At 42.4% G+C, this 72,089-nt stretch overlaps 1 protein-coding gene across 1 annotated transcript; it reads left to right on the plus strand.

Moving 5' to 3' along the window:
• Nucleotides 1–23,227: 23,227 nt before the first annotated feature.
• Nucleotides 23,228–51,403, plus strand: LOC120023316 (fibronectin type III domain-containing protein 5-like). Its single transcript, XM_038967336.1, has 7 exons — nt 23,228–23,324; nt 42,850–42,965; nt 43,537–43,738; nt 50,009–50,092; nt 50,482–50,615; nt 51,154–51,207; nt 51,299–51,403. Exons 1-7 carry the CDS (start codon nt 23,228–23,230, stop codon nt 51,401–51,403), a joined length of 792 nt encoding a protein of 263 aa, XP_038823264.1.
• The last annotated feature ends 20,686 nt before the right edge of the window (nt 51,404–72,089 follow it).

Below are 72,089 nucleotides of genomic sequence, written 5' to 3' on the forward strand. Positions count from 1 at the left end.
GATAGAATAGAATGACTGACAGAGAGGATCATATGCAGAGAGAGAGAGAGAGAGAGAGAGAGAGAGAGAGAGAGAGAGAGAGAGAGAGAGAGAGAGAGAGAGAGAGAGAGAGAGAGAGAGAGAGAGAGAGAGAGAGAGAGAGAGAGAGAGAGAGAGAGAGAGAGAGAGAGAGAGCATAATGGAGAGAGTAGGGACGTAATTGAACTTCGTGCTGTCAGTGAATTAGCGCAGTGAGTGTTAGAGCCGTGAAGATCATTCCTACATTGCAGTGTTTAACACACTCCAGAGGCCAGGGGTATATGACGACAATGGACTCTGACCATACATTAGTGTCTGAGGGTATATCATGGTGGTCAATCTATCTGTGTAAGTACACCACAGGGACACTCATATTGCATGCTATTCAATTCCATCTATCACTTGTGGGTGTACTCCTGTCAGTGGAGTCTGGGCTGTGGGGTGACTGGTTAGTGCAGAGTTTCTCTGTTCATTTGCTATACCGCCATAGCTTATCATAGGTCCAATTTGTAGCAATAGTCGTTGTGCAGTTGGCAGTAATACCTATAACTACGTGGTATCTGTGACGAAAGGTGTTAAAACAACACACAGTCACAGTTCTGCAAGGAATATGTGGATGCTATCCATCAGCTCTCAATTCCCAGATGGAGAGAGAATTTAGTAGCTTCTTGGAGTAGCCGTCTGTGAATAGAACAGACACCATTTGCTGGAGCAAACCTCTGTCTCCCTGCACAGCCTAATCCCAATGCTTGATGGCATTGTTTTCAAAGCCCTCCTAGTAGTGCCAATAGCCATGCAGAATTGTCCATGGTGCATACAGAGATTCCAGTGCCCAACGCACAAAATCTCCCTAAACATTGGTATGTAATTCCAGACAATGTGTCAGAAAAGAATTCTACAGTCGCTTTTCCTTCAGCTCTGGCCAGTAGGAGAACAAGTGGAGAGAAGTAGGAGGCAGGAAGCTGAGAAAGTTAATAATGATTATCAATCAGCGACCTGTTGTAATGCTATAGGCACCACCAGCACCATGTGAGCTATAGGCACCACCAGAACCATGTAATGCTATAGGCACCACCAGCACCATTTGATGCTATAGGCACCACCAGAACCATGTAATGTTATAGGCACCACCAGCACCATGTGATGCTATAGGCACCACCAGAACCATGTGATGCTGTAGGCACCACCAGAACCATGTAATGCTATAGGCACCACCAGAACCATGTAATGCTATAGGCACCACCAGAACCATGTGATGCTGTAGGCACAACCAGCACCATGTGATGCTATAGGCACAACCAGCACCATGTGATGCAATAGGCAAAACCAGCACCGTGTGATGCTATAGGCACTACCAGCACCGTGTGATGCTATAGGCACTACCAGCACCGTGTGATGCTATAGGCACTACCAGCACCGTGTGATGCTATAGGCACTACCAGCACCGTGTGATGCTATAGGCACTACCAGCACCGTGTGATGCTATAGGCACTACCAGCACCGTGTGATGCTATAGGCACTACCAGCACCGTGTGATGCTATAGGCACTACCAGCACCGTGTGATGCTATAGGCACCACCAGCACCGTGTGATGCTATAGGCACTACCAGCACCGTGTGATGCTATAGGCACTACCAGCACCGTGTGATGCTATAGGCAGGGCAAACCTGTTTTGGTGATTTCTGGTACAGTATATCATCAAAACAAATTAATCACAGCACTCTTTTACCTGATTAAAGGGTAGGAATCATGAGTTTTTTCTCACCAATGTAACAACACAGGTGGTCAAAGAAGTAGTAATTTAGCTGTAGTCACAATCTGATTACCTATAAATGCAGACATGGTTATGTTTTTGGGTTATTACATATTTAGTAACATATTTCTGGATATCTTCTAAACTACATTGGAAATGACATATTCAACACATTGCTATTCATGGTTTTGTCCCGTGCATTAATTACGTTCCAAAGCCTTCCAAAGCTGCTCCTGTGAAGAGTGGCTCCTCCACTGAAAAAATGTGTCCTACCCAGGATAAAAGCCTACCTCACCACCGTCCACAAAGTAATTAAGGCTCAGGCATTAATAACTCTAGAGAGAGGGAGAAATGAAATGAAACATGGGCAGGATTTATGCCCCACATTTCCACAGCTTTAGCAAGTCTGCTCAAACCCTCACACAGTCTACGTCTATTTTAAAATTGTTGCTCTTTTTTTCCCCCAGAAGTGCCCAGCTGGCTGGTTATTACTTGGAGGAAGGGCCCCAAACTTCCCTGATCAATAAAGTGCCAGGGGAGGAAAATAATTATTTATTTATTTTCCATGCTTTTTTTTTAGGTTCCCTTAGGCCAGATCGATGCCTTTCAATTTCATCTCTACGGCATCTCTGTCCAGAGCAATAAGGGCATTTCTGAGGTGGAGTCGAACCGGAGTGGAATACACTAATATTCCTGGAGTTAATCGATCAGGAATGGCATCCAACTCAGCATTAGCACAACAGCACAGAGTACTGATGAGGGTTGGGAATTGGCTGGTGAATTGGAAGTCCAAAGCACCAAACCCAATGCTACACTGCATTTTTCCCTGGTCTCTGTACTCTAGTACCTCATCAGGCCAGGGCCAGGAACCGCACCCCCAATGACACACAACACAATTCTCCATCTTCACACTACACTGCAATATAAAGGACTTTATTGATCCCCCTAACTACCATTATACTGCCCTATTGCAACACGCATCACTGTCATTACTGACAGTCTAATAACTGGAGTTGGCTAGTGTGACGTGAGTAGGACCCACACACACACACACACACACACACACACACACACACACACACACACACACACACACACACACACACACACACACACACACACACACACACACCCTCTCTCTACAGTTAGGTTGTGTATTGGTCTTCAGGCTCTGTGGTCCTTCATTAGAATAGAGTCCTCTCAATCTTGTCCTAGGGCACCATCAGCATTCTGTTGGCAGGCTGGGTGTATGGTGGGGTGGGGTGGGGGGGTACACCAGAGCTAATGGGTGCTGACATGCTGACAATGATGAGGGGGCAATGGCATTATGTGATAGGAGGTCTGGGCCTGCAGCCAGACTGATCTGCAGCGCGGCTCACAGGTATACACACACTCGCACGCACACACTCACACACTCATACTGTACACACACACACACTCACACGCACGCACACTCTCACATACTCATACTGTACACACACACACTCACCTTGTCTGTAACACATGCAGGGCATACAACGTATGAAATATTACAGGTAAGCACACATGCACGGTCTGTCACACCCTCTTTGTCACACAGTGAACACACTATCATTCATTAAAGTACATTGGTGCGGAGAAACATACACCCCATTGCTTACAGATACTGTATGTGTAACGCTCGTCGTAATCCTCCTCGTCTGAGGAGGAGCAAGGATCGGACCAAAGCGCAGCGTGGTATGTATCCATATTTATTCGAACACTTATTCAACACGAACAAAAACAAATAAACAAAACGAAACCAACGACGCTACAGTCCTGAACATGTGAATCTAGAAAACAAAGAACGCAACGAACAGGAACAATCACCCACAAACAAACAGTGAGAACAGCCTACCTAAATATGGTTCCCAATCAGAGACAACGTAAAACACCTGCCTCTGATTGAGAACCATATCAGGCTAGTTAGACAACCCTAAACCAAACATAGAAACACATAACATAGAATGCCCACCCAGCTCACGTCCTGACCAACTAAACAAACACTGAACAAAGGAAATAAGGTCAGGAACGTGACAGTATGGGATAATTACAGTAAATCGCATACCAGACAGTTCATATCATCTCAGGCAGGGGTTAGCAGAATAGCCAGGGAGCTCACAATATCACAATATTTATGTGCCAATAGGATATGTATTGTGATTCTAAATGTATTGCAATTCGATACACTTGGAGGTCAAAGTGTTCACAACATGTTAGCTCACCATTTAAAATGTTTAAAAAGAAGAATGAGAACTAGCTCTAGGTGACTCGTTTCACGGAACAAGGCGTATGTCGCGGGTCACTACCTCACACGAGAGCCATTTGAATGTAATCTTTTTATATTCATCAAAATGCGGTTTTCTTTGGAAGAAATGCATTCTGGAACATGTGAACTTTCATGTGCCTTAATAACAAAATTGTATGCCGTCTGTAAATATCAATAAAATTGTTCAATTAAGAGCCTAGTTGGTTTAGCCACAGAAAAAGCCAGCAACCTTTCCGCTAGCCATGATTGGCTGAGATAATGAGTGGGCATGACATGCCGAGCGAAGAGTTTGGATTGGTCTGCCATTTAGCACGCTTCTGTCTATTTGAGCTGGTCAGTATGTCGCGGCTTTAAAAAAAAAAATATATTGCTCAGAATTTGTTCTTAACTGACTTGCCTAGTTAAATAAAGGTTAAATAAAAAAATAAAAAAATAGTAAACTGTTGCTCTCCACTTTCTGGAGGACCGAGTTTTGAAATCAGTTTAATTAGAGTATGATAGCTAAAGAGATGGAGATAACACCTGTCTCCAGATTACATCTTCAAACTAAGGGCAATCATGGCATCTGTGACAAGGAGAAGCGTCCAACCATGATGTATAAGGGTAAGATAGTCTACCTAGCTACATTTTCAGATATTACACGTTTCAAATTTTGACAAAGTCGTTTTCATTTCAAGTTAAAGTGTACTCTTCGTATCTAACTAGCTACATGTCTTAACAAAAGACTCCACTATGCAAGTAGCCAAGTGACCGTGCTTTCGTAAATTCAATCTGGCCATCTACTCCGATTTCAGAGCACTCTCATCTGAGTGTGCCAGAGCGGATAATAACGGATGAATAATAACGGATGAATTTACGAACGCTCAACACCTGTTGAATATTACCGGTGTCAGTAAACCTCGGCAAAAAAGCGTAATTAAATTGTTGCCAGCAGCACAGATACAGTCACCAACGCTCTGGATAACATGAGAACAGCCTAACCAGCTATGCTAGGGTGAGTAAAATGGTCAGAGTGGGATGTTCTCTCATTTGTGTCTGGAAGTAGCTAGCAAGCTAGTCAATGTTAGCCAGTTAGCTTGGGTGCTTGACTACAGTTGCCTCGGATCAACCCTACTCATCGGCCAGTGTGCGCTCTGAACGCTCCGAGAGCGAAACGCTCTGAATTTACGAACAGACAATCTGACAGCACAGTTGCAGTCACCAACGCTCTGGATAACATAAAAACAGCCTAACCAGCTCTGCTAGCGAGAGTAATGTTCAGTGAGCTGTTCTCTTATTTGTGTCTGGAAGTAGCTAGCAAGTTAGCCAGTTAGCTTGGGTGCTTGACTGTTGTTAGTACAGAACGCTCGGATCAACCCTTAAAGAGATGGATTGGGCTAAAGTTTAAGAGGGTGTGAACGATGCTGAATGGGTGTAGACAAAGAAGAGCTCTTCACTAGATACCAAAACATTCAAAGGACATTTTCTCAAAAGTGAGGTTACAAATTTATCAACTTTCAAAGCAGAATTACTTCCCCATTGTTCTTCAAATACAGTGTATGATATACCATTTTGTAGCTCAGTGTCTCCGCTTTTATCCAACGTAAATGTCAAATTTTGCTACATAAGACTGAATCAAGGTGGTCGGTCACATTAGGATGATAACACCCAAGTTTTGAAGCAGGTACAGCCAACTAGCGCCAGCTAACGTAAACAACCAAGAAAAAAAGTAAAGCCACAGTATCGATATAAAATCTGCAAAAATATTATTGTGATACTCTACTGTATCACCTTTTTCCCCTATCCCTATTAGTAGGGTGTCTGGAAAAGCCACGTTGTCTGCCTATTATTTGCAGATACTCATCAAATTTGAACTGTATCAGAATCTCAATTTTGAGCCAAAGAGCCCGTCTAAAAACGTCCATCAATTTGAGAAAACAGCCAAAATAAGGAAGCAGATTCATCTATTTAATTAGAGAGCATCTGAGAGGCCTGCCGCTTGTCCATTCATTCATCTGGTGTCGCACTTAACAACAAGCAAAGCTATTTAATCCTGGTTAAAACACAAGGCCTTCATATCATCAGCAACATTTCTGTCCTCCCAGCAGTCTATTGGCGTTGTGTCACCACTCTAGAACTTTTCTCTGGACTGCAATTAAACAAAGCAGGGGGCCATACCGCAGCACTGATGAAATCATCAAACATGCTCTTCTCTAATTACCAGTATGTCATTTTGTTCTGCCAGTTTAATGTTGGGGGGACATTAGTATCAGTGTGTGTACAGATGAGAGCACGGGCAGTGTGTGTGTGTGTATAGTATAGTATAATATTTATAATGTAATATCAAATTCATTCTGGTCGTCCTCCTAGCTGATATGTATTCTACTAATGCATGAGGTTAAGAGCTGATCCCTTTCACATCCTTTATAAGCGGCTGCCATTCGATTATGAGGCCTTGCCAAGCCCACTTTTTGAAATTCACTGGCGGGTCATTTTTCTTCTTTATCGATTCATTGCCCTGGTAGGGGGAACACATCAATATTAAGCCACCCATCAGCTCTCCATCTGGTCAATGGCCATGTGGGGGGAAAGTGACTTATCGGTAAGCTTCACCCTCTCTGTGACACCTGCCACTCTGACACCTCAGGTGGGGGTGTGGGGTGTGTGGACTGGACAACATGGAGGAGGGACACTTTCGCTAACTCAGGACAAACATTTGACACCCGCGCATAGAGCTGTGTCCTGATTTGAGATATGTGTCATGTGTGTAATCAAATATTCTGTGTAGATATTCAACAGGAAGAAACAGATGTGGATATACCACATGAATGTTGCAGCCAGTTGAATATCACCTGACAGATTCTTGTGTGTTCTTTGGCTGCCGTGGCCTGTCCTCTGTTTTCTCCAATTCAACTGTTCCTTTCTCTGTCGTGCCATTTCAGAGGCACACTCCCGTGTCCTCAGTTCTCCCTCCCATCTCCCGTTCCCTGCTCCCTATTCCCATTCCATAAATCATTTTAAGTGTGAGAGAATATCTCATCCACGCCGCAGACAGAGATAGACTGCTCCACCCCTACTATGTAAGCAACGCCCATGTTAGATTTGCATATGGAATCGTCCACGCTGTCAGATGTCGAGCCGTGCGTTCCAGTGTCTCAGTCAGGATCAGAAAGGAAGGGACTGTATCCTGTCTATTACATTACATAAAGCTACTAGACACAGATAGGACAAATAAGACCAGTTCACAGGTTTACAGGTCATTATGGAGAATTACAGAGCTCACCTGTAAAAATGTGTCCTGTTATCTATCTCTATCAGATACTGAAGACTAGTGCTGAATACCTACAGTGATGAATACCATGCAGAACCAAACCAAACCCTTTCAAAACCCCCATTACAATCCCTAGTAGACGAACATCCAAACACAAAGCATCCCTGAGGTAGTCGTCCTGTAATCCACCCACCTAGTGGACTCCCTGAATGCTGCCTTATCATCTGGCTAACTATGAAAGACACTGTGTCATATCTGGGACAGGCATGTTCAGTAGAAGCTTCCAAATGGCCCCCATCTATTCAATTATTTGAGAGAGAATTAAGGGCTTTGTGCAGGTAACTGTGTGGGTTCTCTAACTCTGTTGAATGTTTGTGTGTGTGTGTGGTGGAGGGGGGGGGTCGTGTATGTTGCATTGTATAGGCTACATGTAGAGACAGAGAGGGTAGGCCTATTTAGTATTGGGCCAGTGTGTTCTGTGTTACAGACAGAGAAAATAAGTAGTATTGGGCTAGTGCAGGGCTCTCCAACCCTGTTCCTGGAGAGGTACCGTCCTGTAGGTTTTCACTCCAACTCTAATCTAGCGCACATGATTCTAATAATTAGCTGGTTGATAAGATTAGTCAGGTTAGTTACAACTGGGGTTGGAGCGAAAACCTACAGGAGGGTAGCTCTCCAGGAACAGGGTTGGAGAGCCCTTGGCCATGTGTGCTGTGTTACAGACTGGGATAGTATTTAGTTGCTATATGTTCACAGACAGAGCTGGTAGGCCTATTTAGTATTGAGCCAGTGTGAGTGTACTGAAAGTTGTGAGCAGCAGCAGGAGCAGCAGCTCGAGGCTAACAGATGGAATGCGTCCCATGCCAGTCTGCTGGCTAATGAGTGGAGAGCAGCCAGAGAGCAGCCAGACACTGGCAGATGCTGAGCCTCCGGGACACTTCCTAAAAGCCTTTTTTGGAGCGCTACATTTTAATTCCAGCACATGGACACACTGTGAAAGAGGGATGGCTGATGTGGGATGAGGTGTTGGAGGTTCAATGAGAACAAATGGCATGTTTCCATGTTGCCATGTTTTTAACAAGGCTGACAGATATGCAGGCGCTTATCTATACAGGCTGACTGTGCTGAACTGGGAAATTACATGCATTCCTTGAACAAAGTGGAAAATGTTATCTGCTCAAAATACTCCCTAGAATGCTTTAAGTTGTGATATATCACACTATTTAAGGCCAGGCACCACAGGCTTAAATTACATTGGCTGGATGTCGTTTGGGTGGTGGACCATTTTTGATACAGACGGGAAACTGTTGAGCGTGAAAAACCCAGCAGCGCTGCAGTTCTTGACACGCAACCCAGTGCGCCTGGCACCGACTACCATACCCCGTTCAAAGGCACTTTAATCTTTTGTCTTGTCCATTTACCCTCTGAATGGCACACATAAACAATACATGTCTCAAAATCCTTATTAAACCTGTTTCCTCCCCTTCATCTACACTGATTGAAGTGGATATAACAAGTGACATCAATAAGGGATAATAGCTTTCACTTGGATTCACCTGGTCAGTCTATGTCATGGAAAGAGCAGGTGTTCTTAATGTTTTATACACTCAGTGTATATTTTTTTCTTTGTTTATTATACTTGTGCAATCAACATTTCATGAATTTTAACCACATTAAAATGGTCATATGTCAGTCATTTCAAAGCTCATGATTTTGAATTACCTGTAATTTAAAAGCCCATTTCATAGATCATGTAACAAACTGGACTATATGTAGTAACTTACTTTGATGAGATGGTGAGTGGGTCTAAATAGGTGTTTGGCGTTTGACAGTCTAAATTCAGTGTACTTGTCTTTTACTGCCATTTATCGAAAGTTACTCTTCCCACATGTCAACCCATTTTCCTCAGCTTCAGAAGCATTTGCCTTCACCAAATTATGTGTGGTTATCCTTAGATATATTCTCGAGACTTGTCCAGAAGAATTGTTGATATGTTGTCGATTTTTTTTTTTCTAGATATCATTTTCTTTTGAAAAAATTTGCCAAAAATGCATTTTACGAACATGGTTTTAGTATTTTACAGCCACCATCTGCTCTAAGTAAGTCCTGTCCTGGAGTGTCTTAACAAAATGAAACCAAAATATTTAGGGTGACTTAATCCAGTGTCCAGAAAAATGTGTTTGCGTGATATGCAAATATGCACATATTTTTAATACATACATACATACATATTTAATACATATTTAATTAAAAATATATATATACAAAAAAGTATTATATTTCTTTCTACATTCAGCTGGTAATAGTTGATTGAGATATAATTAAGAGGAAAACAATCCCTATTAGGGTGTGGTGCCTGGCCTTACATTTTAGTATTCAGGGAGAAACATCTTTATCTCCAAACATAATCTAAAATCACCATCGCAGATGCAACCTGCAATTTCCCAATCTGGCCTCTTCCCCTCTCTGAATAGAACCGGTGGGCACTCTCCTTCCATAAGATGAAGTTTGGCGTAGCATGCTGTTTCTGGGCATAAATCATACGCTTTATCCTTCCCCCAGTCTCAATAAAACTCCTCTAAATGTAAATGGGTTCACGCGCGGATGCCATTGCAGGCTTACTTTAAGAGAATAACCATATAAATCATGTTTGTTTAAGGGATACCGCGTAAAGAGCTTTCTCACTATTGTGATGATCAAACACACCACAGAGACGAGTGATCCTCATAACCTGCCCAGAAAAACACATACAGTTGAAGTTGGAAGTTTACATACACTTAGGTTGGAGTCATTAAAACTCGCTTTTCAACCACTCCACACATTTCTTGTTAACAAACTATAGTTTTGGCAAGTCGGTTAGGACATCTACTTTGTGCATGTGTCACGCCCTGACCGTAGAGAGCTTTTTATGTCTCTATTTTGGGTTTGGTCAGGGTGTGATTTGGGTGGGCATTCTATGTTCTATTTTCTATGTTTTTGTATTTCTTTGTTTTGGCCGGGTATGGTTCTCAATCAGGGACAGCTGTCTATCGTTGTCTCTGATTGGGAACCATACTTAGGTATCCCTTTTCCCTCCTTTCTGTGTGGGAGGTTAACTTTGTTTGTGGCACATAGCCCTTAAGCTTCACGGTCGTTTTTGTATTGTTTATTGTTTTTGTTGGCGTCATTTTCTTAATAAAAGGAATATGTACGTTCACCACGGTGCACCTTGGTCCGCTTTTTACAACGGCCGTGACAGCATGACAAGTAATTTTTCCAACAATTGTTTACAGACAGATTATTTCACTTATAATTCACTGTATCACAATTCCAGTGGGTCAGAGGTTTACATGCACTAAGTTGACTGTGCCTTTAAGCAGCTTGGAAAATTCCAGAAAATGATATCATGGCTTTTGAAGCTTCTGATAAGCTAATTGACATAATTTGAGTCAATTGGAGGTGTACCTGTGGATGTATTTCAAGGCCTACCTTCAAACTATGTGCCTCTTTGCTTGACATCATGGGAAAATCAAAAGAAATCAGCCAAGACCTCAAAAAGAAAATTGAGACCTCCACAAGTCTGGTTCATCCTTGAGAGCATTTTCCCAATGCCTGAAGGTACCACGTTCATCTGTACATACAATAGTACGCAAGTATAAACACCATGGGACCATGTAGCCGTCATACCACTCAGGAGGGAGAGGCGTTCTGTCTCCTAGAGATGAACGTACTTTGGTGCGAAAAGTGCAAATCAATCCCAGAACAACAGCAAAGGACCTTGTGATGCTGGAGGAAACAGGTAAAAAAGTATCTATATCCACAGTAAAATGAGTCCAATATCGACATAACCTGAAAGGCCGCTCAGCAAGGAAGAAGCCACTGCTTCAAAACCGCCATAAAAGGGGGAGGCTTGCAAGCCGAAGAACACCATCCCAACTGTGAAGCACGAGGGTGGCAGCATCATGTTGTGGGGGTGCTTTGCTGTAGGAGGGACTGGTGCACTTCACAAAAGGGAGGAGGGAGGAAAATTATGTGGATATATTGAAGCAACATCTCAAGACATCAGTCAGGAAGTTAAAGCTTGGTCGCAAATGGGTCTTCCAAATGGACATTGACCCCAAGCATACTTCCAAAGTTGTGGAAAAATGGCTTAAGGACAACAAAGTCAAGGTATTGGAGTGGCCATCACAAAGCCCTGACCTCAATCCTATAGAACATTTGTGGGCAGAACTGAATAAGCGTGTGCGAGAAAGGAGGCCTACAAACCTGACTCAGTTACACCAGCTCTGTCAGGAGGAATGGGCCAAAATTCACTCAATTTATTGTGGGAAGCTTGTGGAAGGCTACCCAAAACATTTGACCCAAGTTAAACAATTTAAAGGCAATGCTACCAAATACTAATTGAGCGTATGTAAACTTCTGACCCACTGGGCATGTGATGAAAGAAATAATAGCTGAAATAAATCACTCTCTACTATTATTCTGACATTTCATATTCTTAAAATAAAGTGGTGATCCTAACTGACCTAAGACAGGGAATTTTTACTAGGATTAAATGTCAGGAATTGTGAAACTGAGTTTAAATGTATTTGGCTAAGGTGTATGTAAACTTCCGACTTCAACTGTAATTAGCAAGTAGATATTATATCAGATACACAGAAACAAACACTGGCTGGGGAAACGTCTTTCAACTTGGTGGAATGAGAAGTTTTGGATCATAATGTTTTCGAGAGAGAGAGATATGAGGCTAGCTGGTCTAGTCTTTTGAAGTGGCAGAGAGATGCCCAATATAGAATCAGACTCTGTGTGTGAGGGCTGGGGCAGAGGGGGACTTGAATGATTAATACCGTCTATTATAATGTTGAAATTGTGTTATAAGTAATGTTCTCTAAAACCATTTCTCACTAACCATTTCTCAGTATAAAAGTAAGTGATTTTTCCCTCCAGTAAATGGGGGTACTTCTTAACAGATTTCTATTTCTGATTGATTTATCTATTTGATGATGTAACTCTGATCAGGAGTGGAGAAATAAAAACACTTAGCATTTTGCAAAGAGGCCTCAGCCTCCCCAGTTAGGTAACTGGTTCTCTGCTCAAAAAAGTGGTTTGGCCTAGTCTTTTTTAGGACAGAGGTACAGTACATTTGAAGCAGCTTTGTCTTGAGCTACAATTCTGCATGTTAATGTTGTGGGATTACAAAACAGTATAGTCGGATAAGGGGAATCACTGTTGGATTATTAATAACCTCTTAAGGATACGACCCCTTTAAAAAAAATGTTTTGCCTTAAATGACATACCCAAATCTAACTGCCTGTAGCTCAGGCCCTGAAGTAAGGATATGCATATTCTTGGTACCATTTGAAAGGAAACACTTTGAACTTTGTGCAAACGTGAAAGGAATGTAGGAGAATAACAAAATAAATCTGGTAAAAGATAATACAAAGAAAAAACCAACCGTTCTTTTGTATATTTTTGTACCATCATCTTCGAAATGTAAGAGAAAGGCCATAATGTATTATTCCAGGCCAGGTGCATTATAGATTGTGTCCACTAGATGGCAGCAGTGTATGTGCAACGTTTTAGACTGATCCAATGAACCATTGTATTTCTGTTAAATGTTGTATCAAGACTGCCCAAATGTGCCTAATATGTTTATTAATAACTTTATGTTAAAAATTATGCACTCTCCTCAATCAATAGCATGGTATTCTTTCACTGTAATAGCTACTGTAAATTGGACATTGCCAACATCTTTAAGATAGGCTAACACTTCTCTGTATCCCAATAAACCATCCAGCAAACATGACTGCCCCGTGTGGGTATTCGGTGGGCCATGTGGGCACAGGTTAGCCCACACCAAGACAACAACAGTCCGACACAGGCAAGACCACACACCAATCCAACATCAACCAAACACAGGCTAGCCTAGCATGAGCTAGCCCACAACAGCCCAAGACTGGCTAGCCTACACTAGCCCAACACAGGCTAGCCCACACCAAGCCCACAACAGCCCAACACAGGCTTGCCCACACCAGCCCAATACGTGGGGTGGAAGGTCACAAAGCTCAAATAATTAAATCACTTAAAATGAGAGAGCAGTGAAGAGCTGTCAGAATTAAACATCCCGAAAAGGAGAAATAATATAGTGCTTGAATATTCGTCAAACCTCTGAATGTTAGCTAAAGTGGTCCGCTTGTCCACTCCTCAGAGAAAGCAGAATGTGAACAAAAGGATATTTTTCATTAGGGAAAAAGTCTCTTCATTATCACAAAGGACCCTGGCTCTTTGTTTTCCCTTGTTCCCCTGCTTCCTCCTCAGCTCTGCACTCCTCGGCCTCATTAAGCTCGTTGCTGATGAAATGGCCTATCTGGGAGTGCTGATTAAGCCATCATAGAGGTGCTGCCTCGCCTCAGTGTCTGGGGAACGACGTGCTTCATTAACACAATTGGACCAGATGGTGGAGACTGCATGGGCAGGTCCAGTCCGGGTGCTGGGCAGGTCAGGTGCTTAGAGGTGATTGTCTGCTGCCTAGACCACACAGAAACACAACGTTTTACCTCAAACTAGTTAAAGATGTGACTTGTTTTTTACTCCTATTCTGATATTGTTTCCTGTCATCCTTTACCTTCTACTGTGCTCTGTAAGGGACTTAGATCAAAACCTGCAAACCAAATGCAAACCATGGAGCTAATTTAAAACCCTGAGGCAACTTTCATATATTCCTCTGAGAGAAGAAGCCCATCAAACATCCAAGGAATCTCATTATGAATGTCAGTCATTCAACTAGATAACTCAGCAACCGACTACCATCTGGCCATAATGTCACCAGTTCACCATCAAAACTAACTTCAGAACACTCCTCCAAGTATCAAAGAAACACATGAATGAATCTGAAGTGGTAAACATCTGATGACAGGATCATGTCCTGTTAACGACCAGCTATCCTCAGTATCATCCTATCACAATGAAGTGTGAGTGCTCCTGCAATGAGGCGGTAGTCCCATCCAAGTGGTTGTGTTGGAGTAGTTGGCCAGGGTCAACAACCTGGTCTCTCAGCCAACAACCATTACAGTTGAAAAAAACAGTGAATCTGTGAAGAGTCCCCAACAGGGTCAGCCTGAAATGCTCTTAGTACCTCCCTAAATGTTTTAGGCCCCCCATGTGGGTAAGTGAATGAGAGTTAAGTGGGTAGGTGATGAATGTTGCCTTTATGGTGCGGTTAGACTGTTTATGAGAGATATTAAAGTGAGCTGCACTTATAACGGTTAAGAACACTCAGTGTCATCCATCAATGTGTATTGAACACTTTATGGAGTCTGGACACTTTTAATATACTGTACTTCCTCTTTGCGACAATGAATCTTCAATACCTCAAAACTTTAGAGAGCACCACTCTTCCCACTTCCTTAATTGTTTTATTGCTTCTTTCATTTATTTGCAGATTTATGGTGTACAGTATTGATTTCCTACGTTGTAATAGTTAAGGCATGTTGAGGAATGCTTCCTTTCAATGCTGCCTCACTACATGCGAATTTGAAACAATAAAATCAAAGTTTATTAGGTGTGTACACATTTGTAGATATTATCGCAGGTGCAGCGAAATGCTTGTGTTTCTAGATCCAACAGTGCGGTAATACCTAGCAAAAAAACATAAAACAATATACACATAATCCAGAAAAATTAAGAAATATCAGAACGAGCAATGTCAGTGACCAGAATATAAATATGTACATATAATGGTGTGTAAAGAAAGTATGGACAGTATATGAATAGAAAAGGTGTGTACAGCAGTAGTTATATAGGATGAGCCTTGACTAGAATACAGTATATACAGTTGAAGTTGGAAGTTTATACAGTTGAAGTTGGAAGTCAACCCCTCCACAAATTTCTTGTTAACAAACTATAGTTTTGGCAAGTCAGTTAGGACATCTACTTTGTGCATGACAAGTAATTTTTCCAACAATTGTTTACAGACAGATTATTTCACTTATAATTCACTGTATCACAATTCCAGTCGGTCAGAAGTTTACATACACTAAGTTGACTGTGCCTTTAAGCAGCTTGGAAAATTCCAGAAAATGATATCATGGCTTTTGAAGCTTCTGATAAGCTAATTGACATAATTTGAGTCAATTGGAGGTGTACCTGTGGATGTATTTCAAGGCCTACCTTCAAACTCAGTGCCTCTTTGCTTGACATCATGGGAAAATCAAAAGAAATCAGCCAAGACCTCAGAAAAAAACTGTAGAGCACAAGTCTGGTTCTTCCTTAGGAGCAATTTCCAAACGCCTGAAGGTACCACATACATCTGTACAAACAATAGTACGCAAGTACAAACACCATGGGACCACACAGCCGTCATACCGCTCAGGAAGGAGACACGTTCTGTCTCCTAGAGATGAACATACTTTGGTGCGAAAAGTGCAAATCAATCCCAGAACAACAGCAAAGGACCATGTGAAGATGCTGGAGGAAACAGGTACAAAAGTATCTATATCCACAGTAAAACGAGTCCTATATCGGCATAACCTGAAAGGCCGCTCAGCAAGGAAGAAGCCACTGCTCCAAAACCACCATAAAAAAGCCAGACTACGGTTTGCAACTGCACATGGGGACAAAGATCATACTTTTTGGAGAAATGTACTCTGGTCTGATGAAATAAAAATAGAACTGTTTGGCCATAATGACCATCGTTATGTTTGGAGGAAAAAGGGGGATGCTTGCAAGCCGAAGAACACCATCCCAACCGTGAAGCACGGGGGTGACAGCATCATGTTATGGGGGTGCTTTGCTGCAGAAGGGACTGGCGCACTTCACAAAATAGATGGCATCATGAGGGAGGAAAATTGTGTGGATATATTGAAGCAACATCTCAAGACATCAGTCAGGAAGTTAAAGCTTGGTCACAAATGGGTCTTTCAAATGGACATTGACCCCAAGCATACTTCCAAAGTTGTGGAAAAATGGCTTAAGGACAACAAAGTCAAGGTATTGAAGTGGCCATCACAAAGTCCTGACCTCAATCGTATAGAAAATTTGTGGCAGAAGTGAAAAAGCGTGTGCGAGAAAGGAGGCCTACAAACCTGACTCAGTTACACCAGCTCTGTCACCCAACTTATTGTGGGAAGCTTGTGGAAGGCTACCCTAAACGTTTGACCCAAGTTAAACAATTTAAAGGCAATGCTACCAAATACTAATTGAGTGTATGTGAACTTCTGACCCACTGGGAATGTGATGAAAGAAATAAAAGCTGAAATAGGGTCACCACTTTATTTTAAGAATGATCTAACTGACCTAAGACAGGGCATTTTTACTAGGATTAAATGTCAGGAATTGTGAAAAACTGAGTTTAAATGTATTTGGCTAAGGTGTATGTAAACTTCCGACTTCAACAGTACATATGAAGTGGGTAAAACTGTATGCAAACATTATTAAAGTGACCAGTGTTTATTGACTATGTACATAGGGCAGCAGTCTCTAAGGTAGAGTACTTGTTGGTAGCTGGCTAGAACAGTGACTAAGGCTAGTGGTGACTGTTTAACAGTCTGATGGCCTGGAGGTAGAAGCGGTTTCTCAGTCTCTCGGCCCCAGCTTTGATGCACCTGTACATTTTCCACCTTCTAGATGGTGGAGGAGTGAATAGACCGCATCTCGGGTGGCTGAGGTCCTTGATGATCTTATTGGCCTTCCTGTGACACCGGGTGCTGTAGATGTCCTGGAGGGCAGGCAGTGTAATGGAACTAAGTCGCTGGTTTATGGACCATTAGTGCGAGAAACTCAATCTTCTGCAAAGCATAGAAATGTAATTGTGTTTAATCACAGATCATGTGCTCTCCTTCTCTCCCTCTCTCCCTCCCCTCAGGAGACTGAAAAGATTTGGCATGGGTCCTCAGATCCTCAAAAAGCCATTCAGCTACACCATCGAGAGCATCCTGACTGGCTGCATCACTGCCTGGTATGGCAACTGCTCGGCCTATGACCGCAAGACACTACAGGGGGTAGTGCGTACGGCCAAGTACATCACTGGGGCCAAGCTTCCTGCCATCCAGGACCTCTATACCAGGCGGTGTCAGAGGAAGGCCCAAAAATGTGTCAAAGACTCCAGCCACCCTAGTCATAGACTGTTCTCTCTGCTACCGCACAGCAAGCGGTACCAGAGAACCAAGTCTAGGTCCAAAAAGCTTCTTAACAGCTTCTACCCCCAAGTCATAAGACTCCTGAACATCTAATCAAATGGCTACCCAGACTATTTGCATTGTCCCCCCCACCCCCTCTTTTACGCTGCTGCTACTCTCTGTTATTATCTATGCATAGTCACTTTAACTCTACCTACATGCACATATTACCTCAATTACCTCGACTAACCTCTGCCCCCGCACATTGACTCTGTACCGGTACCGCCTGTTATTAGCCTCACTACTGTTATTTTACTGCTGCTCTTTAACAATTTGTTATTTGTTATTTTTTACTTATCTATTCTTACTTAACACTTATTTTTCTTAAAACTGCATCGTTGGTTAGGGGCATTGTTTGTTGTAAGTAAGCATTTCACTGTAAGGTTACACCTGTTGTATTCGGCACATGTGACAAATAACGTTTGATTTGATCTTCTCATCAACAGTCATGTGCTACTCTACTGTAGGAAGGAGAAGGTGTTAGTTGGCTGCTCATGCCATTTCTGTCCCTTCATCTCCCATTTTCTCTGACCCGCTCTCTTTCTTTCTCTCTGCTACCTTTTTGACTTTCCACTTTCTCCTCGTTTCTCAATTTGTATTTTCTCCCTCTTTATCATACATTTCTCATACTCTTTCCTGTCATGCTATGCTTCATCTATACAGTAACTATGTGATTCTACATCTTTCTTCCTCCCGCTCTTCCTCTTTCTTTGGAGATAGCTGGGTCTGACTATGTAGCCGTCCTCCACTCCTGCTGTCTGTTCTATTAGTGCTGAGGGAGACACAGAAACCCCTGTGAGCCAGGAGGGTTAAGCCCTGTCAAACAGACTCCCAGACACAACTGGACACAGAATAGACTGACAGGCCATGTGAGGCGTACAAAACACACTGCAGCTGACCGTGCTGAAGTCAGGTTCACCTCACTGCTTTTCTATTCTTCCATTCATCCCCTGCTCCCTAGCCATCCCCTTCAGTATGTGTCCCCCAAGAACAATTCCCTTCCTCTCATTTTTCAAAGTCATCCCTCCCTCCTGTACATCCATCACTGTCCGCTCCTCTTCCTTTGAATAGATGCAATCTCTTTTTGCCCATCGTCAATCTGTTCGATTGTTCTTCAGTTCACTGCAACTCTGTCCCTCCTCTGTCCCCCCTTCATTCCAGAGCCTTATATCAACACGCCCCCTCCTCTTTCTATCGCTCCATCTCTCTGCATCCATACTGTTCTTCTCTCCTTCCCTCTCTTACTCTCTTTCTAAATTTACCAGCAGCATTGATTGACTGTGTGTGCAAGCAAGTGTTTTTGTGTGACAAAGTGTGTGTGTGTGTGTGTGTGTGTGTGTGTGTGTGTGTGTGTGTGTGTGTGTGTGTGTGTGTGTGTGTGTGTGTGTGTGTGTGTGTGTGTGTGTGTGTGTGTGTGTGTGTGTGTGCATGCTTCAGTGCATTTGTGCGTGTGTGTGTGCATGAGTTGTATTAGAGTACTGTGGCTAAGGCTGGTCCTATGAACATTGCTCTCTACCTGTATCAGCATTAAGCAGGCAGACCTGTGTCGGCCCCATGCTGAATGATGGTTAATAGGAATGACCCGCGCCCAAGGAGAAGAGAGGGATAAAGAAGGAGAGAGAAAGTGAGTGAGATGATGTGCGGGTGTTTTCCCCATTCCAAACCTTTTAGGCTGTCTTGGACAAAGCCATTTTTACAGAGTGACACTAAGTTTGGTATGAATGGTCATTTATAACCATAGTTGTACACTATACTGTTCAGGCTTGGGGACGGTAATCTAATCATGAAAACACAATTGTGTTTTCTAATAAATTCCTCTCCACACAGAGATATATCAATAGTGAGAAATAGACTAAGAGGACAGACCTCAGTGATTTACTGACAGATTACAGAGAGTACAGATGGCTTGCAAATGTTCCCTATTAATTCACATACATAAATAATGAAGTCGGATAATACAAGTGTTATAATAAATATCAGGGACTATTCACCATGAGGGATTCTTACTAGTCACAGTGATTAATGACTCTACCTCTGGGTAGCCATAAAACTTCCTGACACATTATCATGGCCAGGGGTCTAATTCTATTTTACTTTGCATTATTGTTGAGATCACTTCCCATAATTTGATAAGCACACACACTTTTCTAAGGGAAAACATTTTTCCCTTGGCGGTTTCCCTATTTTGTTGCATTACAACCTGTAATTTAAATAGATTTATATTTGGATTTCAAGTAATGGACATACACAAAATTGTCCAAATTGGTGAAGTGAAATGAAAAAAATAACTTGTTTCAAAAAATTCTAAATAATACAAAATGTGGTGCGTGCATATGTATTCACCCCCTTTGCTATGAAGCCCCTAAATACGATCTGGTGCAACCAATTACCTTCAGAAGTCACATAATTAGTTAAATAAAGTCCAACTGTGTGCAATCTAAGTGTCACATGATCTGTCACATGATCTCAGTATATATACACCTGTTCTGTAAGGCCTCAGAGTCTGCAACACCACAATGCAAGGGGCACCACCAAGCAAGCGGCACCATGAAGACCAAGGAGCTCTCCAAACAGGTCAGGGACAAAGTTGTGGAGAAGTACAGATCAGGGTTGGGTTATAAAACATATCCGAAACTTTGAACATCCCACGGAGCACCATTAAATCCATTATTAAAAAATGTAAAGAATATGGCACCACAACAAACCTGTCAAGAGAGGGAACAAACCCCACCAAAACTCACGGAACAGGCAAGAAGGGCATTAATCAGAGGCAACACAAAGATATCCCTGAAGGAGCTGCAAAGCTCCACAGCGGAGATTGGAGTATCTGTCCATAGGACCACTTCAAGCCGTACAATCCACACAGCTTGGCTTTACGGAAGAGTGGCCAGAAAAAAATACATTGCTTAAAGAAAAAATGTAAATGTTTAAATGTCTTGGAATGGCCTAGTCAAAGCCCAGACCTCAATCAAATTGAGAATCTGTGGTATGACTTAAAGATTGCTGTACACCAGCGGAACCCATCCGACTTGAAGGCGCTGGAGCAGTTTTGCCTTGAAGAATGGCAAAAATCCCAGTGGCTAGATGTGCCAAGCTTATAGAGACATACCCCAAGAGACTTGCAGCTGTAATTGCTGCAAAAGGTGGCTCTACAAAGTATTGACTTTGGGGGGGTGAATAGTTATGAACGCTCAAGTTCTCTTTTCTTTTTTGTTTCACAATAAAAGATATTTAGCATCTTCAAGTGGTAGGCATGTTGTGTAAATCAAATGATACAAACCCCCCAAAAATCTATTTTAATTCTAGCTTGTAAGGCAACAAAATAGTAAAAATGCCAAGGGGGTGAATAATTTCGCAAGTCACTGTACTGTATACATTATGCCAGTAAGATGGAAGTGTGAAAGGGTGTGTGTGTGAAAGAAGCCATTACATCCATATGAAGGAAGGACACATTGGTGAGTAGAAAGACAGCCTTATGACCAAAGGGCAGAGCAAACGTCACACTTTTAAATATGCATTATTGCTTTGCCCACAGACCCTTCCTGCTGGATTGGTTCCTGGAATATTAGGCTGCTTTCTTCTCACACTCAGATCATGCAAAAATATTACTTGAAGCAGTGCCAAGCCTATTGCAAGAGTGCGCATAGACAACTTAAATGTTGTTTCGGCATCAAATACACAGCCAATTCTAAAGGAACATTCATGACAAGACATAACATATATTTCTCTGTCCTGTTGACAAAAAACACACTGTTTCCCCCTGTGCCAACCAGCCAGGCAGCCAGAGCTGCACATATGGGGCTGCTCAGCAGTCGGCAGTAGCTGGTAACAGAAACACAAAGCTGTCAGAGCCCCGTCGTCCTTTTCCATCTCCCCCAGAAATAGAGTTTATTACAGCCCGGTGCAAAGTTTCTCAGTTGGGCCTTCGGCCCAATGGCCGCTGGCAGGAAATCTCTCCTTGGATATTAATAGTTGTGGTTAGTGGGCCATTTAATTGAGAGAGGTAGTGAGTGGTAGGTGAAAAGGATGATGGAGAGGCTCCTGCCAAGCCACAGTGGATATGTGGGATTGCTGTACTGCATAAATGCACTCAATTTACTGGTCTGTCACTAGACTTGGGCGGTATACAGTATATACCGTATACAGGGGTATTTGGAAATAGCCACGGGAGGATTTTTCAATAGCGTCAATACCGTTTAAAGATGTTTGAAAATGTTTTGCTACTTTTTAAGTAAATACCTGAAGTAAACTTGAGCAATACTTTAGGAGATAAAGAAGATTGTGTTCTTCATTTCACCTGTCACATAATTTTTCATTATGAAGCTTACCGGTAGTTCCCAGTCATGTGGTGTTTGTTTACCAGAGACTGGAGCCTTGTGAGTCACTCACTGTTGTTCAGCACGTGCCAGGTGATCTAATTAGAGTATGGAATTCACAACTAAATGTTTGCCAGCTAGATATCTTATAACTATTAAGTTAACTGTCTAAAATGCTAAATGCGCTGCAGTTGTGCATTTGGTTTTCTAATTTAGTAGCGACAGGTAGCTAGTGGTTAGAGATGCGAGCCAGCAACCGAAGGGTTGCCAGTTTGAATCCCAGGTCTGACTGGAGAAATCTGTTGGGAAATGAGCTGGAAACTGGAGGGTTGCTGGTATCAAATCCTAGATGCATTGCCTGCAGTTGTGCCCTTGAGCAAGGCACTTAACCCCCCACAGCAGCAGCTCCCCGCACCTCTCCAAAAGCCTGTATATGTATGTGTGTCTTTTGGAGGGGTTGGGTTAAAAGCAGAAGTAACATTTTGGGTGGCCCTTGTGTGCAATTGACCAGTAAAGTGATCTTCATCTCTTAATCTAGCTAAGTGGCTAGCTTCTTCCAAAATCAAGCTTTGCTTGGTAACAGCAGAGAATCCACTCTTGGATCAAGAGCCTTGCTGTCTAATATTTGTTTTGTGTGAGTGCAGCAAACTGTGAGTAGCATGTCTGAGTTACTTGTATAACGTTATGAGCTAGGATGTCAGTCCTGAAAAAAGTTTAGGTCAAAGACTGTATAAAATGTTCGCAATGTGCTCGTTAGCATTTAGTTAGCATTCTCTATGGGATTTTACATGAACATGGTAGCAACATGGTAGCATTGCTAACCTTCGGATTACAGAGTGGCGTTTTGCCCCTTGTGTTCAGTGCCGGTATTACCGTATTTACCGGTAAGGCACAAGGTCGGTATGAAGGTACAGTATGACAATTTGAATACGGCCCAAGCCTGTCCTTGGGCTTACCATAAAACAGCTATTTTTATCAGACAGCAACACACGTTAGTGCTCTATCAGTGGTGCTGGTCACTTTTGATTGGGAAGAGGCAGAGTATCATATAAGGAAAACTCACACATCCTGTCTACAAAACGTTTAACTCTTTTTTAAAGCTACAGTATGAGACAGGCCAATGAGCGCAGATGTATGCAAATACAACATTTTATCAGCAAATCAGTCCTCCCACATAACAACTGTGTGTCATCTCCCCTGCAAGGCTACGTTAGTCCGTACTCCTTCTGCCACAGCGATTTTGACAGCCCTCTCTGTGCCAAGGAGGTGACCTCTGTCACTGTGCCAATGTGTGTACAACTTGCGAAATGTGCACTCCTCCCCTAGCACATCTCCTTTCTCCCCTCTACTCTCTCCTCCCCCATCCCCTCCCTACCCTGATCTCCTGGTCTCTCTCTCTCTCTAAAGGCACAAGGAGAAAAAGGTCATCCCACTGCAGAGAGGACATGTATGACCGCCCACCTCTCGGACACCATGTCCAACAACGAGGTCACCGGCACCATGCAGCATCACAACCGCATCATGAACATTCATGGGTCTGGGAAAGGTGGTGTCAGCCATTTTCCCTGCAGTGGTTTTCCACAGTGGTTTCCTGGAGCGATGTATGGAACTTCAATGACATTGCAGGCCTGAACATCAATGACATTGTAGCCCTGGGATTTCTCTCTAAATCAATCGCTCTTATTCATCTGAACTGATCTATACACATCTTGCAATGAGGTCTTAGAGGAGGTGGATTTAGAGCTTTCTGCTTTGATGACTGATGCAGAAAAATATAGGAAACTTGTCAAAATAAGGCGCGCGTGTGGTATAGTGGATGAGATCCACCAAGGCTGGGAAAAATAAGAGACTGGCTTGATAAACTGACTGAGCAAGTTTGACAGTAAATGATCGAGGAATCGCACCTCTCACCACATTCAACCCCCTAGAGCAGATTCCTTTGCTCTTTTATGGATTTGTGTTATTTCAGGGATTTCAGTGAGGTATTCTAACACAATGCATTCCTGTGCCAGCTTCTGATGTCCTTAAGGAATTGCTCCATCTTGGATCTAAAAGGAGGTATTTATGATTGAAAAAACAAAAATGGAATAGCACTCACATACTGTGATTGATTGAGATAAACTGGGCATTTCATGCAAAGCAGCACTAAGCTTTTCTGATGTCCCTTGACCATCTGCTACAAAGCACTGCCTTTCATTCGGTACGAAAAGGGCATCCTTTGAATTTAGGCACAACCAATGCATTCGCCTTCTTTCATAACTTAGTCACACTTTCACGCCCTGACCTTAGTTGGGGTGGGCATGAGTTGGGGTGGGCATTCTATGTTTTGTGTTTCTATGATTTTCTATTTCTATGTTTTGGCCGGGTATGGTTCTCAATCAGGGACAACTGTCTATCGTTGTCTCTGATTGGGAACCATACTTAGGTAGCTTTTTTCCCCACCGTTCTTTGTGGGAAGTTGACTTTGTTTAGGGCACATAGCCGTTGAGCTTCACGGTTTGTTTTGTATTGTTTATTGTTTTGTCGCCGTCATTTCTAAAATAAAGAGAAAATGTACGCTCACCACACTGCACCTTGGTCCTCTTTTTCCAACGGCCGTGACACACACTTCGTTGTGATTTTTCCTCTACTCTGATGCGTTGTGAGCAGATCATTGTTCCTCCTGCATCATTTCATAATTGTTTCATAAAATTAACATTACTTCTTCACAATTAGGTTGGATATTAAACTGTAGATAAATTGTGGTACCGTATTCCTACGAGGTCTGCAAAACGCTCTCATAAACGACGGAATAGAACCACGCTCTGTTATGCGGAAACATTCTGATTAAATGTACTTTTCCACTCAAGTGGCAAATGTCCCATCACACTATAACCATGGAACTGAATGTAAAAAATAAAGTGCTTTAAATGTTGATTGAAAATGTTCTCTGTTACCCCTGAAAATATCCTATTTGATCATACATTAGAAAACAGGGCCCACACTATGATTGACATTGAATAAAACTGCATAGACTACAACTAGAAGCTCTGTCTGTGGTCCTGAATGTTGACTACAACTAGGGACACTATCCATGGTTCTGAATCTCTTCAAGTTTCAACGTTATTGTCCCATACAGTGGTTTTGCAGCAAAGGAGCATAAAGAACAACATTGAACATATAAAATAGACATGGATCACAATGACACAGACCTTCTACAGTACATCTGCATTGCTTGCTGTTTGGGCTTTTAGGCTGGGTTTCTGTATAAGCACTTTGTGGCATCTGTTGATGTAAAAAGGGTTTTATAAATACATTTCATTGATTGAGTTATAGTGAATACAATGAGCATAGGGCTAACAGCCATCAATACGAATATATACAGTAGGCCTACTAGTGATCGATATTAGCAGCAGCACAAAAGTATAGCAAAGTTGTCTAATAAGTAAAGTGCTCTCTGCATTCCTAGATTATCTCGTCAACAACATATCATCAGTGTGCTGGCAAAACTAAAATGACCATCATCATCCGCAACATCATCATCATCCCTAGCCTACCTCCTTCTCTTGCCTGTAATCAAAAGGACAACGGACATAGTGGTGAAGGAGTGCTTGTACCTGTTAGACTTAACAGTGGGGAATCTACACTGGGAGCCAGAGGGTAGGACCTGGAACTCATGGTGTAGGGGGTGGGTCAGTCAGACAGGATGGATTCTGCCTTCCTCACCACTTGTCTGTTGTACAGGTCAGACAGACTACTCCTATGAGCTTACTGACCACATCACTATTCTAGCTACTGCATTGTTTGCTTTTACACCAAGGTTGCCGTACCAGCAAATCAAAGACAATGTTAAGGCAGACTCTATGTACGACTTATAAAAGAGAGTAATCAAGGTCCTGTCTACCTGGAACTTTGCCAGTTTCCTGAGACAAAAGTGTTGCTGGCCCTTCTTCCACAACATGTCACTGTTACACTCAAATTTCAATGTATTCTGAATCATTGTGCCAAGATACTTGTAGTTGTCTACCGTGTCTACCACCTGGCCCTTGATGACAGTGTTCTGAGGGGTAGGGGGTTGATGCCTGAAATGAACAGACATCTTTGGGTTTTGTCACATTCAGTTGTAAAAATGCACGATCACACCAAAGTGGCTCAATCATTACCTGATTCATGGGTGCAATTATTCGGGTGGACTGTCTCCTTGCCTGGCTGAATTAGCTCTGACTGAGGGATAGCTCTAAATTCTACTGCATTGAGACCCTTCCCATTGTGGGACCAAGTATGGACATCCATAAAGACTACTGAGATTGCGCCTGCCACTCTATAGTAGGTAGCATATACACTGGATATAAACAAACCGAGAGAGAGATTAGTCCTAGAATGCCCTGCAAATGGTCAAGGAGAGAATTAGAAAAACATTGAAATTCATTAATTTACCGGTCATTTCTCAAAGTGTGAAAAATCAATTGCTCTGGATGTAGGCCTAGTGGTGGGGGAGATATAGGGTGGGAGAGTGAGGGTGGCTGGGAGCTGAGGTGGGCTACCCATCACAGAGCAGATAACTCTGGTTCTATTCATGGCCAGGCTCCATCTGTCCCATGGGATGCAGTCTCCTCCATAAAAGAAGGGTCATATCTGCTGCCTGCCTCCACAGATTTAGGGTCCACCAGCCTTAACCCTCATCCAGAGCATCTGGTGTCGGCACACACTCACACACTGGCACAACCACACGCACGCACAAATGCACGCACAAATGCACACAACCACGCACACACAGAGTGGAGTGGATCCACTGTATTCAATCATGCTCACACTAAACTGATGCACTTGAGTGACCCTGCGCTAAAAGGACATTATGTTCGCCTTTACACAGTCAATTTCAAGAACAAGACCATGACCTTATGCAAGGAAAGTGTGCTGCTGGCTTGCTTGGTTCTTATGTTGTATTCCCAAGCATGTGATTTAATTTCTGCCATCAATGACATCCGGGGTGAAAGTAGATATCATTTCTAACAGTGTTAACAATCTATAAAACGGCCTCATCTCTCGTGTTCTGCCATCCGAGGCTTTGAGTCGGTGTGCGACTGCCAGTTCAGATTTTCCACTATTCAGACGGGAGCATGTCTCAGCACAAAGCGGCAAATGAACTCTGAATTCAACGGAGTCGTAATAAGATTAGGACTGGGAAGTCAACCATTCAGAGGACCACTTTACATGTGAGCAGAGGCGAGCTCATCCATTTGTGCAAAAACATTGTCCGGGCCAAGAAAACACACGGCACAGGAGAGCTGAATGAGAACATGAGAGCGCTGCGTAAACATTATTTCAGCTCATATTAGACATTTGCAGGTGTTATTTTGAAACTGTTCAGAGCTGTTCCTAGAGAGATAAAACCAAAATTCTAAATCTGAAATCCATTGATTCATATTTTTATGACTTGGTTCAAAGTGTGACACAATGATTTGAGGTAATTTAGGCTACCTTCCTGTGAACTCCTTTCTTTGTTTGAGTCATTGTCGTCAACATCAGTCATCATCATCACCACCACACCAAACCCATACATCTGTTTTAGTGACCCAGAAGCTGGCAATCGTCTACCCTTTTCCCTTCCTAGTTTTTTTCCTTCACTATCCCCCTTCTCTTCCTACCCTCTTCCCTCTCCTCTCCTCTCCTGTCATGGCCTTATCTCCCAGACCATTTTCTCCTGGTGCTCTGGCCAGCTAGCCTCACATCGCCTGGGCCAGCATCCCAATCCTGTCAGCCTGGGATAGGAACAAAGGCCTCCTGTTCTGCTGCTGCCTCCGCTGGACCTCCAACCACAGTAGCCCTGCCCCGTCTCCCCTCCACCACCCCACCACCAGCTCTCCAATCCCCCCAGGACTACTGGCTCAACCCTCACCTCCCCATGACCTCCAGGAGATTAGATTTTACAGCTCATCCAAAACTCATTTTGAACTGCAGGACAGTCCCAGGTAAGTCAAAATGTAATATCAGGAGATACTTGTGTGTTATATATTCATGCTCAGGTTACTTGTTTGCTTTCCCCATCGTTGTAAAATGCTGATTCAGGTTATGAATTTCAACATAAAGTTTGGGAATCAAGTGTGCTGGGGGATTTATAATCCATCCCTTACATCACATGGTCATCATGACACATGTTCATTCAGAACAGATAGATACGTATACTGTAAATATAACTTTTTGTCCTCAAAATATGACTTCTGCCTCAACAACTGAAAATGTCTGCAGGTTTTTACCAGGGTAAATGCACTGATCTATATCCACCTACTAATGATAATCAAAATCAACATCTCTGATCCACCCAGAGAAAAACAGCCATGTCACCAAATCAATAGTCCCTCAGCTGTTATTTTAAATGTCCCTACAATATTGCTATCTGTCAGGAATGACTGAGCCAATTCATTCTGTATGCAAACACAGAGGCATTGGCTTCAACAGCCTCCACAGCCACATGGACAGGGGCAGCTTGGGTCCTAGCAGATTGGAAAACTTCAAAGGGTGGGAAAATCCACACTGTATCTTCAGTAACTCCATGTCTAATGGTCCACTCTACGGCCCTCTTCTCACTGTGAGATGATTACAGCGACCACATCAATCCTCACACACACACACACACACACACACACACACACACACACACACACACACACACACACACATACACACACACACACACACACACGCACACACACACACACACACACACACACACACACACACTGTCAAAGTGGAACCTCGGAGAGGATGGATACACCACAACTTCCATAAAAACAGCTCTGATTTATTAGTGATTTTCTGCTTGATCTGTGTTTAATGTGGTGGACTGTGAGGTATCAGTGAAGCCCTTTCCAAAAGCAAATTACGCGCTTGGGCTGAGTCCTTTATGTGTTTGCAGAGTGTTGAATTTAAAGCCCATTAATATTCTATTGGCCGTAGACTTGAGAGATACCTTTGCAATTCCTCTGTTTGGGTCGGGTCAACAATCCACTGTGCTGTCTTTGTGCTGCCCACGCTTCTATTGAATGAAATACATCTCAGTCAACTATGGCTGTGGAGCAGTGTTTTGCTAATGGGATTGTTAGAATGCAACACACCTGACCAGTGCTGGATTGAGTATCAGACAGTATAAACACGAGTAGGGTTGCAAAGCTACCGGTAATTTACTAAAGTTACCAGAATCTTCAGTCATTTTGGAAATTAACAGGTATTCTATGGCAATCTATGGTAACTTTGGTAATTTATAAACATTTTGCTCACTTAATTTTTAAAAATGTATATATATAGTATAAATAAATAATTATCTGTGTCCATATTGTCCATGACTTCCTAGTGGGTAGACCATATGGATCAAGAGAAAATAGCCTAATTAATAAAAAAGGCTCTTATCAACAATGGCATAATTTTCAATTAACTCTGCAACTCTTCCAACTATTGACTTTTTTCACAAATGCCAACAGTTTGGCACCAAAACATTTACAAAAAAGACATGGACATTAAAAAAAAACGAGTGTGTAAATAAAAATATATAGGATATGTCATGCTGAAACTCTCATATTAAACATCAATGGTATTCACTAAATTGATGTTTAATATTTAGGATACATTTTGTCATCATTTTTTAAATGTTGAAATTGTTTTATTTGATTATTTTATATATTTAACGTGTGATAAGGCCACACAGAGGGCCAGCGTTAATTACAGGCACCTGTGATAATCTGACGTGCCCAAAATGGCCACTAGATTAAACTTGAAAGTGATCTAAATTCTGGTAGTTTACTGGTAAACTTCGAAAGTTTTACACCCCTTTGCAACCCTACACACAAGTGACATACTGAGGCCTTTGCGCCAGAGCAATGTTTGCATATTTGCACTGGTGTACATTGTACATCTTAAAATCTTGGCAACAAGTGACAGAGTTTTACATTTTAATGTTGCAACTCATGAAAATGCAGCTAATTTCTTTGGACAGTATCTTCCTCCTTGCCTTAAATGTGTGAGGTAAAAACCTATAGGGAATTGGCTAGGAAACACCTAATTTCATGACTGCAGAGCTGCAAAGGACAATGACTCACGCACACACACTCGCAAGCTCCCCTTAATTCACTCATTCTCTCTCACACACACGCCATCACCCAGCCAGATGCTGTGAAGCTGAAGTAGTGGGTGTAGTGTCGTTGCGGAGCGGAAACAGTTTTTGGGGACACAGAGGGCATTCGCTAACGTTGCTTCTCAGTTGGGACGGTAGCCCGACTCCGGACGGGCGCGCTCTAAACTCGTGACGAAGCTTTCTTAAAGTGAACCATCCCGGCCATGACCGCACACATCTTGCAGCGCCGACTGATATAGGTAGGCTACATACAGGCAGCTCAGGTAAGAGAGACTATCTTGTACTATTTATGTATAAAATAATTATCTGCAGTTTTCTTTTGATGCAGTAAACGATCTATTCAAATAGTCAGAGGGTGTGGTGATGTGGTTGCTTAAACTATAGTGTATGGACGGATATTTGCGGTTCAAAGTGGTGTTCGAGGACAAAATCATTTATGACGCGAATCTATGCACAGGCGGCAGTTTTTTTGCATGGAATTGTACATGAATATTTGATAGTGGTGTGGTCGAAAATCATTCTGAGAACTGTCTTACCAAGTATGGTAAATGGATGTGACCGGGTGTCGGTGACAGAGTGCACTCAAACAAATGACGGAGGAGTGACATGTAGGCTCAGGACCTTGAACTTGACCAATGGTCAGACACAAATGGGAAGTCAGATAGATAGATTCAGCCCATGTGTAACTATACAAATGGAAATTTTAAAACCAAACTTTACACTTCATTGGAATGCATTTTTTATTATATTCAACTGGCCTGGTATTTTGTCCTAGCCTTTAATGTACCATGACAATTGTCTATAGAGCAATAACTAGGCTACTGTTGGTGCTCTTATGCAAACTTGACATATGCCACATAGCTTACCCCACCCACTGCTGTATACCAAAATGCAAGTCTGAAATGTCTGAATATTCAAGCTTCAACAACTGTACTCAAGATCAAACTTTATAAATAATTTCATAGCCGAAATATACCAGAGACACTGTCTATAGCTGAGAAAAATATACATGCACTTTGAGCAAAAGTCAAAGTTATCCGGTTTAGTGTAGCCAATATCAGTCTGTGAGATGCTTTCATACCTCATTTCATCATAATTAATAAACTCTCCATGTGGACATTATGTGTGCATAAAGGTATAATTGCAGCGCATATGAATAATAATTGTAGCATAGACTGTATGCCTGTGTGTGTGTGCATCTCTCCCATGATTATACCCACGCGAGTGTCAATTGCAGTGTGCCACGGGCAGTGAGAGCAGCGCGATCACGTTTCTGTTGAGTGCCCCTAAGCACCACCCGACTTCAGGGGCACATATGTACACGGTGCGAAACTCGGCCACAGCCACAGCCACGGACCAACACTCATCACCAGGACTTCATTTATGTCTGGTCGTCGAGTTTAATGTCTATAAATATCTCTCGTAGCTGAGGTGGAGCAATGAAGAGCGTTCGTGGGCGACACACAAGGTCCGCCGCATGTTAAGCTACTGTTGCATGTAGGTGGGGGAGCACTGTCGCTGTCCCAGGTGCTGAAAGCGCTCGTCAGTCAATCTGCGGCAAACCAACGAGACAGTAAACGGTTTTTGATCGAGACAATATGCATGGACTGATGTGAATGCTGAACAATAGCAAGGCAGTTAACATAGCTCTAGTCAGAGTAAATGGATCTCACGTCCTCTAATGTTTAAAGGATGAAGAGATTTTTCCTGTCAACCGTGCCACTGCTAATTCTCAGCTGTCTAGGTGTCTCTCGCGTCTTTGCGGGTAAGTTAATGTTTATGTACTGAAAATATTTATTTGTCAGCAATTACTCAACCATGCATTCACGTATTTGCCTTGTAGTGGGAACTCTAAGGTTAATGTGTGAGCATTAAGGGGACTGCATTGGTATCCGTGCAAATAAAACAATGGGAAAAAGTGAATGTTTGTGCTAATTTGTTTCTAATTGGCATTTGGTCTATATTCTGTGCGATGAATGAGGAATCGTGTGTGTGTGTAAGAATCTGTATTGATACAATGCTCCAGACATTATACTGGTACTGATCTATACTGAAACACTCTAAACAGGCCATGGAACATGAGCAGTTATGTTTCGGGATTTAAAGGCTAAACAAATGCTTTTGCAATAATTCAGCACCAGTTTTATTGCCTACGTTACGTTTCAGTATGTTTTATTACTGTAGCCTAGTTATATTTACTACCGTATCAGCAAGAATAACACTAGCCTTTGATCCAAGCAGTTGTTAAGTGCTTACATTCATAAGATTTAGACTGATATGACGTTAAACTGACTTACCCAAAACAGGTTTATAGATGTGTGTGTGTTCCAAGTAAAGCTGACCTTTGCATTTAATTAAGTAGTACATGGTACAGGTACAACCCCAATGTCTCTGAAAATGAAATAGCTTTAATGTTTTTTATTTATTTATGTTTTACTTAAAAATCTGTAATTAACTGTTATCACAGAATGATGGAGGATAACAAATATGTATTTCTTCTACACACATTTTCAAAGTAATATGTGATATCTATACAGCAGGGACCAAACTAATATCCATTAGGATCATGGCATTACAGTGAATGTACTATTGGCACAGCTTGCTGTAACATTTGAGGAGGAAAACAACCATTTCAAATTGTTCCTCGGAAGGCTGCTGAATGATCTATGCGTGAGGTGAGAGTGAACCCTGGGAATAGACTGAAGAGAACCCCAGCGGAATCTATCACCCCGTAATGTACGTTCCCTAAACACTTGAGTGCTGTAGCTTTCACTGCTCAGCGTGATGGAGCGCTGCACACCACACTGACACACTACTGCAATCAGAATCCACCTCCTCTACAGTGTTTACATTTCAGCTGGATTGCATCTCTCTCTCTCCATCTCTCTCTCTCCCTCGCTCATAAATAAATACACACAGACACTTAGGACGTGTCTACACTTGACACCTACATGTGACATCTGCTATCAGAATACAAAAAACGCTTTGTGGTCTGACTGTGTTCCGATCTGGCTGACCAGGGGGCAATGTCATCAACAGTCCTCCCACATGTCTCCAGAAAACATGTGTTTTGAGACCGAGAGGCAACTTTTCATTATAACGTTGGAGGAAATACGCTCCTAGCATGTGAAGAACGTGTTTGCTGGCCTCACAAATGGTAGCCAGCTAGCTAATATTTAGAAAAATACTAGAGTTATGCTAACCTGTTTGCAATCCCTTTAGCATTGAGTGCTAGCTACAGCGATTAGCTGGCCTGTTAGCTACAGCCATCAGTTGTTGTGGTGTTATCATATTTTGCCTATTCCACCATTTGTAAAATGTTTACTGGCATTTAAATATAGCGCGGGAATGGGGAATCTGGACACACTGTGGACACGGTAGACACATTTCTGTAGGTGTAGATGCATGACACGTTCGGAATTCCATGAACAGAACGCTATGATCAGAATTCTAAAGCTGCATGAACTGTCACGTCTAGACACAGCCTTAGACATAGTCTAGACACAGACACACATGCATGCACACTTGCACGTAGGCAACACACACCCTTACCGTGTCAGCAAATCACGTTTCGCCGAAAGTGGGGTGCACATATGGGTTCTGTGGGCTCATAATTGTTTCATACATTCTGATTGTGCGAGGGCGATTGAATAAAACATTGATTAATGAGCCAGTCCTGCTGGCAGTGCAGAGAGAATGTTCTTCTAATCCCTCCTCCATCTACATCAATCTCCTTATAGCCACAGCAACATATACCTAGTGTATGATGTCATCTCACTAGACAGTACTGTACTAGAGAGCTAACACACATACTGTATCAATGCAGCCAGATCGTGGATCTAATGGTGTTCGTCAATCCACTGGGCCTAGGGATATACAGTGTGTGCAGGCTTTTGTTCCAGCCCAGTACTAACACCCTGTGGTTGTCCAGGACCAGGTTGAAGAACACTCAGACAATCAGAGAGACCATTAAACCTCTTCCTCTTCCATCTCCTTAGTAGAAGTGTTGACTGGAGAGAGTCAAGGGCACTTGTGGATGGATATTTGATTGAAGTAGACATTGCACTTGTCTAAGATACTCTTAAGAATGTGTTACTTCTGAAAAATCTTCAGAAAGCCAACATAGAGAACACAGAAACAAAGGAAAGCATGACAAGTGATCAGAGGAGCGCAGCTTGGTCCTGAGTAGGATGGATAGATTGACAGAAGCGTGTGGGTGTGTGTTAACACGCTGTAAACTTTACATTTGTGACGTCCTTTAATGCGTTTCTGTTTATGGTGAGTCATGAAGTATCTGTCACCCTGGACGAGGAATGTAAAGCTAATGTTTCCATTTAAAATGTAAATGACCTTCAACACCATCTTAACGAGGTGGTACATTCCACCAGCCAGTCCCTGCTCCTCGACAGACTCGCCATGAAACACAATAAATCAGTCAGTCAACCCATCAAATCAACCAATCAATCAAGTAGTTAAACAGTAACCAATAGAAAAGCCCAGCGTAACCTTGGAGACCCTTTCAAGTTCTGATGAAATGAGTAACTATTCTAAAAAGCCTTGTTTTGTTTTTACTGTAAAACACAGCATGACTATTACACTCCCACTATGAGGGTTCTAACGCTGGCCAGCCAGAGGAGTCCTGCCACTCCCCAACCCTGCCACAGATTCTCAGTAGCAGCAGTATATTAACTGTCAAGTGTCAAGTCATCACACCATCCCACCCATAGGAGTTACAGCAACCAGACAGAGGAGCCAAAGGTCGTTAAACAGACTTATCAACTCCAGTCTACTGCCAAATCGCTAGCTTGCTCAAAAGCTCTTTGTGGAATATTTACTGGGAGGTGGTTTCATCAGAAAAACACATCATTTTACAGTATGTTAAACAAACTATGGGGACATACACTGTGGTTCCTGAAGGTCTGTATTCATGGAACAACAGTATTTCCTTGATGCCACCTTTTCTTTCTTCACTTTAGTCTACCGTTGTTCTCCTTTATGCTAAATAGACATTTTTCATCTGTTAGATTCTGTGAATCTTTTGAAATAATACGTGATAACAAATACAGCCCACAGCTACCTGTTTTGGATGTCATCTGGCTTAAGTGCTTTCTCTAAAGGCCTGGTTGTTATGTAGGCCAGCCACTTATTGTTGGATGAATCATCCCAATTTCAAAAGAACAGTCTGTTTGGATTTAGATAGTTTACCCCGCAGACAGACACAACCAATGGAGCAGGAAACAGAACATGCATGGGGTTACACAGCAGAGGCTGGATATCTTCCACTTACCACATGTATGAGGTCTGCTCCGACCAGAACGGCAAAGAGAAATGGGTGTTTGGAAGCAGAACATTATGATATAAGTAATGGAGTGTGTGCTTGTGTATGCTCATATGGGTTTGTATTACGTGCATGTGTGTGTGTGTTTGTGTGTCAGTGTGTTTATGTGTGAGTGGAAACAGATTAATAGTATTCATTCATTGGCTGGCTGTATTATTGAAGTATTCAATTAGTTATTTGGCAGTAGATCTGTAGACAAAAGGAGAGAACAGACGAAGGCACAGAATACTCTCAAAATGGCACTTGCAGCTCAGCACACACATACATTACAGCCATTACCAGCACTAACACACACTAATAAAGCCATGTTCCCCCTGTTATTTCAAAAAGAACAGCCTTAATGACAGGCTGATGGTATTTTCAAACACAATAGAGACAAGGCAAAATGTCAGCGAGCATGAGAAGTGCTGCAGCACCAGCCAACAGCAGCAAAAGAGACCTCCTTAGAATGAGTGTGGTTGGTTTTGCCTGAACTCAGACACTGTAGACAGAGGGGCCTTAGACCAGATACACACAGGGCTCCTGCTGCTCTGTTGCCTGCTCCTGCACATGACTCACAGCGCTAGAATGCACAGATTAAGACAAAGGACTAAGCCTTGTTTGCGTTCCTGCTGGCTTCTGTTGAGTAAGGTTGACTGAAATACAACTCAACCAAACAGCATCTGTTCAACATCTTTTCACAGTGGAACTCATCTTAGCAGCTTATTTTCCAACCAGACTATGTGTGATTGATATAGTCAATTGCTCACTTTTTGTCATACTCCATATCTACTCCACTTGTGATCTCTCAGAGAGCTGAGATCCATGGAAATTAATGGATGTGCTTGTCTGAGGGGCCTTGTTGCTGTCATTGGGAACACACATTAATCAAATTAAATCGTATGTATCACGTGCTTCAGGAAACAACAGGTGTAGACTAACAGTGAAATGCTTACTTACCAACAATGCAGAGAGAAAAAAAAAGAAAAATAGTCTGAAAAATAATAACAGAAGTAATAAATACACAATGAGAGACTAGCTCCTGGCCATCAGGCCTGTGAGGTGGCACTGCCAACAGACTGACGTGTCCCTGCCATGTCTCTGACGCAGTCTGGAGTCTGCTCTGACACCATGAGTGGCAGGTGGGGAGGAGGATGGCAGGTGGTATTGGTGGGGGGCCAAGCTGTTGGGCGGTGGGGGTCCAATCTGCCATTTAGAGCCCATGAGTACAATATGATAATGGTGGGGTGGTTGCGCCAGAAACTGTTATGGTGCTGTATATGTTCCTGGCCCTAACACAGGAGTGTGCGTGTATATACACGCACGCACACACACACACACACACACACACACACACACACACACACACACACACACACACACACACACACACACACACACACAGCACTTGGCAGCTCGCCAGAGCGTAAAAATACTGTTTTTATTTTCTCCTCTCTGTTAATATCCTAGGGGATAACCCAAATGGTGTGAGTTATGCTAGAACTGGCTGTGGAGACACAGGTGTGCCTCCAGTAGTTTACCTGTAGCCCAGTCTCTCTCTCTCTCTCTCTCTCTCTCTCTCTCCTCTCTGCCAGAGCTTTGCTTCACTAGTCCCAGTGCTAATCCACTCTGCTGCTGCACAATCTAAAACTCTCATTCTCCCTAGTCCTCCTGACGTGGCGCGTGTGTGCATGAGACACACTGTCTCCTGGGGCTGTGGCCAAATCCAGTGTAAGAGCTGCAGGCCTGGTGACATTCAGGAGGGATAGAAGCCTGCCTCTCACCGCCACAGGCGCCTCTCAGAGAGGAACCGTCACGCTCACCAGGAGAGAGAGAGAGAGAGAGAGAGAGAGAGAGAGAGAGAGAGAGAGAGAGAGAGAGAGAGAGAGAGAGAGAGAGAGAGAGAGAGAGAGAAAGAGAGAGAGAGAGAGAGAGAGAGAGAGAGAGAGAGAGAGAGAGAGAGAGAGAGAGAGAGAGAGAGAGAGAGGAGGCACAGAGCAAGAGAAAACACCAACTGGGCACAGACGTGAATTCAACGTCTATTCCACATTGGCTGAACGTGGAGTAGATGTGGAATAGACGTGGAAACAACACTGATTCAACCAGTGTGTGCCCAGTGGGCAAGAGAGGGAGTAAGGAGACCAAGAGTGTGAAAGAGAAAAAAAAGTGAGTGAAAAATGCAGAAAGACTGAGAGAAGGAAAGTGAGAGAGAGATGGAGAGAAAGCACCATAGAGAGCCAATGCCGACCTCTCTCTCTCTCTCCACCATCTCCCTCCCAGTGCCATCCTTCCAAGAAGGCAGCTAGGCATTACCCCACCAGCTGCTTCACTTCTCAACAGACTGGCTAACACTCTACCGGAAGAGAGGGATGAGAAAAAGAGAGAGAATGAAACAGACAGGAAACGAGGGATGAGGAGAGAGAATAAAACAGGGATGGAGAGAAAGATGATGAGAGAAAGAGAGCGAGAGAGTGGAGTAGGTAACAGGGAGAGAAAGGGGTGAGTAGAAGACAGTGAAACAAGGAGAAGGGGAGAATAGTGAAAAACCCCATCATATTTAAGTGCTGTGTGTATAATGTGCCCAGCTCTACTGGGATATTGATTGTGTAGATATTACCTTGGTTTCCTGGCCCGAGGAACTTGGATGGGAACTAGATTTCATTTGTAGTTAACAGACGAGCAGTACGGCGGCTTGTCAAATAATCAACACTGCCACCTGTGCTCCTTTGCTTTTGAATTAGCTGCATTCTCAGATGCGATACTACACAACGCAGCATTGATTTTCATACTCTGGCTTTTTACATTTAATTACACAAGTGAGGGGGAGAGTGAGTGGGTGAGAGAGTGAAAGTGAGAGGCTATTTCGGCGCTCGCATCTTTGCAGCTCTTTAGGCCAGCGGGTTGGAGAATTATTTTGTCAAAAGTTAATAACTAATGTCTCCTCAAAAGAGGAAAGCCCTGGAGGTATGTTTATCATGGAGCATGGCGAGTGAAAAGCCATGGAAAAGACACACACACCCACACACTGTTCTCTGGGGCTTTGGGAAAGGGGCTGGAAGCCACACTCCAGTGGTTCGCTTTCTGGGTTGTACATTTCCACAGTAAACTATAGACAGTAACATTTTCTATGTTAAACCAGGCCCTAATGAGCTCCTGGTTGGGATGAGTGGCAACCCTGATTAGAAGCACCTGCTGCTCACCGGTTGTTCTCTACAAATGCTGTTTTGAATTAAAATAAAACTGTACCTACACACTGAGGAGGGCGGTAAAGCCGAAACGTCTGTGTACGCTATTCCTGATGCAGTAAAAAATAATACAAGTGAATGGAATAATGAAGTAAGCTTTATGCAACATCTTTTTGAGTGCGAAACCAGTACACTTTGTTGTTTATGGGAGATGTCAACCCCCTCTGTGCCCCTAGAACTATAAATGTAGGGTAAACCTGGACTGTATCTCTACCCATACTGTACTTGTTCTGCCAATCAAAACCAGAGAGTGCATAGTACAAACCGTGCTAACAGTATGAAGTGAGTCATAGCGTGCTGTAGTGGAGAGGCTGTGGATTGATAGGGAGGTGTTGGCGGGAGATGATGCAGAGATGATGAGGGGGTGGGGTAGGGATAGGGGGTGCCAAGCCTGAACTCTTTCCTTCTATTGTCTGAAGTGGAGGAGGCAGTGAGCAGCTCCCACAGAAGTGTCAGTCAGCCGGAGCACCGTTTACACTCCGGAGGACTAGGAGACTGTCTGCAGCCCACCTGTCAGGAGAGGCTCTACTGGAGAATGTCCACACAACCAGATAGATCGGAGACAGGTAGAGATGACGAGAGAGAGCGTTTCAGAGATTTGAAAGAGTCAGCTAGAGAATGAAAGAGAGAATGGCTGAACGAAAGCAGAGGGAAAGAGAGAGAGAGAGAAAGACTATAAGAAAGATGGAAAGAGGAAGAGAAAGAGTGACCAAGAGAACAGGAAAATGTTTTGTTTCTCTGCGTCCATCCAGGGACAATAAGCAGTGAAAAATAGACTGAGGCTCGATAAAGGCTGTAATGAAACAGGTGATAGTGCATTCATAATTGAACATGGCATCGTGTTATGGCTCCCAGTCTCGCCCTGTACACCTAACGCAGACATTCATTTTTCAACAGCTGTTTAAGATGCCAAATGAAACACATTAACTCTATTGTTCCAACTCTCCTTTAGGCTTTACTGCTGTTTCTTTAACTGCTGTGGGTGTGAGAATGACAACATGAATATATGCCTGCAATATAGTGTGTGTGTGTGTGTGTGTGTATGTGTGTGTGTGTGTGTGTGTGTGTGTGTGTGTGTGTGTGTGTGTGTGTGTGTGTGTGTGTGTGTGTGTGTGTGTGTGTGTGTGTGTGTGTGTGTGTGTGTGTGTGGTGTGGTGTGTGGTGTGTGTGTGTGTGTACTGCACAGTACAGTAAACCTGAGGAAGAGTAGGAATGACCTGAAAGCACAAAGGGAGAAGTGGTTGCCCTTGCAATCTCAATGACACGTTTGGGGGGGGGGTATTGAAAAGCCACTTGTGATTCCCCCAGCATGCTCGTTAGCGTCAGGCGAAGACGTGTTAATGAACATGTGCTAATTTATTGTCCAGCAGGGTCGGCTATCGCTTAGAGACAGCAACCCAAGGTTCACTTCATTTGTCTATTTATGGTCTCTCATTGCTAATGCCAGAGAAAAGCACCACAGTATTGGCCCACTTTAATATTCTACTCCCCTCGGGCCATTACTGCCAGCATGCAGACTATATGTCTGTCTGTGGGATATTTACCCATGAGATGAGAAGGGTGTCTTTGATTGCTGAGCAGTAAGTGCTCTATGAGCACAGAGGCATGAAAGGATGAAATGCTGCAGGACCAGACCAGGGTCTTAGATCAGGCAGAGGCAAAGCAACTCAGTCAGACATCAGCCTGCGTTCAACACTCAGAGAGAGCAGCTATACAGATATACAGTTCACAGGTTGAGGGGGGAGTACTACTGTCTTTCCCAGGTCAGAGGGTTTGGTGGTCTGGGGGGGGGGGGGGGGGGGGGCTGGTATGAGTTGAGAGAGAAGGGCCTGTGGAGGCCAGAGAAGAACGTTCATTAAATAATCATAGGCTTTATTGATCAAGGGCAGCTGGAGTACTGTGACAATAAGACTAAGCAGAAGACAGGGTTTGTGTGTGCGTGCTTGCAAGTTAGTAAAGGCTCTTAAAATGGCGAGGGGAAATAGTACGTGCAAACTGCAAGCCAACAGTTTCAGTGTTTTATTTGTTTGTTGTCTGTAGGCTGGACAAAATCTAATTTAATGTGCACTGTACAATTAGTTTACTAGCAAACACACACAGACACCCATGCAAACATACTGCCTCTCTTTATATACCCCCTCTCTCCTTGAAAGACTGCCGAGCTGTCACCCACTGAACACTGTCATCCTCATGACACGGCCCAGCACGCCACACACTACCTCCTGTCCCTCTGATGACTCCGCTAACAAAGACATGCTGGTATCTGCTCCCTCACACACACACACACACACACACACACACACACACACACACACACACACACACACACACACACACACACACACACACACACACACACACACACACACACACACACACACACACACACACACACACACACACAGAGTTCTGAGTCAAAGTCATCCCCATCTCTCATCCTGTGGTCCTGGCGGTGTGTGAGTGAGAGAGTTTATGGAGACATCTGTCTGCTGTTTCATTAGTCCTGACTCACACTTCACGTCATGGGGATGTATGAGAGTTTCCTGTCTTGGCCACCGTCCGCCAAGGAGTACATCCCCCAATTACTAGGCCATGATTTACACTGCCTAGCTAAAAACAAGAGTGAGCGCTAACACGCTCAATAACTCATCTGAATACATCTGCAGCACTAAATAGATTTATGTGTCGGAATAACGTAACATGATTATGAGTGTCCACTCTCATTTATCTGTTCCCGTCCCTCCTGTGTCTCATCACACAAACCCATCAATCCTCAATGTCTCAGACTGTTTACCATACTGAAGTGTACATGTGACACGGAGGGGCTAAGAGACAGGGCGCCCTCCCTCTGACAGTGAAGGAACATGGAAGATTGCATGTTCATTTACTCTGCAGACACTCCCCCATCACATGAGTCATCACCACCAAAGCCCTCTGATCATTCAGGTAAGCCCTGATAATGATTCTCCCATTCACTATCTGGAATGTATGAATTGAAAGTGTCATTGAAGAACAGTTGGCATGTCCCTGCTCCAGCAGAGTTTGGATCTCTCATTCATTTGTAATCACAGCGTCATATGCTCACTTATTCGATTAAGTATGCTGCCAGGTGTAAACATCTGAATACAGTACACACACACACACACACACACACACACACACACACACACACACAACTAGCATGCACGCACACAAAACTGTAAATGTATTGCACAGCAACAAATCATTACTTTGAAGTGATGTAGCACAAGCCCTGATTAAACTGTCAATGGTTTGCAGCACGCACAACATATCATTACACTGAATAATAAAAAGTAATCCAACTCTATATACACTGGAGTGTACAAAACATTAAGAACACCTGCTCTTTCCATGACATAGACTGACCAGGTGAATCCAGGTGAAAGCTATGATCCCCTATTGATGTCACTTGTTAAATCCACTTTAATTAGTTTAGATGAAAGGGAGGAGACAGGTTAAAGAAGGATTTTTAAGCCTTGAGGCATGAGATTGTGTATGTGTGCCATTCAGAGGATGAATGGGCAAGACAAAATATTTAAGTGCCTTTGAACGGGGTATGGTAGTAGGTGTCAGGCACATCAGTTTGAGTGTGTCAAGAACTGCAAAGCTGCTGGGTTTTTCACGCTCAACAGTTTCCCGTGTGTATCAAGAATGGTCCACCCAAAGGACATCCAGCCAACTTGACACAACTGTGGGAAGTATTGGAGTCCACATGGGCTAGCATCCCTGTGGAATGCTTTCGACACCTTGTAGAGTCCATGCCCCGATGAATTGAGGATGTTCTGAGGGCAAAAAGGGGTGCAACTAAACGTTAGGAAGGTGTTCCTAATGTTTTGTACACTCAGTGTACATGTACATTATTTTGAGTTGAGTGTAATTTCACTGAATATTCAACTGACTCTAAATGTGAACCTATTCAAAATTCAACCCTTAATTGCGGGGCCATTTAAAATTCAACCCCTACAAACCGCTCCACTCTAGATTTGATTGCACTTGTATTTCTTATGAGTCCTAATTATGCTGAATGGATGTGAATACTGAATCAGGCCACAGCTCTTCCTGGGTGAGTAACAGTGAACAGTGAAACCAGCTGTGGGGGGTTGCAGTGATCAGAGGCCTCCGTTTGTAGTAAGCACCAGACTCCACAGTCTGATGGCCAATCTGTAGATCATACTGTCTAGAATAGCCAAGCTCTCCTGTGGAGTAGCTTATTAACCGCTCTGTGATTGTAGGGACTGTTTGAAGTACTATATTGAATCCATGTAAATAATACATGTACCCATTACCGTACCTACTGTATCCTACCCAGTACCCACTAGACAGTAAACTTAATTTGCTTCATGTGTATCTTTTCTCTCTCTCTCCCTGTCTGTGTTTGCAGACAGTTTGGCGGCTCCTGTCAATGTGACCATCAAGGCTCTGAAGTCCAACTCTGCCGTGGTGACATGGGACATCCCCGAGGGGGACCTTGTCATCGGCTTTGCCATCACACAGCAGGTGAGAGCGAGAGGGAGCGCAGTGCGGGGGAGGAGACCCACCCGCACACACAAACACTCACACTCTCGCCAATAGGAGATCAAATAGTATCTGCCACCAATCCCTACTCACCGTCTCTCCATTGCGTCCCTGCGTTGCTGGCCAGCGGCTTGTTTTGCGGAACCGTTGTGTCACGGGACGCTGTGTTGCCAGGACGATCCCGTCAGGGTGCCTGTCTCTTCGACAACAGCAGTGGAAGATGGCAGCTGTGTAAAGAGGGAAAGCAATAACATTTCCCACTTGCACACAGTCACTCTACCCTGCACAATGGTTAGGCTCCATTCTAGCCAATCAGCAGATGATTTCCTGGTCCCAGAGGCCCAGCTAAGAGCCCCGGTTCTGCCCATCTCCTGACTGCTGCTCCCTCTCTCCACACAGTCTATTTCTGTCTACTATTACTGTACAGTATGTGATAACTGGGATTGAAGTTCACCAGGGCTCAATGCTGTGTGTGAGACTTCTACTCAACATCAGTGAATAGTTTTGTGTTACACTGCTCACTAAACGCACCTCTGTGATGATGTGCCAACAGAAGAAGGACGTGCGCATGCTGCGCTTCATCCAGGAAGTGAACACCACCACCCGATCCTGTGCATTATGGGACTTGGAGGAGGAGACCGACTACATTGTGCACGTGCAGTCCATCAGCATGAGTGGGCCCATGAGTCAGCACAGCGAACCCCTGCGCTTCCGCACGCCCAAGGAGTCTGAGACACAGGCCTCGAAGAGTAAAGGTAAACAACTCTAGAATCTCACACACAACTTTAGGATAAGACTGAAGCTAATACATAAAGTATCTATGGAGAAAACAAAGTTCGAAGCACTTCTCCAGGTTCCCGTACCTTGCTGTAATACAGGTACAGTGCCAAAAAAGGCAGAGGAAACCCTGTGCACAGCAGTATGTCCACATACAATGCAGAGAGTAAGGCTTGCAGTTGGACTGTTGACAACTTTTGACTGATTCCATAAAGGCCAATACAAATCAATGGGGACACAAAGCGTGAAATTAAGTTTCACAACAGAATGCTCTTAAACATCAAGCGCTCTTACAACAATTTATGAATATAACACCTTCAGGGTATAGTTTGTGGTATATTGATGTGCCTCTATGCATTCACCCCCAACTGCCCCCCGGGCCTGCCCTGTACTCTATCTACAGTAAGGGTAATGCATTTGTCAAAGTGGTGATGAGATATTCAGGGCAGCGTGATGCAAATCGATGTGCTTTTGGCTCGCACCCTTCCCTCACCCCCTCGCTCCTTTACTCCTCACAGACACTCACAGCCTGACTCCTTCACTCACAGACACTCCCACCCTGGCTCCTTCACTCACAGACTCCTCACAGACACTCACACCCTGGCTCCTTCACTCACTGACTCCTTCACTCACTGACTCCTCACAGACACTCACAGCCTTGCTCCTTCACTCACTGACTCCTCACAGACACTCACACCCTGGCTCCTTCACTCACAGACTCCTCACAGACACTCACAGCCTTGCTCCTTCACTCACTGACTCCTCACAGACACTCACACCCTGGCTCCTTCACTCACTGACTCCTCACAGACACTCACAGGAAGCAGAGGCAGGGGGCTTGTGGTTCTGGGAACATTTCACAGTCACAGTAGCAAAGGCTCTTTGGGCACACACACTAATCCCAGGTAATTTAGTTGGGATATTGTCAGGAATCTCAGCTAGGAGAAACTAGCACAAAGGGATACAGAATGCTACAAACAGCCTCATCAGACACATACAGACCTACAGTCCCTAGGCTCAGACCAACCCAGAGCTAGATCCCTATAGGTGGATGAGATGAGACGAGAACCTGTGCAGCGAAAGTGGTGTTAGTGTGTGAGTGATGGCTGGGCTGAGGTGAGATAAATGTGCGGGTCTCAGAGAAGTGTTTGTTTCCTTGTGTACAGCCAGGCAGCCACTGTGATAAATGGCTACAGTATTAAGGCATGACTCAGCGCCGGTCGCATAATGATGCAGCCTCCATATCCCTCTCTATCCCTCTACATCAGTGGTATTCAAACTTTTTCAATGGGCACCCCATTTTTCCTGCAATAATTTCTCGGGACCCCATTTTTTTCACAAGAATTTCACACAACCCCACCCTAAATATAATGACAGAACCTTAAAATCGGTACATTTCGATTTTTACAGCTACAAATAACCTTCAATTCATTACATTTAACTCTTATCAAAATGAAGAAACGAATAAATATATTTACTGAATAAAATTATATGTTTTGTAATTATCTTTCTCAAAAGCGTATTCACACCCCTTGACTACACACAATACCCCATAATGACGAAGTGAAAACACGTTTTTATACATTTTAGCTAATTTATTCAAAATTAAATATAGAAATAACTATTTGACATAAGTATTCACACCCCTGAGTCAATACTTTGTAGAAGCACCTTTGGCAGAGATTACAGCTGGGAGTCTTTCTGGGTAAACCTCTAAGAGCTTTCCACACCTGGATTGTGCAACATTTGCCCATTATTCTTTTCCAAATTCTTCAATCTCTGCCAAATTGGATGTTGATCATTGCTAGACAACCATTTTCAAGTCTTGCCATAGATTTTCAAGTAGATTGATGTCAAAACCGTAACTCAGCTACTCAGGAGCATTCACTGCCTTCTTGGTAAGCAACTCCAGTGTAGATTTGGCCTTGTGTTTTAGGTTATTGTCCTTCTGAAAGGTGAATTCATATCCCAGTGTCTGGTGGAAAGCAGACTAAAGCAGGTTTTCCTGTAGGATTTTGCCTGTGTTTAGCTCCATTCTGTAAAAATGTTTATCTGGAAAATCTCCATGGTCCTTAACGATTACAAGCATACCCATAACATGATGCAACCAAAGCTATGCATGAAAATATGAAGAGTGGTACTCAGTAATGTGATGTATTGGATTTGTCCCAAACATAACATTTTGAATTCAGGACAAAAAGTGAAATCCATTGCCACATTTTTTGCAGTATTAGTTTAGTGCCTTGTTGCAAACAGTTTTGGAATATTTTCACTCTGTCAATTAGGTTAGTATTGTGGAGTAGCTACAATGTTGTTGATTCATCCTCAGTTTTCTCCTATCACAGCCATTAAACTTTCTAACTGTTTTAAAGTCTCCATTGGCCTCATGGTGAAATCCCTGAGCGGTTTCCTTCTCTGGCAAATTAGTTAGAAAGGACGCCTGTATCTTTGTAGTGACTGGGTGTATTGGTACACCATCCAAAGTGTAATTAATAAGTTCACCATGCTCAAAGGGATATTCAATGTCTGCTTTTTAAATTTTTTATCTACCTTCCAATAGGTGCTCTTCTTTGCGAGGCATCGGAAAACCTCCCTGGTCTTTGTGGTTGAATCTGTGTTTGAAATTCACTGCTCGACTGTGGGACCTTACAGATAATTGTATGTGTGGGGTGTAGAGAAGAGGAAGTCATTCAAAAATCATGTTAAACACTGTTATAGCACACAAAGTGAGTCCATGCAACTTATTATGTGACTTTTTAAGCACATTTTTTCACTTGAATATATTTTGGCTTGCCATAAAAGGGTTAAATACTTATAGACTCAAGACATTTCAGCTTTTCATAATCAATTAATTTGTCCAAATTTTCACAAACATAATTCCACTTTAACAATATGGGTTACTTTGTTTTGGCCAGTGACAGAAAATCTCAATTTAATCCATTTAAAACCACAAACTGTTGAAAAAGTAAAGGGGTGTGAATTCTTTCTGAAGGCACCGTATGTCCGCTGCAGAGAGACATGAGAGGATGAGAAAAGAAGATGACGAACAAGCTATAGGATGAAAAATACCAGAGTTTTGGCGCAGGCAGTGGCAACCCGTCATTCAGGGCAAAGCCCGACTTGTTAATCTAAACAGAACAAAACAAAAAGTGGACATTCATTTACTTATTTTTGCCTGTTTTGCATATTATTTTGGCATTAATACGTGTCACATATCAGTTTGCAAACAATGTAAAAAAATTAAATAATATTTGAGTTAATAAAGCCACACAAATATGACCTGTTTTTCCTTTTCTTGAGTAAGGCAGCTCCAAAATGCACGTGTTTCAACCTAGCTCAGAGCTTTCTGTGGTGGTGGGGCAGCCAGCGGAAAATACGGAGCGGTTGTTAATGTTCTCTAGTTGCGCCATGATTGGCTCAGTGTTCTGTCACTGAAAAAAACATAAAAACGTTATTTAGATTTAAATATATATATATATTTTTTTTTATACTGAAATATCAAGTATTCAGACCCTTTACTCAGTACTTTGTTGAAGCGCCCTTGGCAGCGATGACAGACTCAAGTCTTCTTTGGTATGATGCTACAAGCTTGGCACACCTGTATTTGGGGAGTTTCTCACATTCTTCTCTGTAGATCCTCTCAAGCTCAGTCAGGTTGGATGGGGAGCGTCGCTACACAGGTCTCTCCAGAGATGTTCGATCTAGTTCAAGTCTGGGCTCTGGCTGGGCCACTCAAGGACATTGAGACTTATCCCGAAGCCACTCCTGCGTTGTCTTGGCTGTGTGCTTAGGGTTGTTGTCCTGTTGGAAGGTGACCCTTCGCCCCTGTCTGAGGTCCCGAACACTCTGGAGCAGGTTTTCATCAAGGATCTCTGTACTTTGCACCATTCATCTTTTCCTTGATCCTGACTAGTCTCCCAGTCCCTGTCGCTGAAAAACATCCCCACAGCATGATGCTGCCACCACCATGCTTCACCATAGGGATGGTGCCAAGTTTCCTCCAGACGTGATGATTGGCATTCAGGCCAAAGAGTTCAATTCTGGTTTCATCAGACCAGAGAATCTTGTTTCACATGGTCTTAGAGTCCTTTAGGTGCCTTTTGGCAACCTCCAAGTGGGCTGTCATGTGCCTTTTACTGAAGGGTGGTTTCCATCTGGCCACTCTACCATAAAGGCCTGATTGGTGGAGTGCTGCAGAGGTGGTTGTCCTTCTGGAAGGTTCTCCTAGAGGAACTCTGGAGCTCTGTCAGAGTGACCATCGGGTTCTTGGCCACCTCCCTGATCAAGGCCAAGAACCCAATGGTCACTGGTCGCCCGGCTCAGTTTGGCCGGGCGACCAGCTCTAGGAAGGGTCTTGGTGGTTCCAAACTTCTTCCATTTAAGAATTATGGAGGCCACCTTTCAATGCTGCAGAAATGTTTTGGTACCCTTCCCAAGATCTGTGCCTCGACACAATCCTGTGTCGGAGTTCTATGGACAAATCCTTTGACCTCATAAGTTGGTTTTTGCTCTGACATGCACTGTCAACTGAGGGACCTTATCAATGGAAACAAAATGCACCTGAGCTCAATTTCGAGTTTCACAGGAAAGGGTGTTTTTTTCTTTTTCGATTTGTCATTATGGGGTATTGTGTGTAGATTGATGAGGTAAAACATTTATTTAATCCATTTTAGAACGAGGCTGTAACGTAACAAAATGTGGAAAAAGTGAAGAGGTCTGAATACTTTTCAAATGCACTGTATGTGTTTGTCACCCAAGACCATAGCTATAGAACCAGCATTTGGTCTGTGACCAAGACTCTTGATGATGGAGGTTTTCTAGCTAGACCAGCGGGACAACTCCCTCCTGGATGTCTGCAAAACTGTGCTGCAGTAAAACAGGTGTATTACACTCCAAGACTATGTCTTTACTCATATAATCCTGCAGCTATACAGCATACAGTTTACCATGTCCCTGAATGCTCCTACCTGCAAACTTCCTCCTCTACAAACAGTACAGCCCCACCTCTCCCTGCAGAGGACTCAACCTGACTCTAGGATTGGAGACAGTCTTTGACATTAGAACTGACCTATATTAGCTATATGGAGGCCATCTGGCAGCGATGTCAGGAGCCCCTGGCTTTCCAGCTTGGATTGGTTAATGTCAAGGTACATAGACTCATCGATTGTCTGAATCAGTCATTGGGAGAACCTGCTGGAGCGTGGTGAAGCTACCCAGGTACATTAGAATTTCAGTGTCTCTGCCTACTTCTGTTTGGTCTTTAAATGGGGGGCACTTGTGTGCTGAACTTTAGCCAGCTCTCTACTGAATTCATAAACATGTTGCTTTGTATGAGTGGACATTGAACACACACAAACACACACTTCTCTGATCTTTTTTGGCCCTTAGGACTATAATAATGATTATTGAGTTCTATTTAGGCCCAACTCAATCGATCGTGGCTGCTGTGATTAACTCTCTCTCTCCAACCCCTTCAGAGTGGGGATCCCCACTGACCCTGTCTCAGGCTTATGTATTCTCTTCATGCCCAGCTTCTACTGAATACTTTGACACCATCAGCCTCTCTCAGAAAGTGGGCAAATTGAGGCATTGTGCTGTGCGGTTCCCACATAGCAGCGCTCTTCAATGAGGAGATAATTGTGGAGGCTGTGCACAAGTTGTTAGGGTTGAGTCAGAATCACCTGGAATCATGAAAAACGTGGCCTGTTTAAAGCAGTGCTAGCTGACAGAAAGACAGTGGTGAGTGGCGCCATCCTGGGACTGAAGAAGAATAGAGAGATCAGTCTACACAATAGGGGGTGTCAGGAGCTAATGGTTCTATCCAGCTGACACAGAGCAGACCTACTCCTGATTATGTATAATTACAGTAGAGACCAGTGGAGGCTGCTGAGGGGAGAACGGCTCACATTAATTGCCCGAACGGAGCAAATGGAATGGCACCAAACACCTTGAAAGCATGCATTTGGTGTATTTGATACCATTCCACTGATTCCAGTCATTAACACGAGCTCGTTCTCCCCAATTAAGGTGCCACCAACCTCCTGTTGTAGAGACGAGGTCTACTGGACTGAAGTTCTGCCCGGCATATTCACTTAGCAGATGACGGCTTTCACCCCAACACTCCCCCATCATTAGACTGACCTGTCAGGAGAACCTGGGTTTAATAAGCTGCCAGTTACCAATAATAACTCTGATGATAATGTTGCCATGGTGATGAACTGATTGTGCTGCTGTATTTGACACTCCAGACGAGGTGACCATGGAGGAAGTGGGAGCTCAGCTGAGGGCAGGGGAGTTCATCATTATCGTGGTGGTGCTGATCATGTGGGCAGGTGAGGGGTGGAATGTTTCAAAAGGTCAGAGTGCTACCCACACACTAGGGTTACAAAATTCCAGTAAATTTCGCCAAATTCCCAGGTATTCCAGAAATCCTGGTTGCAGGAATCTGGATTTCCTGCTTATTCCCTTCTGATTCCGGGAACTTCCAACCAGGATTTCTTGAAAACATGGTATTTTGGGAAAAGTTACTGGAATTTTGCAACCCTACCACACACACACCCTCATGAATGTAGAAAAAAATAAAAGGTATTTTTAAACAAATATGGTCCACAACTTGATGTAATTTGTCCATGCTAAATGATTTCCGTCTGCTTTTCACTGCGGTAATGTGGTTGTTATTTACGATCTTTATGTGTATGCCCTTTTCTCCTCTCTCTGTCAGGTGTGATCGCTCTCTTCTGCCGTCAGTATGACATCATCAAAGACAACGAGCCTAACACCAACAAGGACAAAGCCAAGACCTCATCAGAGTGCAGTACTCCAGAGCACCCGACGGGGGGGCTGTTGCGCAGTAAGGTATAACCCCTTCTCCTCCCCACTGAGTCCCCACCGTCACCGGGCAGGTGAATCGTCCCAGCGACTTAAAAAAGGTCCACTTTCACCAGCAGTTAACACTCCCATAACACCATTAGAGCTACGCCCACCACATAACAGAATATGCATTGATTTACTAGCATTTATGACAGCACTTCATCCAAAAAATAAACTGTTAAAATGCAAAACATGCATCTCCAGGCCATAAATTATAACAATGCTATAAATCCAAAGCCTTTCAAATCAATGCATAGACAGCCCATACGCTGGCATGATTGTCCCATGTCCATTCGCTCCTCTCCATCTCCCTCAACAACTGGCTAATGCCCTCTGCCAACTAAACCAATTGACACTAAAATGATCAAAATACCCCATCTCCCTTCCAGAGAGAAAGCATCATAACCCTCCCATTCTGTCCAGGCGCTCCATGCTCATACACTAGCAGAATTATACTTTATTCCAGGTTTAGAGACTGGCCTTCATCTTTTTCATCACTGCTGTTTCCCTTCTTCCCCTCCAGTTCCCCAAGAACAACAACAACAACAACCGGGCGCCATCTGTGAACATCATCGAGGTGTGACGGCCAGAACACTCTCTAATCCAAAGGATTGAGTGTATTCTAAACAGAGCAACCAAAGGGCCCTTTATGCCCATCTGCTTGTTAGGATGAGGCTGGGACTATGGGTCGTGGCCAGCCCTTTGGCATGGGGCCTGGGTGTGAACTGGGCCCTCAGGACTCCAGGGTCCAGGTCTCAGAGGAGAGGCTCTAGATGTGGTAGCAGGACTGTGGCTGTCACTGCTCTAATTATTGCCAGAAGGTCAAGGAGATAAGGGCCAAATGGGTTCAGCTATGAGTTGAGAGAGAGGAGAAATGAACATGGCCAGGGGACTGCATATAACCAGGGCCAGAGACCCTCTCTCTCAGCTTGTTGTTAATGAACTGAAACACACTGTCCCGGCCCCTGTTCCCCATACTGCAACCAAGGCTTGAGCACTGTGCACCGTGTGAAAATGAACTCCCCCTACTGCATCTCCTCTCTTACAGTGTTTATTTATTTGCCTCCTATTATGCTCATTTGCTGTAAGGCACATACTGTACTCCTTACTATTGTTTACCTCCTTTGACATATTATACCTCTTATTCAAATTATATATCACTGTATCTGTTTCATTTTTTATCAATCTATTCACGACAACTTCTTATTGCTAAAGTACCAGTTTTATAGATCTCCTTCTAGCTAAACTCCCTGAAACCTCCTCTGAGATGTGTTTTCATTCGATCAGAGAGCTAGTTAGTTCCCCTCTCAGGGAATCCAGACAATACAAGGCTAATTTTGGAGGCCTTTCTGAAGCAAGCTGGTGGCTATGACGTCAGAGCAAGATCAAAAGGAGCACTCAAGACACCCGTGCGGCAGAATTCTCCATTTATCTGGCGAATTAAAGCTTGTTAGCTCTGACAGCAGAAAAGAACGTTGTCATTTATAAACAAATCTGGTCTCTACATTTATCATTGATTTACCTTAAATATAACCATTTCCTTTAAAGGTCCAATGCAGCCATTTTTTTACCTCAATATCAAATCATCTCTGGACAACAATGCTACTGTGTTTGTTTTTGGTTAAAATGATCAAAAAGAAGAAAAAATTAGCTTCTTAGCAAAGAGCAATTTCTCAAGCAAGAATTATGCTAGGACCATCTGGGAGTGGTCTGAGTGGGGAGGGGAAAACTGAAAACTAGCTGTTATTGGCAGAGAGGTTTGGAACTATCTTTCTTATTGGACTATTAACTTACCACATGATGATGTCACCATGGAAAGCCCAAAGCTCCATTCCACCAAAACGGCTGAAATTTCAGGCAGTCTTTTCAAACTGCTCTTACAATAAAAGGGCTTTATCCAAATGTTCACAATTACACAGTATTATTCCAATCTCAGTGTGCAAATATATATAAAACACAGGAAAATCACGTTGACTGCACTGGGCCTTTAAAGGGATAATCCACACCAAATGGCTAATTCATACAATTAACAGTGTTAAATAACACTAATATGTGAATATATTTCTTAACAAATGTTTTATTTTGTTGCTATAACAAGGTTGCTAGAAATATGTGAAAAGCATTGTGGAAATATCTTGCAACAAAACCCACAATGCATTGCTCTTCCTGAACTGGCTGGCTAGCTAGCTAGAAAACATAGCTATACACAATAATACCAAAGTCAATATCAGCATGTGAAGTAGCTAGCTAGCTGTATAATCGCCTAAACAAACTGCACTATCAATTTAGGAGTCTCTCACCGAGTTAAAATTACAGTTCATCAACTTGCAATGAAGCGTGCAGAAATGGTACGTTGCTATGGCAACAACGGCCTTTTCCCATAGGGAGCATAGAGATAAATAGTAATGGCGTCTTTTTGAGGGCACTAAATCTACCATGGTTCGTTAGCCAAAGCATATGGGGAAATGAATGGCCTTTTTGTAGGGTTTTTGGATAAACACGGGCTTAGGAGATTTAGGAAGTTTTGTTCTATGAGAATTTTGAAGCATTTATGTAATAAAAAAAGCACATAATACACATAAAAGGCTTCATATTTCAAAAAGGTAATGTTAATTGACTGATATTATCGCATTGAACAAAACGTATAAGATCTCCTAAACCGTGTTAACCTCAGACCTTATTTTGGGCGTTTATCCCAAAACCCTATTCTTTCCCCATTCCTTTTCCCCATAGATAGGTTAGCTGAGAACGTCACAAAAACGATGTGCTTGCCTCCATGGGGCAGAAGTCAGCATGTTGTGATTCTGGATGGCCAGATTGTTAGCAAGAATGACAAGAAACTGCCATGTGGGGAATCGTAACGGGCTCGTTTCATCTTGTTCTTGATACCATGTCTTGTTTTGAGGTGTTTTGACTGATTTAATGTCAATGCTGATATGGCTAGCTAGCTAACCAACAACTGTAATGACGTATTTGAGGGACAAGTGCTCATTGTGCAAATGTATTTATGTTTTCAATAAAACATTGGAGAGGAAATATAGCATACATGTTATCAACAATCCAAGCCAACCCTGTCTGTTTTGCCCCATAGTTGCAAACGCGTCAGTTTTGTTGCTAAACAACCGACCCGTCTATAGGAATGGCTAAACGAACCAGAGGTAACTCATTTCCTGTTTTTAGGACTAAAACCTGGCGAACTCTATGGCGAGATGGTACTTGAAGGAGAAACTGAGTTTAATCATTTGGTACACTTTTTAGATTGAGGACATCTAAGCGAAATATATACCTTTTCATGACGATATAAACAGATGGTTGTGTTCCAGACTAGTATGCCATACCATCTATTGGCTGACTTGGCGATCTGGAGTGGAGGTAATTGTTTAAAAAGCGTCATAAAATGTGATAAGTGCGTTATCTCCCATCTCCGGTGACGAGAACCATTTGGCTATGCCGCATTCCTACACCATTTCCTGATTTCACAGATAGACCACTTAGAAGTTAAATCATGGGGAATTGTTTTATTTTACCCACTGATAGAACATAGGCTTTCACCAAATTGACAGGAGTTTCATGAATTTTATTTCTGGTGGTGGATTATCCCTTTAAGTAAAAATAAATATTTGACTTATAAGTAGATTTACTAAAATGCTACTGTTCAAATATTTTTTGTGTATCGTTTCTCTTATCACCTACTTTTATTAGTGAACTTTCAAGAGATTTTATAGACTCACTTTTAAGAGGGGCCTGACTCATGTGCATGGACTGGATGTGTCTCTGAGGAAGGGCTAAACAGGCCTCCCCATGACAGCAATAACAGCCCTGAGTGGAGCAGTGGAGCATCTCACACACCGGCAGGCCATGAAGCACCTGTCCACCTACACTCAACCTCCCAGCCACACTTAATGCAGGGGGACTTTAAAAGGTGATTAAATAAGTTTAAAGTCCTATTTTATGAGTATCCTTGTTTATGAAAAGACCTTTCTATGAAACACCTGCCACCCCCAACTTTCCCAGATCTAATCAACGACGTGATCACAAGCTATAGGGCTGGGAAGTGCCAGAGACCTCACAATACGATATTATCACGATACTTTGGTGCCGATACGATATGCATTGCCATTCTCACGATTCTATATGTATTCCAATTCGACTGTGATTTTATTACGATTCGATGTTCCAAACATATTGCTCACCATATGTATGCTGCAGAGGAACAAAAGATAGCCATGAGAAAACAAGTTTTGATCAGTCATGGGAATAAAAATGATGAAAACAAATTGTCTCCCTATTTAAAAAGATGATGGAAAACAAGTTTTGCTGCAGGTACAGCCAACTGGCGCAAATATAATATTGTGATAGTCAAAACGATACATTGTCAAAAATAATATCCCGATATGTAACTGTATCGATTTTTCCCCACATCACTAATGAGCTCCATATGTTCGTTCTAAACTTTGACCCCTTTGATTCAGTCCCATCTGACATCATCATTAGTAGTCATCTTCACAGAAGGGCTTCCACTGAATCATCTTCAGTGTGAGAGTCCATCCTCCCCACCCCATCTACTGTATCACAGGCAGGTGTTGACATGCTGTATGAAGAGACTATGCTGTGGAGATTCTCAAATGGGCTAAACAACCTCCTCCACATCCCCATGAAGGGGACATTGCTGTGGTAATGTGTTTTAGGTCTGATTTAAAAAAGCACTGCCTTAAACACCTAAATATTCAATTTTGTTTGATAGGATGGAATGGTAAGGGTCCAATTTGTTCCACCTTTTCCATTTAGTATTTCCCTGCCACTTGGCCCATGGAGGCTGCAGTATGTTATGTTAAACATCTGTGGTCTGTCTGTATCCATTATGAGATGGAATAGGAGGTAAACTAGAATTTGATTTATTTTCTAAGGGATGGGCGAATGTAATGCTAAATAAAGAGCATGACAGAAATGTGTACATACGTTTTCTCATCAGTTATGTGGTTTCTAGAAATGCTACATACAAGTATTATTATTTGAGAAATGTGTCAACCTTTTCACATTCTGTAAATAGTGGTATTGGTAAGAGAAATGTGTCTTCAGGCAAAGATTTTTGAAGTCTTACGGGCAATGTAAATGTTATTGGAGAGACTGAACATTTGTTCATGACACTTTGCTTTCAATGTATTTCTAACATTCTATGGCTGTCCTATTTAACCTATATCCAATGTACAACAATCTTGTTAAAATGTGCATATAGAGGAATAGAGAAAGGTAAATTTACAGCCATGGGAGGAGGCAGGAAGGTAGACTATTCTGTATTTTACTCTCATTGATTACTCCAGTTCTGTTATGACGCATCACATTGTGTCAGACTAGCCCTTAATGAACTGTCACTGTAAAACACATCAAACAACCTTCTGTTACTCTCCACTTTCCCACTGCACGCAAGCACACACACACACACCAAAATAACACACACAGTAATTTCGCCTGTACCTGTCACGGTGAACAGACCTCTCTGCAGGTGATTAACCTTGGCTGTGGGGGAGTGGCAGACTAATGACAGGCAGAGCACAGCGATGTATAAATAGGGGGGAGGGGGTTGACTGATGACTAATAAAATATAAAAGGTTTTTATCTTTCTCCTTACTTCCACCGTTAATGAGAAAGAGGGGAGCAGAACTCAGCTTCCATTTCTCCAATAAGCAGTGATTCATGTCAGGGACAAGAGCAGGCTTTAAGCAGAGATGGAGGAAAGAGAGAGAGAGAAAAAAGGAGGGAGACGGAGAAAGGAGGAGGCCCATCTGATGGATTAATACAGACATATGGATGTTCGGAGAACAAACTTGCTGGCGAGGTCTCCTAACGTTGTGCTGCTGCATTACCCCATCAGCACTTCTCACAAAAGTTTCTATGCTGAAGGTTGAAACCATCTGTCCTTAAGACTGTTGGAACTGGTAGCTCATTGCAATCGATAGGTATCCGTTGACTCAGTAACGGATAATGATGATCATCTCCCTGGATGATTTCTTTGAACTGGGGCCTTGTCTGTTTGCAGTGTGCCAGCACTACATTTCTCAAAGGCACCCAAGCACTGCTTATTTCTCATTCACCTACCTCCTTGCAGTTTTTAAAATGGGCATTTTACTGTCCGCATTAGATTGGGCAACTCTAAACTTTCTGTTACGCTGAGATTAATAGTCAGGGCCAAACATAATCAATACAGTGTTCAAGTCTTATTAAAAATTGCTTAAAGTTTTTCAATTAAGCGTACCATAACTTTTCATTATGGCACACCATTTACCCAATGTTGCCAATGTCAATACAATTATTTTAAATTCCGGTTTCAATAATATTAATGCATTTTAGGGCTAATGTACTGTAAAGCAAGTTGTTATGTTGCCAAGTTGTGGTCCAACCATGCTTTGAAGAGTCTACGGTTGCAGTTCTGCATTGATGCATTATCATCTGCTTGACTGGCTCTGGGAGCAGCTCCCTGCAGTCGGAGGCTGGCTGTAAACATGACTGTTGCTGTGTTATTTGAATAAACATCAGAGGCGGCTGTGACCAAGACATATCAAAAGCGAACAGCCTTTTACTGTCAGACAGGAGGGGGGGCTTTGTGGAGGAGCTTAGCCTGACACTTGGCTCTCTGTCTCCAGTATCAACATGCCCTCGTGTCATAGGAAGGATACAGTGGGATTGATGAGTCATCCGCGCAAGGCCAACAGCAAAGCATAGAAATAATTATATTTCTATGGCCAACAGTTCTCTGTAACCTTTTGGTTTCTTTGGATCTTAGTGCCTTGGAAGATAGAGGCTCTTTAAAGTTGTAAAATAACTACTGTCAGAGATTTCAATATCCAGGAAGACCAATTCTGATATTTTTTTCACTAATTGGTCTTTTGACCAATCAGATCAGCTCTGAAAAAGATCTGATGTGAAAAGATCTGATATCATTGGTCAAAAGACCAATTAGTGGAAATACAAAAAAAATGAAAGAGTACAGTATTCAGATGGGCCTAATAGATCCCAGCTGGAATTACTGAGGGGGAAATGAGCTGTTTCTTCATACTTACTGTAAGAACAACATTCTACTTAGGTCTTGTGGGAACCCACACTTTTTTAGAATGCTGAAAAATGATGTTTGCTTGCTTGGGAGGGTTGATTTGCTCTCTTCATAGGATGAAAAGTAGGGGATAGAACTTGAGGTTTAATCTAATGATAATATCAGGCAAGGAAAAAGAGAAAAACAATGTCATACTAAATTGTAGTTGTTTTCAGCCCATTTAGTTTTACTTTGGTTCTTTGTAATACAGCAAAGGGATGTACAAAGAAGCATGGTTAAGAAAATATGAAATGCTTTATCAATGCCATCATATTTATATTCCATGTATAAATGATACAAGTCATTGCTTAAAGAGCAACTGCCCTTAAAAAACGAATTCTCATTTAAAAAACAGCCTATGATGCATCGATAAAAAACATTTATCTAATGTCAAAATTGACAAAAGTGTAAATAGGAACATTGCGTCATGAAGTCAGTCTCGTCCAAAACAGAGTTGTGTGAGACTTGAGGTCGTGACTGCATCACAACGTAAATGAAGGTTGGGTTTGTTTCAATCCTGCCCACATGCCCACAGCTGGCAGCACGCAGGTAATCATCAATTCGGAGTGCAGCAGCACGCGACCCAATCATATTGTCCGTGGCAAATTTGGGTTATAGCTATGGGGCTAGTTAGGGACCATCAGTAAATTACACAATGCACAGTGCATTCATTTTCAGACCCCTTGACTTTTCCACATCTTACGTTACAGCCATATTCTAAAATCTATTAAATTGTTAATCCCCCCCCCCTCAAACTACACACAATACCCCCATAATGACAAAGCAAAAACTGTTCTTTAGAAATGTTTGCAAAAGTATACAAAAATCGCTCCCCTCAAAATATCACATTTACATAAGTATTCAGACCCTTCACTCAGTACTTTGTTGAAGCACCTTTGGCAGTGGTTACAGCCTCAAGTCTTCTTGGGTAATACGCTACAAGCTTAGCACACCTGTATTTGGGGAGTTTCTCCCATTCTTCTCTGCAGAGTCTCTCAAGCTCTGTCAGGTTGGATGTGGAGCGTTAGTGAACAGCAATTTCCAGGTCTCTCCAGAGATGTTCAATCAGGTTCAAGTCCGGGCTCTGGCTGGACCCCTCAAGGACATTCAGAGACTTTTCCCGAAGCCACTCCTGCATTGTCTTGGCTGTGTGATTAGGGTCATTGTCCTGTTGGAAGGTGAACCTTCGCCCCAGTTTGAGGTCCAGAGCGCTCTGCAGCAGGTTTTCCCCAAGGATCTCTCTGTACTTTGCGCCGCACATCTCTGCCTCGATCCTGACTAGTCTCCCAGTCCCTGCTGCTGAAAAACATCCCCACAGCATGATACTGCCACCACCATGCTTCACCGTAGGGATGGTGCTAGGTTTCCTCCAAATGTGACACTTGACATTCAGCCCAAAAAGTTCCATCTTGGTTTCATCTGACCAGAGAATCTTGTTTCTCATGGTCAGAGTCTTAGGTGCCTTTTTGGCAAACTCCAAGCAGTCGTGTCTTTTACCGAGGAGTGGCTTACGCCTGGCCACTTTTTCATAAAGGCCTGATTAGTGGACTGCTGCAGAGATGGTTGTCCTTCTGGAAGGTTCTCCCATCTCCACAGAGGATCTCTAGAGCTCTGTCAGAGTGACCATTGGGTTCTAGGTCACCTCCCTGACCAAGGCCCTTCTCCCTTGATTGTTGCCAGCTCTAGGAAGAGTCTTGGTGGTTCCAAACTTCTTCCATTTAAGAATGATGGAAGCCACTGTGTTCATGGGGAGCTTCAATGCTGCAGACATGTCTTGGTACCCTTCCCCAGATCTGTGCCTCGACACAATCCTGTCTCGAAGCTCTACGGACAATTCCTTCAACCTCATGGCTTGATTTTTGCTCCGACAGGCACTGTAAACTGTGGGACCCTATATAGACAGGTGTGTGCCTTACCAAATCATGTCCAATCAATTGAATTTATCATCCGGTGGACTCCCATCAAGTTGTAGAAACATCTCAAGGATGTATAGAAATTAGCAAACATTTCTAAAAATCTGTTTTCTCTTTGTCGTTATGGGATATTGTGTGTAGATTTCTGAATATTTGTATTTATTTAATCCATTTTAGAATAATGCTGTAACGTAACAAATCGTGGAAAAAGTCAAGGGGTTTGAATACTTTCCCAAAGGCACAATGTTAAAATACAGTACCAGTCAAAAGTGTGGATATACCTACTCATTCAAGGGTTTCTTTATTTTACTATTTTCTATATTGTAGAATAATAGTGAAGACATCAAAACTATGAAATAACACATGGAATCATGTAGTAACCAAAATGTGTTCAACAAATCAAAATATATTTTATATTCTTCAAAGTAGTCACCCTTTGCCTTGAGGACAGCTTTGCACACTCTTGGCATTCTCTCAACCAGCTTCATGAGGAATGCTTTTCCAACAGTTTTGAAGGAGTTCCCACATATGCTTAGCATTTTCTTGCTGCTATTCCTTCACTGCGGTCCAACTCATCCCAAACCATCTCAAATTGGGTTGAGGTCGGGCGATTGTGGAGGCCAGATCATCTGATGCAGCACTCCATCACTCTCCTTCTTGGTCAAATAGCCCTATGGATCATTGTCCTGTTGAAAAACAAATTATAGTCTCACTAAGTGCAACCAGATGGGATGGTGTATCTCTGCAGAATGGTGTGTTAGCCATGCTGGTTAATTGTGCCTTGAATTCTAAATAAATCAGTGTCACAAGCAAAGCACCCTCACACCTCCTCCTCCATGCTTCACGGTGGGAACCACACATGCGGAGATCATCTGTTCACCTACTCTACGTCTCACAAAGAAACAGCGGTTGGAATCAACAATCTTATATTTGAAATAAATCAGACCAAAGGGACAGATTTCCACCAGTCTAATGTCCATTGCTCGTGTTTCTTGGCCAAAGAAGTCTCTTCTTATTGGTGTCCTTTATTAGTGGTTTCTTTGCAGCAATTTGACCATGAAGGCCTGATTCACAGTCTCCTCTGAACAGTTGATGTTGAGATGTGTCTGTTACTTGAACTCTGTGAAGCATTTATTTGGGCTGCAATCTGAGGAGTAGTTAACTCTAATGAACTTATCCTCTGCAACAGAGGTAACTCTGGGTCTTCCTTTCCTGTGGCAGTCCTCATGAGAGCCAGTTTCATCATAGATCTTGCTGGTTTTTGCAACTGCACTTGAAGAAACTTTCAAAGTTCTTGACATTTTCTGTATTGACTGACCTTCATGTCTTAGTAATGATGGACTGTTGTTTCTCTCTTTGCTTATTTGAGCTGTTCTTGCCATAATATGGAATTGGTCTTTTACCAAATAGGGCTATCTTTGTATACCACCCTTATCTTGTCACAACACAATGGATTGGCTCAAACGCATTAAGGAAAGAAATTCAACAAATTAACAAGGAACACCTATTAATTGAAATGCATTCCAGGTGACTACCTCATTAAGCTGAGATGGCGCCGGAGCAAAAGGCAGACGTTTTACGTGTCCCCAACTGATTGTGTTTTTTTGTTCGTTTATCTGCGTCGTTTGTAACTTATTTTTGTACATAATGTTGCCGCTACCGTATCTTTTGACCGAAAATAACTTCTAGGTATCAGGACTGCAATTACTCACCAGCAGAATCATTTTACTTCTTTCACGACTTTGACAAGCCCGAGGTGGAGGATATACAGCTCCCTCGGGAACAGACCCCGACCCCATTGATCTGCGTGAAGAGGCGGCGGAGAAAGAGAGGCCGGACGGCGGGCTGCCTTCTGAGGAGTCGGAGGCGATCAAATAAACCCCCACTCCTCTCAACTCTGCTAGCAAACATGCAATCTTTGGACAATAAAATGGAGGAGTTATTGGGAAGATTAAACTACCAACGGGACATTAAAAACTAACATCTTATGCTTCACGGAGTCGCTGGTGCACGATACCTAAGGGAGTCAGCAAAGGGATGTACAAAGAATTGCTCGCCTGAGGTAGAGTTTCTAATGATAAGCTGCAGACCACATTACCTACCGAGAGAGTTTATCTATATTCTTTGTAGCTGTTTTACATACCACCACAGTCAGAGGCTGGCACTAAGATAGCATTGAATGAGCTGTATTCCGCCATAAGCAAACAAGAAAACGCTCACCCAGAGGCGGCACGCCTAGTAGCGTGGGACTTTAATGCAGGGAAACTTAAATCAGCTTTACCAAATTTCTATCAGCATGTTAAATGTGCAACCAGAGGGAAAAGAACTCTGGATCATCTATACTCCACACACAGATATGCATACAAAGCTCTCCCTCACCCTCCATTTGGCAAATCTGACCATAATTCCATCCTCCTGATTCCTGCTTACAAGCAAAAATTAAAGCAGGAAGCACCAGTGACTAGATCAATAAAAAAAAGTGGTCAGATGAAGCAGATGCTAAGCTACAGGACTGTTTTGCTAGCACAGACTGGAATAGTTTCTGGGATTCCTCCAATGTCATTGAGAAGTACACCACATCTGTCATTGGCTTCAAGACTACCGGCCCGTAGCACTCACGTCTGTAGCCATGAAGTGCTTTGAAAGACTGGCCATGGCTCACATCAACACCATCATCCAAGAAACCCTAGACCCACTCCAATTTGCATACCGCCCCAACAGATCTACAGATGGTGCAGTCTCTATTGCACTCCACACTGCCCTTTCCTACTTGGACAAAAGGAACATCTATGTGAAAATGCTATTCATTGACTACAGCTCAGCGCTCAACACCATAGTGCCCTCAAAGCTCATCAATAAGCTAAGGAACCTGGGACTAAACACCTCCCTCTGCAACTGGATCCTGGACTTCCTGACGGGCCGCCCAAGGGTGGTAAGGGTAGGTAACAACACATCCGCCACGCTGATCCTCAACACAGGGGCCCCTCAGGGGTGCGTGCTCAGCCCCCTCCTGTACTCCCTGTTCACTCATGAATGCTCGGCCAGGCACGACTCCAACACCATCATTAAATTTGCAGATGACAACAGTGGTATGCCTGATCACCGACAACGAGACAGCATATAGGGAGGTCAGAGACGTGGCCGTGTGGTGCCAGGACAACCACCTCTCTCTCTCAACGTGATCAAGACAAAGGAGATGATTGTGGACTACAGGAAAAATAGGAACGAGCACGTCCCCATTCTCATCGACAGGGCTGCAGTGAAGCAGGTTGAGAGCTTCAAGTTCCTTGGTGTCCACATCACCAACAAACTAACAAGGTCCAAGCACACCATGACAGTTGTGAAGCGGGGACGACAAAACCTATTCCCCCCCAGGAGACTGAAAAGATTTGGCATGGGTCCTCAAAAAGGTTCTTCAGCTGCACCATCGAGAACATCCTGACTGGTTGCATCACTGCCTGGTATGGCAACTGCTCGGCCTTCGACTGCAAGGCACTACAGAGGGTAGTGCGAACGGCCCAGTACATCACTGGGGCCAAGCTTCCTGCCATCCAGGACCTCTATACCAGGCGGTCAGAGGAAAGCCCTAAAAATTGTCAAAGACTCCAGCCACCCTAGTCATAGACTGTTCTCTCTGCTACCACATGGCAAGCGGTACCGGAGCGTCAAGTCTAGGTCCAAGAGGCTTCTAAACAGCTTCTACCCCCAAGCCATAAGACTCCTGAATATCTTGTCAAATGGCTACTCGCATTGCCCCCCCCCCACACCACTGTCTGTTGTCATCTATGCATAGTCACTTTAATTAACTCTACCTACATGTACATACTACCTCAACTGGCACCCCCCTGTATATATTGTTATTTTTTACTGCTGCTCTTTAATTACTTGTTACTTTTATCTCTTATCCGTCTTTTTTGAAACTGCACTGTCGGTTAGGGGCTCGTAAGTAAGCATTTCACTGTAAGGTCTACACCGGTTGTATTCGGCGCGTATGATTCATAAAATTTTATTTGATTGAGAGAATGCCAAGAGTGTGCAAAGCTGTCATCAAGGCAAAGGGTGGCTACTTTGAAGAATCTCAAATATATTTTGATTTGTTTCACAATTTTTGGTTACTACATGATTCCATGTGTTACGTCATAGTTCTGATGTCTTCACTATTATTCTACAAATGTAGAAAATTGTAAAAATAAAGAAAAACCCTGGAATGAGTAGGTGTCAACTTCTGACTGGTACTGTAGCTCCAAATTTAAATGACTCAAACCAAACTATAAATTGTTTAAATGTATACACAAATATTGAAAGCATTTAATGAGAAAACTAAGAATGTTTGCAACATGAAAATTCTTATTTTCATTGTGTAATTAATTGACGGTCTCTAACTAGCCCCGGAGATAGGCTATTGTTAGGAATTTTGTTAATAAATAGTTAAAACAAATTCTAGCTTTAGATAAAACTATAACAAATTGAACTCTGCACGCCTGGTGAAAAGAGATTTGTGTTGTGGGTTATAAAATAAGCAGAAAGGGTCGTTAAACTATGGTTGAACTGACCCAACTTAGCCCTGAGATGTTTAGATAAGGCTGTGGGTAACTTTTTAGGTCTTCCATTATCTTGAGTTGTCTGCTAAAGTGGTAATAAATTATAGTGAGCCTTCAGGATAATTGATTATATTATGTGTCATGTGTGTGTGCTGTGAAGTTGGAATGAACTTTTGAACCTGTTTTCTATTTGTCAGGACAATGAGACTTATTCTGTAACCTATGACGTCATATCTTGTATATAAACCTGTGTTTATGATCAAATGGCAGCGTGCTCCGAGAATAAACACTATTATCTAATTTTAATAAGACTGTATCCTGTCTATTTTATGTTAATAAGTATCTTACAAATTCTTATAAATAGACAGATTGAATTTAATTAATGAGTACATTAGAGGAATTATTTAATTCCACTAACAATTGGTCCTTCGAGAAGAGATTTCCAAACTTTGCCTCTGTCATCCGAAGATATTAGCCGAAAACCGTGCACGGGCGGGTCAAGACCCGTTATTTAAAGTCCTGGCCTCTGAATTGAGGTAAAAAAATAGGCCGGTATATATATATCTGAGGTCGACAGAGACGGTGACGGAATCAAACCGGCATTGCTTTTCCCAGTCTGCAAGACGAAGGTAAATAGTCTTTATTCTCGAATGTGGGGGGTATGATGTAAGTTATCTTTGATTTTAAGTTCTAAACGTGTTTAGCATTTATCAATAATAGTAGCTTCGGATATTCCAAACATATTGTGTGTTACTTGTATGACCAAAATACAAGGACGGGTGTTATAGGTCCGAAAAGACCTATGGTAGGTGCATTACCGGGAAAAAAATATTGGCCTTAATGATCCGGGCCTTGCAAACCGTGAGGATTATTAAGGAGGATATAGTAAGTGTTGTTAGATAGGACGGTCGTTTTGTACAAATAGGACAGCCATTAATTCAAAAGACATACCTAAATGAAGTTTTAACCTAAAACAGGTGAGGATAAATTCGGTTTGGTGAGAAGGCAGGGTAATCCTAGGCGAACGGAATAACTGATCCTATTCAATACTGAAAGTGATAATATCCAAAAGGGTGGGAGGGAAACTTAATATAGCGAAGTGAGATTGGATAAATACAACCAGAGTTTGACCAGGGAAGTGTGTCCCCTGGGTAATAACTGATAGTTTAAAGTGAGATCTAATGTCCGATCGATAACAACGCTATAGATAAAGTTTCCAGGGAAGAGAATCATATAAATTCATACACATAGATTATAACTAGGTAACGGTAAAACGCACATAACATAGAAATATATACACCTAGATTGTGAGAGCGGTAGGAAGTGGTAACACACACATAGAGAAATAAATAAATAAATAGAAAGACATAGATAAGTGATTAATACCATAACTACTAGTAACGGCAATGATTTATCAAACATGGGTAGTAAATCCTCTAAGGAGGTCCCGGTATTAACGGGAGACCAGCGTTTTATGGAACTGAAAGATAAGAGGAATTTAGAATTCTGTCCAAAATGGAGTAAGTATTATGGATTTGATGGTAGGCTGAATGTTGAAAAACTAGAATTGCTTATCAAACAGATACATAAGGAGTGTGGTGAGGATGAGAAGAAGCAGAATAAACAGGGGTTATACACAGCTAGAGTCTGGCTTTCGGAAGCTAGGAAAAGAGTAGAGGGTGATAACAGAAAGAAATCTAAAGAGAGCCAAGATACGCTGCACTCCGCTCCCACAGATGAAAAAGTTAGCCGAATGGGCGGGGGTGGGAGTCAAATACTATATCCTTCGCTAGGATACCAGATATACAGAGGTAATACTGTTGATGAGATAGTAGTGGTGAGAATACGGCTGCAGGAGTTAACGATACAACCACCACCCAAAATTGTGGAGTCTGCTGAAGCCGAAGGAGGAACAGTCGGTGTAGAGAAAGAAAATAAGTCGAGAAAAGTGGGAAATGTGAGTCAAAAGAAAAAGAGAAAATGTTTTAATTGCAATAATTTAGGGCATATCGCCTGGGAGTGTAATATTCCCTGCACACATTGTGACAGGTTAGGACATAAACATCAAGATTGTAATTTAATTAAGAGGGAGGTCAGGCGCGGCTATCGGGAGAAAAAGAGTTGAGTTCTTGATGGCGGTGCTGGAAGAAATATGTTACATGAGTAAACATAATCTACATTTATTAAAAGGCACGAGATCTGTTTCCTAGTCTATAAATGTTGATTTTATTGTTTGACTGCTAATCTATTAATTTGGCATGGGGGAAATATAGCCGGAATAAGGCTTGTACCTTTTAAATTAGGGCTATTTTTGTAGTCTCTGTGTTGTCACCAAGAATACAGATAAATGTAAAGTGGGTTTAAATACGGATAATGTTTTGTTATTTACATAGCTTTGGTGGATTAGTGGTAGAATTCTCGCCTGGAACGCGAGAGTCTCGGGTTCGGTTCCCGGTAAATGCTTTGACTAGAATCAGAGTTTTTGATTGTAATTAAACTATTTGTATGTTTTGCCTAGAAAGTTATAGTTGCTAGTGTTTGTATAAGATATAAACTGAACGTTTTAATAGATTGTTTAGGTTAAATTAATAGACTAATTCATTCCACTTAAAATAATAACGAAGCGAATTTCGATGCAAGACGATGTCTTTTGCCTAAATTATATGTTTGAATAATGTATTGGGAATATAGTCGTAATTAAAATGCTGAATCAAGGAAGAGATAGTTACTAAATTCTAATGAATTCTAAAATAATAATGAAGAGAGAATTAATTGTATGGTGATAACGCAAAACTGCGTCGTTACGTTGAATACACATTTACGTTACTCAAATTAATTTGAAAGTAGTTTAGGGACAGACTCCCACTCTTTTCTGTACTTCTGGCAGTACAATTTTGATTGAGAGATGTTGTAAGTTCTGATTCAACAGATGTGATAAATTAGGTTTGGTTTATCGAACCCGTACTACTGTTGCTGCAGACAGCCAACAATTATTTACAATTCATTGAAAGTCATTGCGGCTTGGGTCTAGGTTGAGCGCCTGTTGATGACATCGCTCACAAGGCACTTTTGTCGCCACGGCAATGATGTTGTGACTGGGGTGTGGCAGAGAAAAGTGTTTGTGACATTTAGAAGGGAAATGCATGCATTATTGTTTTGAGCCACAGAAGTTGATAGTCATTTCCAAATACATTTTTAAAAGAAGCTGTAAGTCGTCAGGGTAGTCAGGAAAGATGCTAAAAACTAGCAACAGATTCGCTAGGTGGGCATCATTGATTTATGGCGTTTATTGGACTATATTTGGCTGTGAGAAAGGGAGATCTGAATGTCTGAATCGTAAAACATAGTGATAATGGATTCTGATGGTTATTGATTCCTGGTTTGATTGTTTAAGTAACACCAGTTAATTTGAGCAGGAAAGTTCATGTAGTCTAACATTATAATCCGTTTCCATTATGTGGAACAATGTCAGGGTATTAATGTTGAAAGCAACCTCTATAGTAAAAAACAATTGCATATGTTTTGGGAAATTAGCTAGGTTGAATTTGGTTATTTGAGCTTTTCCTCTGATACATAGACATCTGTAACAGGGGCATCAGTTGTTGTTTTTTGAGGAACATGCAGACTGTGTTTTATTTTATTGAGATGTAAACATGAGTCTCTGAGTAATTTTGTCATCTGAACCATTATAGTAGTGAGTTCTTGTATAGTTTGTTTTTTGCTGATTAAAATGGTTTGTTTATTTGGTTACTGTTTATTGTTTATTTTAGGAGTTGATTTAACTTAATTAAACATTGTATTCTGGTGTGTTTAAGTAGGATTCCTTCTTCCGGGACGGATGGAAGTTATCTAAAATATGTAAGTTGAAGGAGCCATGGGAAAATACGTTTACATTTTTATTAAATACCTGGGATTAAATTACTGATTTCTTACACTGAGAAATGTACGACATTTGCGACAGAGGAAAAAAGTAATACGGTTAGATAATAAATATCAGGTTAATTGCATCTAAGGCTAGCATGTTCATTTAAGTACACATATACATTAACGTTGTTTAAAACTTATGATTAATGATTTGAGGTAAAGAGGAATTATCATTAGGTTTGGTTAATAGTTCACTTTTGAGTTTCTGAATCGATGTAGCACAGTGAATGCTAGTTAGGCGTTTTGTGTTTTTCCTGGGAGAGTGGGAGTTTTATTGTCTCTTGGATGTTTCCTGGGACTATTATCTTGGGGAGAGATTGAGATTGAGGAGTGAGATTGAGGCCATAAACGACCAAATTGAAAGGGCCTGAAAGGTTTTTGTTTTTTCATTAAGGTTTGCAAATATACACACATAAAACATTTGTTAGGTCTATTTGTTTTAGTGCAAAGGTATTTTAAAGGGGCATGCTCACATATGGAGTTTTATGAGTTTTTATTTTCTGAGTTTTAATTACACAAGTGAATTTTTAGATTTTAAGGATAAAGGGTTCTTTAAAATGTCTAGGAACATAACTATACAAGGGTGGTATAACCTTTGACCTTTATCATGGCTGTCTCTTGAAGTCTGATCAGCTTCAGGGGAGGGCCATGAAGATAATGGATTTGTGGTCATTTGGGATACTAGTTTTGAGGTAAATTAATTGACTATTATTGATTTGGTATTACAACAGGAAAAATCCCCTTTGTCATCAATAATAAATGAGGGAAAATATGATACATTGAGGTTTGGACAGGAGATATTTTAAGCCAATAGGGCAGGAAAAAACATAAGCATTAAAATTATTTATGAGAAGAAATAAGTTTTAGTTCTTAGGAGTGGTAATTTACTGTTGATAAGGTATCCACACTGTAAAACATATATTAATTATTTATGAGACTGAGTTTAAGGTTAACCAATGTTATTATTTAATAAAAAACAGTGGACTCCTGGGGGAGAGAGCTTATTAGTAAAGAAAGGATTTGATATGGTTAGCATTTGTTTTGGCCATTAGAAGATTTTTTATTTAAATAGTATTAAAATTGACAGGGGTGTATGACATATGTGATGATTTAGGATTATTGATAGGATGGAGATAGGTTGATTAAGGTTATGTAAGGACTTTAGAGATTGACACTATAAGACATGTTGTTGTTTTTTTAAATCCAGGATTTTAGATAAAGCCAAAACAGTGAGACACTTAGTTAATATTTGGATGGAACACATAGTTGTTATTGACTATTATGAGAAAAAGTAAGGTACAGAGGGGTTTGCCACGCACTGTTGAGATCTTGAAGGTTTGAGAGCAGAGTGGAGAGGGGGGACCAGGACATGAGCAAGGTAGGCTGTGAAATAAGATAGGTGAGAAGAGGGATACGGTTTAAATCAATAAATATATATATATTTAAGAACATATATAAGCAGCACAGATACCTTTTAAAGTAGATAAGTCACTTGACAGAGATTTGGAAAAGGATAGATATGAATGGACGCCCAAGGGAGAATTGGACATGCGGCGAATGAAAGGGGCGTTCCTACATGATAATGTCAGACATAAGGATAATTTACACTAATTTTACCTAAGTCATTGGCAGAGCCAGGTAACAAAGGGGGGATGGGTAAGTTGTGGTCTAGGATAGGATGTGGCCTATTGGATGATAAAGTAATAAAATAAAAAAAATCTAGCTAAACAAGCAGATATAGAAATAGAAAGAAGTATTGTTGATTACATGAAAAGGTTGTTTGTTTAACCAAACCTGTATGTCCAAGATTTTATGCACTACAGGTGAATTACAGGTGAAGTCACTCAATCCAGTCCCTGAGGCCTGTTGGGGGGACCATACCATGGACTCCTGGTAACAGCTAGCTGAAAGAGCTACCCGGATTCATATCACACTGCGGGAAGGTAAGACACATTGACACTGTCGAACAAGCACAGTGTCCGAGAGGAGAACTGGAATTAACAGAATTCCGGGGGCCATCTCTCGGATGAAGATTTCCTTTTCCCCGTCATTCCATTCCTGTGTTTGTTCATAGAAGTGAAAGTGTGTCTGGCTTCTTGCTGATGATGTTTTCTCTGGGAGAGGGTGGGGCTTTATAGGTGGGCGGTCCATCCTGAGCTGTCTGGTTGTGGGAGCCATATTCCTGATACACCATGAACCCCAAGAAGGCCAGAGGGTAATATTGACACATAGTTAGACAATGAGGATTTTGTATTAACCAAGCATAAGAGATCACTTGATCTGGAGAAACAGGAAGTGAGAGTGGGATTGGGAAGGAAGTCTCAGTGGAGTTCTAAGTAGACCAAATGGGGCCTCTGACTCCTTGGCAGTTTAGGACTAAGAGCAGCCATTGTGGAAGACATCTATGCAAGTCCCTGTGTAGTTCATGGAAACAGGTTATAGCTCACATCATGAGAGAGGGCTACATAAATCTACATACCCAGTATGGAAGAAGATGGAGAGTAGTGAAAGTAAGGGTTTCAGTTGACAACCTAGTGCCATTCCCAGTACGAGAAGTTAGAGCAGATGATAGTCAGCCAGAATACAAGCAGAGCCCCTGACAAAGCAGATACTGACCGTAGAGTTGTCCAGAGCCAAGGGCCGATGTGGATGGTTCAGATGAAAGATTTTAAGGAAGTGATTGAGGTGGAAACTGTTATGAGATTCTAACCTATGGTTAGGCATGCCTCAGCAAAACCTCAGTTCATAACCATTTCCTTTCCATTTGATGGAATTGCTACACCCATGGAATGGCCTGTATGATAAAGCGGTTCAAGAGGGCAGGAAGCTGAACTATGACAGTTGCATTGATCTGTGATATGTGTCCCCAGGTGCCGATTACATCCAGATTTTCTCTTTCACAGTGACAGGATTTTATGGATCGCTACATAACACACGGATGGGAAGTAGGGGAAGTCAGTACATGCAATAGGACTGAGAATGTTACAACCGAGAAGACAATGAGGGACCTGACTGGCAGATGAAAAGGTTTAGAGTGTGGAGGTATGAAGCTGTGACCTAACCTGCCTACCAATTGGAACGGTAGTTGTGCACTAGTGCAGTTAGGCATGCTCTTTACCCTTACCCAGATCCAATTCAAAGCGAGGAATTAGATCATAGCAGGATTAGAGTCAAGTATTTTCTAGTGGTCCACTCTCAATAAGAATGTGGACTAGATCAATTATACCAGAGATGTAATGAATGGCTTGGCAGAATAGAATAGAATCGCGTTAGATATGTTATTGGCAGAAAAGGGTGGGGTTTGTGTGTTATTCGGGTCGATGTGCTGTACGTTTATCCCAAATAACACAGCTCCGGATGGATCAGTGACCAAGGCCTTGGCAGGTTTAACCACCCTAGCTCACGAGTTGGCAGTGACCTCAGGGGTGGATACTTCTCTGACTAATTGGTTTAACAGTATGTTTGGGAAATGGAAAAATGTCATGATTACTGTGTTATGGGCTACCTTCACCTGTGTGACTGTGTTAGTTTTGTGCGGATGTGGTTTGATTCCGTGTGTGAAAGTTCTCATTTCCAGGATTCTGGAGAAATCGATGACACAACAGATGATGAAGTACGGATCAATTCTAAGCTCTGACCAGTGGAAGGATGAATGTATGGGGCCGGATCTAGTGGAGAACGATTCCGGATCTTTTAATTATGAGGAACCGAGATTGGACGAGACTGTATTTGACGTTTAGAGAATTTAGACGGTTACATGTTTCAATATATAGACTGTTTCTTTAATGAAGATTGTAACGAAAATCCTAAATAGAAGAGTTATGTTTCTGATGAAGGTTAGAACAGTCATTGATGTTGATGGAGTGTAAATATATGTATTAGTTTGGTTTTATTCTTGTATAACATTTATGTTTCTATATGATATTTGATATGTAGCTATGAATTGTTTTGTTATTTAGGGTGGATTGTTAGGAATTTTGTTAATAAATAGTTA

The sequence above is a fragment of the Salvelinus namaycush genome, chromosome 28, assembly GCF_016432855.1.
Source record: "Salvelinus namaycush isolate Seneca chromosome 28, SaNama_1.0, whole genome shotgun sequence".
Taxonomy (NCBI): Eukaryota; Metazoa; Chordata; class Actinopteri; order Salmoniformes; family Salmonidae; genus Salvelinus; species Salvelinus namaycush.

Excerpts from the sequence above, each read along its gene's own strand:
- LOC120023316 (XM_038967336.1), top strand. The coding sequence starts at position 23,228 with ATGACCGCCCACCTCTCGGACACCATGTCCAACAACGAGGTCACCGGC. Across the intron at positions 43,739-50,008 it reads ACAGGCCTCGAAGAGTAAAG|ACGAGGTGACCATGGAGGAA; the intron begins GTAAACAACTCT and ends TTGACACTCCAG. Across the intron at positions 51,208-51,298 it reads CATCTGTGAACATCATCGAG|GATGAGGCTGGGACTATGGG; the intron begins GTGTGACGGCCA and ends TCTGCTTGTTAG.